The sequence below is a fragment of the Ammospiza caudacuta genome, chromosome 5 (genome assembly GCF_027887145.1).
Source record: "Ammospiza caudacuta isolate bAmmCau1 chromosome 5, bAmmCau1.pri, whole genome shotgun sequence".
Taxonomy (NCBI): Eukaryota; Metazoa; Chordata; class Aves; order Passeriformes; family Passerellidae; genus Ammospiza; species Ammospiza caudacuta.
Window position 1 is genome coordinate 47,901,640 of NC_080597.1, and position 69,815 is coordinate 47,971,454.

General features: G+C 42.6%; 1 protein-coding gene across 2 annotated transcripts; it reads left to right on the forward strand.

Moving 5' to 3' along the window:
- The first annotated feature begins 10,256 nt into the window (after positions 1 to 10,256).
- Positions 10,257 to 52,883, forward strand: SLC38A1 (solute carrier family 38 member 1). Of its 2 annotated transcripts, XR_009274757.1 has the most exons (17): positions 10,257 to 10,475; positions 19,063 to 19,275; positions 27,034 to 27,109; positions 27,679 to 27,794; positions 32,714 to 32,787; positions 34,478 to 34,570; positions 34,884 to 34,965; positions 36,124 to 36,206; positions 37,105 to 37,163; positions 37,879 to 37,998; positions 40,197 to 40,276; positions 41,441 to 41,541; positions 44,686 to 44,804; positions 45,334 to 45,475; positions 45,584 to 45,681; positions 46,721 to 46,908; positions 50,023 to 52,883. XR_009274757.1 is itself a non-coding variant. In XM_058805242.1 (16 exons), exons 2-16 carry the CDS (start codon positions 19,157 to 19,159, stop codon positions 46,820 to 46,822), a joined length of 1,464 nt encoding a protein of 487 aa, XP_058661225.1. In that variant the 5' UTR covers positions 10,257 to 10,475; positions 19,063 to 19,156; the 3' UTR covers positions 46,823 to 52,883. The 2 variants fall into 2 exon arrangements, 1 of the variants encoding a protein (XP_058661225.1); XM_058805242.1 differs by having other exon boundaries at positions 46,721 to 52,883.
- The last annotated feature ends 16,932 nt before the right edge of the window (positions 52,884 to 69,815 follow it).

A 69,815-nucleotide genomic window follows, 5' to 3' on the forward strand; every position in this document is an offset into this window, starting at 1 on the left:
CGCAGCACTGTTGTGTGCAAAAGGCCTGAAGAAGGCGGCCCTTGGTTGTGTTACCCTTGTTTTCACATTACACAGGTCATCAACTCTGTTGTCGCAACATTTTCAGGCAATTGATTACCTGGTTAGGAAGCACAACTTAATGAGTCATGAGCAGAAAGGTTTTGCTGTGAGAGGCACATGTTTGTTTAATCCACATGAGAAATTAAATGTTTGTTTAATCCACGTGAGAAATTACATTAAAAGCATCAGTAGCCATTTCAAACTAGATGAACGTCAGAGAAGAGCAAATAGTTTTATATTTCTAATACTACATGTTGGCACCAAACTCTTGTTCTGAGAGGAACCCAAAAGATAAACAATGAGCCAGTGAGTGCTTGTGCCCATAGAGGCCGCGTGTGTCGCCAGCAACAGTTAGCCATGAAATTGAAAGCAAATATTTGCTCTGCTTAAAAAATGCTCAGACTGTAATAACTGCATAGTGCTGTAAGCTTCGAGAGCTTCTTGATCATTTATGGACACTGCCTCTCTGCCTGCAGAATATTTACTGAGCTCAGGGTGAGGTTCTCAGCAATTGACAATCAGTCACTCCCCTGGCTAAACCCAAAACATTTTCAAACAGAATTATGCATGTGAGTCAAGTTCTGATACACCATATTTTTAGTTTCCTTGTTCCCTGTATTACAGCCTTCTGGTTTTGTTTGTGGCGGTGGGCATGTCCCAAAGTCCAACCCCTCTTTCATTTAAGGTCCTGATTGGGGTCTCTTAAAATTGCAATCAAACTCTTGATATTTCCTATGCCAGGCACGCTCCAAGCACTAGGTGGCTTGGGGGGAGTTGTGGGACTGGATTTGTCCTGTCTCAACCAAAAAGAGAGGAGAAGAGTTTGTGGCTGGGCTTGGCTACTTATCTCTGTCACAAATCTGCCTCTTGGCATCCAGATTTTTCCAATTCTTGACGTTGCACTAAGCCACAGACTTTAATGCAAAAACAAAAATTGCAAAACCCAAGGAAAATTGCAGCACAGTGCCTTTTACCTGGAATGCAGGAATAAGTACAGTTTTATAACCCAGAGAGCTATGTAGCTCCTGTAGGGCTGTGGTGGCTGCTGTAGGGAGCTGCAGTGAGCTCCCATGCTCCCTCCAGGTCAGCATACAGAGCCTCCTTTCTGAGTCTTACCCAGGCCAGCATCATCAGCCCATTCCCCCATGCTAGGAGGCAGCCCTCACCAGCTCTGAGAACACTATCCCCCTGCTCAGCTCCCAAGCACCCCAGGGCTGCCCCAGACATGGTGTGCTCCCCCTGAGGCTGCCTGGGGCCCAGGGAGGGTCCTGCTCTGGGGAAGGGAAACAGCAGAGCAGTGGGGACTCTCAAGCACCCAGTCTGGGAAGGGACAGAAGAGGTGGGATTAAAAATCTCTTGTTCTAACTCTTCCAGTGGGAAGTCAGGTCCCAGACAAGTTGTTGTAAACAGCTCTAATGAGTTAAAAGTGCTAGCTGAAGCTTCAGGGAAGCAAAGCTGCCTGTGCACCACCTGCCCATTTCTGCCTTTACAATGCCCCCTCTGTGAACAGATCTGAGCTCAAGGCTTGGGATGACGTTGTTGCTAACCAGGATGTGTGCCCCAGCCTGGCTGGAAGGAAATGGGATGGCTCTGCAACCACAGCCTAGTAGGGAGGCATGCTCCTGCACGGCCTGCTCCTTGCCCCTGGGCCCTTGTGTCTTCTGAGAAATTATTTACACCATTACCTCCTGGACTCCCCATCATGGACCAAATTTCAGAAAGTGCTTCAGCACAGCATTTGTTTTATGCATCTCCCTGCCTTCATTATCTTCAGGAGGCTTCTGGCCTGCCCTAACACTAACTGAGATTGCCTAAGAGGCCACTTCTCACAGCCCCCCTGCCCACACATAGAGGGGTGATGGACTCTGCAAAACCAGCACCACAACTTTTTCTGAGAACACCAGTTTTGGACTACAATCTTCTAGAAAAGCATCCACAAACTGAACCAGGTAGCATCTGTAATGAACATGAATATTTCAGAACACATTTGCAAAATGCAATTATGCCTTCCTTTTACATCTGCATTAAGCCATGATGGTAATACTAAAAACACCTTGGGCTTTGTACACTAGCCTGTAACAATATTTCCAATGTGACTTCAGTACCTGAATGCACAAAATTTGCAGGATCAGGCTATGGCTTTCTGCCAAAGCAAGGCTTTAGGAAGACAGAGTTTTCAAATGGCCATTTTGAACTAGGTATACTTAGCAAACTACAGTCAAGCTCCTGCATGAAATACAAGTTCTAAACCCATACTCAGGATTTTTTAAAAAATGTATTTATTATAAGAGCTATAGTAGCATCAGATAATATAGATTATACATTGAATCACCTAATATAGATTATATATTGGATATCTTTAAATTTTAGCTATAAAATAATAATGTAAATTTATATATCCTACATATTGTAATATATATTTTGCCTTCTGGTTACCCAGAGCTTTATACACCAGATCTACTGGCAAAGCATTTGTTGCACTCTGATCTTCTAAGAACTTTTTCTACTATCAGTTTCCTCAGGAGACATCTTTTTAAACCAACATTTAGACTCTTACATGAGTCTTTGAAATGTTATTGCACTCTACCTCTGACACAGTCTTGTTAAAATGTTGCTGTTACCTGTTCTCTTCATCTTCTGACTAAGCAACATGAAACACATGGTGAAACAGGAGGGACCTGTAGGTGAGTGAAAGCAGTGGGAGTCAAAACTACTGAATCCCTTTTCCAGTGTGAAGAGCTTCTGCCAAAGCTTGAGTTGTGTATGTTCCACTGATAATGATCATCTTGTTTCTGTAAGAGGGTACACATTTAGTTGTAAGCATTGCTAAGTGAACAGCATCTTCTTCTAGTACATACAGATTTGTCTGAAGGGGCTGCAGGACAAGGCAGGCAGTCTTCACTCAGGTGTTCAACTTCTGGTCACACCAACTGTCCCACACAGGACACTATGGGATGTAAGCCCTGACAGGAGAGGGATTTAAGGGTTGAAATACATTTTATGTGGGCAAATAGACAGCTGCTGGAAGACAATAAAACAGATGCTGGTAAGGAGCAGGTTTAGTTGTCCATCCCAAAGGAGTCAGGAGCTGCTATGAAGGCAGCCCTTCTGAGAGGTAAATATCAGTAACTAAGGCAGACATGAAGTCTTCTCTCTTGTAACACTGTGTTTCTATCATTAATATGATTATATAGAATTGTATGAAGAGTGAGGCATGTTCTGGGAAATAAAAGTTGTAGGTTCTGTATCTATCTGGAGTCTGTGAGCAGTCTCATTTTGTACCCAAAACCTATAGCACCAGGACCCGCACGGAAGATCCTTTTACCCAAAAGCAATGCAACAAAAGGTCTCTTGTATCCTCTCAAGGACATTGAAGAAAAGAGTATCTAGTCTTTAACTAGCTAGTCTTGCTGTAACATTTGATGGGAGTCCTAAATGAATAATGTATTCTTCTTTTTTTTCCCCAAGCTTTCAATTTGCAATGAGACTAATAATACTTGCCCCTTGTAGCAAAATACTAAGAGATGCTGAGATGAAAAACACTGTGTAAGTTCAAAGTACTTAATGTAATCAATAATTCCACAATATGATAGACTCCTCACTTCAATCAAGTGCACTTAAAAAAAAAATTATGTGCTCTAAAGATAATTTCCCAAACACTATCCTTGAAATCAGAGGATTCAGATATAGAGTACTTAACTAGATTGCAGGAACGCCATTTCTAGTCCTGTAATTAGGCAACAGAGCAGATCTAATCACTTCATTACTCTAATGACAGCTGCTACATGAAGCCCAAAACCAGAGAGAGAAATAGTTACCACACAGGTACCTCAGAATATGTTTAAGCATGACTGCTAATAGAGCTGCATACTTTGACATTTTTGTCTGCTATTTGTCTTTTCTCCTCATCGGCAGCTCAAGCTCAGAGCCTGTCTGTGAGGCTGGTGTTGACCCAGGGGAAGCTGCCACACGAGCAAGGCTTGAAACTTCCCTCTCTTGGGCAGATCAGGAAACCTTGCTATATTTATAACATGAAATTCCAGTGTGTTTAATTTTATTCGTTTAATGCTTTTTCTATGGAACTTTACTCCTCCATAAACATGTCATGAAAGACATGCACACATAATAACCACTGAACACATATGCACATAGCATGGCCTTGGCCTATATAGCACTGTCACAATCTGGGACTTGCATGGAATATGCAATACCCAAAGCCTTGTAAATGATGGGATAAATTCTGCTTGCACTGATTTAATTTACGTTTAATGAATATTGAATTTGTTTGTATTTTACAGAATTGCAAAAGCTAATGTAATTACCAGAAGAAGTATGAGATGGGTCCTGAGTACCACATGAGACATCTGTCTGGTCTTACAGATGTGTTAATGACATCAGATTTTAAATAAATTGACTACTTCTGTCAGATTCCAGCCACCCTGCCTGAAATGCCCTCAGACATGTCAATAGCTTTGTTTTGGTTTATTCTTTTAAAAGTATTGGCCATCAAGTTGTTCTTAACAGACGTAATTTTAAAACCTAGTCCTCTACTCCCTGAGTCTGAATTTCTTGTGTGTAAATCTAAGCTTTATTAGTCGTTTGTTTACTGTGGTGATTTAAAGAAGTCACCATTTTTCCACCATCGTGAAAATATTATGTCATCTTATTACATAGGAATTGTCAAAAAAAAAATTCTTTCCTTTTTTCCAAATTCTCCCATTTCATGATGTTTCATGATACCATGATGTCAGCAGGTCATGTTATTGCAGGGTTGCACTAAGATCAGTACATACAACCTGGATATTTACAAGTCAGCACCTAACTTCACACATAGTCAAGTAAAGGAGCGCTCTGCTTTCTAAAGAAACTGATTTTCCTCCATGCCCATGTATTTAAGCAGCAGTGAGATATGCTCATCAACTTCAAACGCTTTTAATTAATGTTATGGATTTAGATATTTAATATTTGGCACCAAAATTCTCAACTAAGTTTTCATTTCTTTTTCTTTCATATATATATCTATATCTATCTATCTATCTATCTATCTATCTATCTATCTATCTTTTAATCTATCTTCTTTAAAAGAGGACAATTCAATTACTGGGCTCTGCACTAGCAGGCCAGTCCTAGATTAAACAAATTGTATTTAGTATAATTTAATACAATACATAACTAAGTATTTTTAGTATAATTTAATTCACAACAGTTTTCAATTTTCTCATGTTTCTAGACACATCCCACTCTCAATAGCTATGCTGTATATGCTGGAACTAGGAGTTGCAATTTGCCAGGACAATTTCTGACAAAATGAGATCACAGGTATTATCTCTCAAAATACTAAGCAAGCCCTTGAAGTTCTCTCTACAAATGGAATGGCAAAACCCATTCTTTTCTGGGGAAAAGAAGAGAGGATCTCATCTTTATGTTGTAACACAACTCAGCATCCTGGTCACCACAAAATCTGAATTTACTCATTTCAAAAAGATCAAAGTTTTATGGTCTACTCAGATCATATAAATTGGTCTATAGTGCTAGAAACTGACGTCAAGAACAACACCTTAAAGGCAAGTAAATAAAAGAGCATCTTGTTACACCTACTTTTAAAATCTATTTAAATGAAACTTCTACTATCACTGCAGGCATCTATTGTATTGTAAATCTCTTTTATTTTAGCCACTGTTATTTCCTTAGCCTCATGCAAGAAGTTTGAAAACTTTGTATCACAGTAAAACACTTGTTCTGACCGAAAAAAAGAGTTAGAGCAGATGATCAGGAGTTAAGGAGAAAAAGCACAACTACCTGGTTCGTTGTGTGAATTCCTGAATCTAAAGAGGAAGAGCAGAGGACAACTCCTATTAAACCAGGATTACTCATCATCAGTCCTATACCGTACTTTGGCCAGGAAACTAACGAGTGATAACATCTCATGGTCACAGCATTACAGACATGCATGCAAGATTTCACAGCCCTGGAAAACTGATTGTCTCAACATGCAGGGTTGGAGGCGGCTGAGCACATGTTTAAACACAGTTGATGCTATCAGTGTTCACAAAATCTGTGACAAGTGTGGGCAGCTCTGTTCAGAGTATCACGCAAGACCAGTCATGTACAGATCGTACATTATGCATCACAGTCAATGGTGTTCTGCCTTGCCCAGCTGCTAGGCAAAATATCCTCCTCTGCTAATGTCACAGACTCAGTGTCAGGACCCTGCTAGTACCAGAAGGCTTTTAACATGGTGGTGATTGATAGCCCCAAAACATATATTTTGTGTTTGCTAGCAAATCCTTGCACAGCAGCACTAGAGAATCCATAGATATTTGTTGAAACATTTAGTTTATTTCCAGGAATAAATTTGTACTGTGAAGTAAATAGCTTACTGTTCCACCTTGGAAGCCTTCACTCACTTCAGCAAGCCCCATCGTGTGTTTTTTTGGGCTTGAACCACACCCAGCCCAAGTAGGTGTCAGTATTTTGTTTGTCCTTGCAGCACATCTCCAAGACTTTTCGAGCACACAGTCTCTGTGAAGCTTTGGTGAGAAAGGGATCTCCCTGTCTAATTTCTTCCTTTAGGAGGACCAGTACTGCCCCCTCCTGTGAGCAGTCCCATGGCTAAGACACTGTGTTATCAAACCTAAGCTTCTTTGCTCTCTGCAGGAAATGGACATGAATTCCTCTTTCCAAAAAAAATAAAAACAGTGGGGGGGGGGGGGGGGGGGGGGGAAGGGGGGGAAGGCACGAAATTCTATGTGCATTTTAGTTCAACTTGATTTAGATGGAGTACTGAGGTGCAAAAATAGCCATTGCTTACACCCTTTGCTTCATAGCTATTCTTGAACGGCAGTCAGAATAGCAATGAGGTTCAAGGTCACCTCCTGGCAGCAAGCACCTTCTCTGAAAAACACAGGATTTTGTCCTTCAGCTGGCTTTACACTTCTGATCTGTTCTCTTTTATTCTCCTCTCTTTCACACAAGCACTAACACATGAGTTCAAGCATGCCAGTGACGGATGTACTAAAATAGAGGTGAAGAGAGCTCTGTAAGCACCTCCAGCTCCACCTGTCAGCCCCATCACATCAGCCGTGAATTCCTCTGCCCCAGGCACAGCCACCTCCGACTCCAGCAACTCCATCCCCCTGGGCTGCAGCCATAAATTTGCCTGAGGGGAAAATAGTTGAACGGATAATCATACAAAATTAATGATGCTCTGTCATCAGCTTTGTTTCAGGTGCAAGAATTGTGTCTGGAATGTCTGGTAGGCTTTGCTGCAATTTGGAAGCAAAAGACAACAAAGAAGCCAAACAAGCCCCACGTTCAATGAAATGCATGCCAAATCAAACAGCATTCTGAAACTGCATGAAGAAAATTGCCAAATATTCACACATGCAATAATTTAGTCAACCAAAGAAGTATTTGGTGTCTTTTGATTTAAGTTCACTTTTATTATGTAGATATATTTTTTGTTGCATACCAGCAGTTTCCATTAGTAAGTATAAGTTAGTCAATAAGCATAAATTTTTGAAGGAGAGTACAGAAGGGAATATTCCAGACTCTGGAAGAACATTGCACTTCAGAGGGTAGTTCTGAAAATGAACATGGCTGTTGATTCATTTTAGGCAGGCAAAATATAATCTAAAGGATATTTGGAAGCTGCAAGTCTGAACAAAAGCAGGATGAGAATGGTGATACCACAAACAGAGAAAGGCTCAGGGTTATTTCAGAGGAAAGAAAAGAGGACCCATTTTGACTAGATAAAAGTGCATTGAAAGACATCCAAGAAGAGATTTGAGATGGATGACCATCTCATACCAGTTTAATATGGGCAACAGAAAGAAAAATATTACAGTAAATTCCTGAATTTTGTGGTATATCTCTAAACCAGGAATAGGAGCAAGATAATGAATGAAAAGAATAAAGAGAAAGACACAGGAGGAGTGAATAGGGTGTTGGAAAAAAGCCTACAAGAAACCATAAAACTAGAACTAGAAGATGCTTGCCACAAGCATCAAAGTTTCACAGCCTATCAAGGCAAACAGAACCAACAGTGATAAAAAAATCAGAGAGATATTGAGAGGGAGTTTGGAGAAGTTTAAACTACTAAAGATGCAAAGTAAAATCCTTTCCATTCTTGAGAAGAAATATAATTTTTTGGAACTGGTTAAAATATATTTAAAAGACTTTTTTTGAAATTCTATTAAAAATAATTACCACCATTCTAAGAATGCACATGACAAGGTAAGAATCAAATAGCCTGCCTTTGTAACTATAAAAGGAAAGGAGGTAGCAGAACACATCAAATCAATGATCACTCACCTGATAGCCTGATACATATTTAGTTTTAAAGAAACAAAGTAGTTTCCTCTTATTCCCTACAGCAACACCACCTGACCTCATCCACTATATAATACACATTTTTATTCAATAATGTGGGGGAGAGATTGATTTTCAGTTTACCATATATAAGTCTAAGTGAGTCACAGTGAATTGCAAATACTTGCTTCTCTGCTTTCAGGCACAGTACCTTGCACTGAGGGCTGGGTGGGGAGTGAAACCTCTGGCTTGAAATCCAGTCCCACATCTTTTGTCAATCTTACATTTCTCTGGAGCTGCACATGATTCTGATGTGAGAAGTTTAACCACACGAGTGAGGTTGAAAGATCAGCCTAATGCCCTAATGCCCTTGCTCAGCTAGCTCTTCCTCAGGCTTCACTCTCAATACTGGGATGATGCGGCTCTTGTCCTAGCAGGGTGCAATAGGTGTTAATTAGGTTACTGCTTGCACAGCACTTCACATTCAGAGAACTCTGGGTTCCTCAGCACAGGCGACACATGGGGCTCTGGAGCAGTGGGGTCCTGGTGATGACGATAGGTATGGAGCCCCTCTCCTATGAGAAAAGGCTGAAAGAGTTGGTGTTTTTCAGCCTGGGGAAAAGAAGGCTCCAAGGAGACCTTATTGTGGCCTTTCACTACCTACAGGGGGCCTATAAGAAAGAGAGTGACAAACTTTTTAGCAGGGCCTGTTGCAATAGGACAAGGGTCTAAACTGAGGAGAGTCAATTTAGATTAGATATAAGGAAAATGAGGGCGGTGAAACACTGAAAGACATTTCCCAGAGGGGTGGTGGATCCCTGAAAACATTCAAAGACAGGCTGGATGGGGCTCTGAGCAAATTGATATAGCTGAGAATGTCCTTGTTCATTGCTGGGAGTTGCACTAGATGACTTTTAAAGGTCCTTCCAACCCAAACTGTTCTATGATTCTGTGAACTGCTCTACTGGGGAAAAAATTTAAAATTGTGAAAATACCAAAACAGAAATCCAATTTCTGTATGCAAATCAGTAATTTGAAAACCACAGTTCTTCATGTGTGTCATCTGCCTTTTTGGCCTGACATTTATGAGACATAGCAATGGAAATTCCAGAGCAAGCACCTCAAGAAGCTTATGAAAGAGTTGCCATGAAAGCTTCCCAGAAGCCATTACCGTCCATGGGTAGCGAGGCAAACTGCACCCAAACCCACAGGCTCCATCACCCTTTCATTCTTTGCCTTGTGATACCCCATGCAAGTCATGTGTTCTGTAGGGGAGGGCAGCCAAGGACAGCTGCAATACCATCTTGCTTCAGATTAGTTCTTGAAAAGTTTTTTCCAAGCCAAAAAGCTCATGCAATGCTTTCTAGATATTAGGATGGAAATAACAAGCTACAGTAAATCATCCGTGCATTGGATTCCCCCGTTCATTTTAAGGAAGGCGTCTTGCCCCAGCAGGAAATACTCCGACCTCCTGCACAAATGGCAGCATTTTCAGCATATACCTTTTGCATGACACAACAGGAAATCGGCTAACACAATAGTGACAGATCTTCCGTAGCCATTTCAAGTCACAAAAATCCTGCCTGGCTGCCAGGAGGGGTTCTCCAACCGTGCGTGAAAAAAAATTACTGTCTTTTGTAAAAAGAGTTTAAATTTTTTTTTTTTTTAAGGAAAGGTGTTGAAGGTCCATGCGGCGGGGGAGCGGTGCGTGCCGGGGTCCCGGGGGTGCCCTGCCCGGACCGTGTGAGCGGCCGCCCCGCGGAGCCCCCGCGCCCCGCAGCACCTGAAGGCGCGGCCCCGGCGCCGGCCCCGCGCGGCGCGCGCCCGGCGCGCTCCCGCCAGCCCGCCCACCTCCACATGCACACACCCGCGGCGGGAGGAGGAAGGGCATCTCTCTCGTCGTTTTCGTTTCGCCAGTTTCATTTACCCCCCTTCTCCCCCCTTTCTCTCCTTCTTCTTCTTCTTCTTCTTCTTCTTTCTTTTTTTTTTTTCAATTAAATTTTATTTTATTTTTATCACTGTAATTATTTGTCGGGGTTCCCCAGTCGGATCCCGGCGGAAAAGGTGGATCGCTTCTCGGAGGGTCCCCGCGGCTCCTGGGGAAGGTAGGCAGCAGCGGCTAATGCAAGGGGAGGGAGGGATGGGGCCGCGGCTCCCCGCGCCCCCTTTGTCTCCGCGCCGCGGCCGCGCAGCGCGGGCCGGAGCCCGGAGCCCGCCGCCGCCCGCGCTTTGTCCCCGCCGTGTGCGCAGCCCTCCCCCATCCCCTGCCAAACGAGTCTGCTCGCCCCTGGTGCTGCCCAGTGCGAACCCTAAAAACGCGAGCAGCCAGCCGGGCGGGGCTCGGGGAGCCCGACGGGGCGGAGGGGACGAGGGGACGGGCGGCCATGCGGCATCTTCCGCGGCTGGGGCGCGCTGCCGCGCCGGAGGCGGGAGCGATGCTGCCCTCGCCGACTGCTGAGGCGGGCAGCAGTTTGTGGAAAAAAACCACCAACAAACAAAACCCGCAGAAATAAAACAAAAACCTGGCAGTCTGCGGCTACGGGCTTCCGCTGGCGGCGAAAAAAAAATGTAGTATTAATAAATGAGTTTGCCCCTTATGACGGCCGGGTGGCGGGTGCCGCAGCCCGGGCAGGGTGCGCGGCCGCGGTGTGGCCGTGCCCGGGGAACGTTCCTGCCTTTCCCTTAAGGCCAGCGCTGCCATGGGGTCAGTGCAAGTTTTACGGTATTCGGAAAATGCAGTCCGGGCCCATGGCGCGCACGCGTGTGCGTGGTGCCCGTAAATACATAGTAACAGCTGAGGTCGTCGCTTTCCGTGAGCCAAGGCGAGAACAAAAAGAGGCCCCGGTGAATGCCCGGGGTGCCTTGGCTCACGTGTGTGGGCGTCCAGCACGCTCTTGTGGCTGGGGGCTTGTTCCATTGTTCTGCAGAGTTCGTAATGCAACCTGTAGCATTAGGATATGTCTGTTTCCTTGTGAGGGAGGAGACCATGAGGTGTGTAAAGCTGTGCTTTGTTTATGTGACATTGCAAGGACTGAAATAAACCCTGGATCTGGCAGCTGGTTTTATGGAAGGAGAAGCTGTAGTTTTCTTGCGCTACCAGCTGAACTCGCCTCATGTCCGCAGGCTATTCAGAATCCCAGACTGCTGTGGGGCATATCTACCAACCTTTAATCCAAATTATAAATAGGAACCTGTGCTCTTCTTCCTTCATCTTTGGGTTTGTTTGGCTTTTACTTGTGCATGAAAGGCAAAATAACATAGAACATTGTTCTAGAAATAAAGTGTAAGAAAAAGATACATTTTAGTTGATAAAATATATTGCAGGAATAAAAAGCATAACAAAGCAAAAATCCCCTACATTCTGAGAATAACCTTCATAGATCAGAAGAAATAAAAACAGCTGCAGGAGGAGAAAGAAACAGCATCCTCCATCTAAATTTTACTTCATTTGCTACCAAAACACCAACTTCGTTTAAAAAGCCTCCAAAAGGACATTCCATCTGTTGCTGAAGGATATAGGTATCAATAACTGCCCTTTCCAGGCTAGAAGCCCATGCCGAAATGGCGCTGAAATCCGCTTTGCAAAACCTGCGTGAAATCTCCGAACTGCCATATTGCTGGTGAGCAGGGGCCTTCTGCTGAGGCTCGGTGGAAATTCACTGACTAAAATGGGATCTGCTTCACTGTCGTGCTGAATGACTCCTATTTGACTTTGCCTTTTCGGAAGGTCGGGTTTTTTTCTTTTTAAGAGGCACCATAGAGAGAGCACTTCACTGAAGCACACTGCAGCATCCTCTGTCTCGTCACTTGAGACTATTTATGCTGTAGTTGGACCAACTGGGCTCTCCAGCCTGGGTGAGGATGGGAGACGGCTGTTGGCAGTGAGCACCAAGCTGCACATACCCGTGTGAAGAGGATTATCCCCTGAGTTTGAGGCTTTCTGCAGACTGCTGTAAAATGTGGAGAATCAATTGTCCTTCGTGCCCAAATCCTGCTTTTTACAAGGGTACTAAAGGGTGGAAGGGGAGGCAGTGCTCTCTCGGCCTTCCTGCTTGGAGAATGCTCATCCTGGGTCTCTGTCCTACATTTTGTCTGTGTTTGCCGTTTTGGGAGCTTGTTCTTAGCAGTGTAAGAGTGGTGACTGAGCAGAAATGGGACTCTCTCCTGTGCTCTTCTCTCTCTTTTTAGCATCTTGTTCATTTCTGTTGGAATCTGCGTAGCAACTAACATGATAATAACCATCACTTACAAGTTTGTATTGTGAAGACAAGTGGATGTTATGGAACTATTTAAATATTTTAAGCCTGAATTCAGTTTTCTTTCTGATTGATACTTACTGCTGTGACCTTAATCCAATCCAAGAAGTTTGAGCAGCTGCTCCTGGGAAAAATGGCAGCTTTTACATGTTTTGCAGTTAGTGCTTAAAATATTTACCCAAGCTTATCAGGTAAATATTGCTTCAAGTCACTTACAGTCAAGAAAACTGAGGCAGAGATATTACTTGTAAACTGGGGCAGAGGAAAAGTGAGTTACACATGAACTTACACAAAGGATTCTCCCTTCTGTAGTACAAAAGTTTACTTAAATGGGAATTTCAAAGCTGCTGTTTAACCCTTAGAAATACATCTGGGTAGTGTGTTTTGTTGCAGTGACCCATAAAGCCCCACTCATACAAAATTTCCACTCTCTGTGGAAGACAAGAGCGTGTTTATTTGTGACGGTGTGTTGTGGGATCTCTTCTGAAAACCAAGACTGTCGAGAGGATTTCACAAAGAAATATAATTAGGAAAAAATGTGACTATATTCCTCTGCCAAATGCCTTTCCTAATTTGACTGGGAAGGGCTCTAAACAAAAATGTACTTAAGACCATTTTCCTTTATGGCTCATCTTTAAGTGTTTTGCCTAAAGTAATGAATCACTTGGTGAATCAGACTGGGATTTTATGGTTTCTTATTTGCCTGCCTTTGATCAGCTGAGTAGCCTGTCGAAACTTAATTTGGGACTGTCTTCCCTTTCTTCATGGCAGCATGGAAGGGCAGTGTGGACAGTGATGGGGGAGAGCAGGAACGTTTTCCTGTTGCAGCACAAGGTCGTGCACTACCAAGAGAATGGCTGACTATCCACATTTGTTCTCATCACTTCTGTTTTATGGCACCCTTTTCTGAGCTTCCTTCCCAAGACTTCTGACACTTGTTTTCCCACCCCCTATCTTATCTTTTAACTGTTTCCATCCTGCATGCTGTGGGGGTTGTGAGAGAGAGGAGCCTGGGGATGAGAGGGGGCGGCTTGCAGACACCAAGCAAATGGCTGCAGCAGCGCCAAGGCCTTCTGGCCACCGTGCTGCCCTCATCCTGGCACTGCCCCGATGGGCAGGACAGTGCCAGCACCCTGTTGGTTCTGTGTGGCACCTGGACCCAGCTGGGACACCACTGGGGCTTCCACTGTGGCTGCAGTCTGCTGCAGAGGGGCAGAGCTGAGGAGCTGGAGGCAATGACATTTCAAGCACTGCAGATGCTTGCTCAGTGGATGTGAGTCAGTCTAATTTCCAAGCTCTTTGTTATCTCAGTGGCTCTTCTGTCATTTCTCCATTTTGTCCTTTCTGTAGATGAGGAGTAAGTCTGGAGCTTTATGTCCCTCATGTCAGGTGTCACCAATGCAGAACAAAAAGCTGATAGTTGCTTCCCTGCCTCCCAGTGTGATACTGTTACGTATAAAGTCTATTCTTGCTTTCTGTCATTTAAGTGAATAGTTCGTACGCAGAGTTTCAGTCTCTGTGTTTCATTATTTATATCCATGGTGTCTTACTGGCCACACTGCTCTTTGAAAAACTTTCAAAAGTATCACCAAAGAATCACATCTCAGGCTTTGCAGGGCTAAAAACAACTTGTGTGAAACTCGAGTGCAGGGTTCTGATGACTTGTAACCAACCAAGTTTTTCTTGGCAATACTCTCTTTGAGAAGAAAGTTGAGTCACATTTTGTCTTTTGAGCAAATTATCTTGATTTCCATAGTTCAAAGTGCTTAGTGTGTCTTGGATATTTACCAGCCCCAAGACCATTTGACTGCAGGAAGTGTGCAGTGAATGAAATTCCCAGTGGAAGGGCATATTGCAAAAACCATACCCAGAGATGGACTAGATGTGGTCCAGATTGACCACTTGCCCAAATGCCTCTCATGTACTGGGTCAGATTTTGAGCAGCCACGTGCCTTAAGATTACATTTATGGAACTGTGTCATTTACAGGATATGAAAAAAACGTGAAATAAGCCATTGTGATTACTACCAGGAGTGATGATGTTCTTTTTAGAAACACAGCTTCTGACTAAGTGTTTTCTGAGATTATACCTCTTCCATGCCTAGAAAGGATTCATGCATGAATCAGAAGAAATAGATTGTCTGTATTATCATATTTTTTCCAAACATAAAGTTTTTGATCCCATTACTGCTCTTGTGGAATTTTTACAGTCCAGGAAAATGAAGTTGCAGGGATTTTTTTTTTATGTTTCACAAGTCAACAGAAAAATTAATACAGTTCTTGGAATATGTTTTAATGGCTTGTGAAGGTCTCTGTGTCCTTGAAAATAATAAGCTCATTTTTTCTTCTTGTGTCATCTCATAGTCCTCCTGAAGTTGTGACCAGTTGTAATCTTTCCCATATTCTGCAAGGAGCACACAGCAAATAAATTATCTGTAATGGCTTTTACAAGACATATAATGGGAGATTTAAAGAGAAAGCCAAGTTGCTAGGCCAGAGCAATGCTTTTCTACCAAACAGAGAAGCTGGGTCAGCTACCAAACACAGATCCTTGAGGTTTGTTTTGAAGAGTCATTAGCTCTTTGCTGATCTTCTCTCCGGCTGATGCCTTTTACAAGAAGGAGTGCTTGCCCATTTGAGTAGAAAAATTTGAAGCAAGAGCAAAATTCAGATTTGTCCTTTATGATTTACTAAGTATTTGTCTGGAAGAAGAGGTTTGGTTGTGAGTCTCTGGAGGTTTTCCTTTCAAGAAGTTAAAAGCTGAGTAGTAGGACAGAGTAGTAGGCACAGTGGCTGAGGTGATTGGAATTTCTGCAGTTACTATTAATGTGATTATTTACTGTCTTTCAATTTGAATTAGGAATAAAGCTCAGCCTAAGAACTCTTGCCAACATAGCATTTTTATTTGCATGTCTTTTAAGACATTTCTTGAATGAAAAGGCCGTAGAAGTACAAATATTACCCTGCTGCTTCCGTTATAGCTCAGTATCAACATATGGTGAATTTTTATTAGTTGAAACAATTTTGGGATTTTTTTCTCACAGCACTAGTGGCATGTACACTTGAGGTGGCAACTTGCTCAGCTATCCCAGCATTGAATCTCCTTTTGGGAACAAAGCTATTGCAATTGCAGGGAACAGCTCAGTGTCACTGCAGACCCCTCCCATGGGTCAGGGGATTGTCCTCCAGCAGCAGGCTCTGCTGTAGGGGACAAGGGACAGGTCTGGAGTGGACACTGGATTTGTTGGGAATTAAGCTATTGACATGATCCCTAACCTTCTGGGATTTTAGATTTTATTTAGGCTCTGTGATTTGTCCCATGAGTGAACTTGAAGTTAGACTAGGTGATTTGGGGATGAAACTCATATGACCACCTATACTCCATTGACTGTGGAGAGTGCCCAGAGTAATTAGCAGTGACAAAGTGTTTTCTCTGTATATCTCTAAGATGAAGTTATTGCAAAAATTTTGTGATTTACATAGTGTTTTATTCCTGGTATCACACTTGTATCACCCTTTGTCTCTAAATCTTCAAGCACTTCACAAACTGAGTATTAGTGTTGCTATTATCATCTTAATTTTATAGGTGGAGATGCAGAGGACATGTTGGTTTTACTTTGCCAGAGATCTGTGATGAGTTCATGCCATGACAATGAAAACCTCAGTTCCCAGCCCCACCACTCTCTCCTTACCCACCTCATGTTTTGACGCTGAGATTAGGTTTTCTCATACTTGGCAGTGCTATGCATTATTTGATTCAAGATTTTTTTCTTTGTTTTTGTTATGGTGGTTTTTTAGTAAATCACTTGCCCTAGCAAGAATCTGACACATATTCAGAGATATGCCCACTGTCATGATGCTTCAGGAGCAACTTGTCTGTCTGAAACATGAAATCTGCTGAAATGGTTGCTGGTGCTTTAGCTTGCTCTAAGATTTTGCTCTGTCCTATAGAATCATGGAAGGGTTTGTGTTGGAAAAGAGCTTCAAGATCACCTCATTCCAACCCCTCTCCCATGGGCGAGGACACGTTCCACTACACCAGGTTGTACAAAGCCCTATCCAGCCTGACCTTGGAACAGCTCCAGAGATGGGGCATCCACAACTTCTCTGGGCAACCTGTTCCAGTGCCTCACCACCCTCACAGTGAAGAATTTCTTTCTAATATCTAACTTAAACCTGTCCTCTTTCAGTTTAAAGCAATTCCCCCTTGTCCTATCACTATATGCCCTCGAAGAGTCTTCATTCAATTAGTTTTCTGTAGAAGCAGGGTTTTGATTGAAACAGACAAAGCTTGTCACTTTTGTGCTGCAAAGATTCCTTGGGAATGAAGCGGGGAGCTGTGTTGCTGCCAGTCTGGTGCTGCAGTGTTTCAGGGACAGAGGGGCAGAGGGCGAAGCTGGAGCCACACGTCAGTGAGCTGTGCAGCCGCTCTCCAGTGCGCTGCTTACCTCACACAGCTGCTAATTTCAGCACCTGCTTTTGAGACACTTAATGGGGAATTTATTAAGCACAGGCAATGTCAAGGCAGTTCTGAAAATCCTCCTGGGCATCATGATGCATAACGGTGCCCAAAGGAAAAGCTTCTCTGCTTGAATCTCAGCTGAACCTTTATACAGGCTTTAAAATGCCAGGGGACCCAGATGCTGGTACAGAGGTTGCCTGGTCTCTTAAGAAATTGTTTATTTTAGGAACTCACGGTCACAAGAAACTTCAGAATTCAGTGGGGGGGTTGGTCCTTGCCACCTCAGCAGTTGCTGTCTCCTGTGGCTTTATCCTTTTATAAAAAGACTGTGCTTCTCTTCCAAAATAGGTAGACTATTACATCCCTGCAGCCTCTGGGAAGACTGTTCCAGAATGCTAAAACCACCCTCTGCTTGCCAGTCTGCCTTTATTTATCAGCAGCCTAAATCAAATTTTTTTTTTTTTTTAGATATTTTATTGTGCCAACATTTGAATACCTGAGCAGTTTTCTCCTGCTATCTGTAGTGGAAATCTCTTTTGCAGAGGAGTTGAAAAGTACCCAGCTCACACACCCCAAAATCTACCCTTGCACCAGGCAGTGTTTGCCGCTATAATCACATGCCTAGCTGCTCCTTCAGTTGAAGAGAAGGGATCCTGCTGTTAGCCTCGAGGATAGCCTTTAAACTTGGCACCTGAACTTTGGACAGGATGGGCTCTTGAGGAATTGAAAATGGCGTTTCTGAGAAAGAATTTACAGGGAAAAAGCTGCTCATTTGCAAAGCTATCTTCCGTGTGGTGGGGATGTGGTATAAAACAGAAGTACTGGCTTCTGTAAACCTAATTTGAAACAGGCAGATGTCATAACTGAACAAGTGAACTACATCCTCCTGTCTCGCCCTGCAGGAGCCTGGGGATGTTCATGCCTCTGGTTGCATGCTGTTCAATGGCTTTGAGGTAGCCCTGAGAATTTAAAATATCGCCAAATTAATCTGGTGTCTGAGGGTTCACCACGTACCCCAGGCTGAATAGTTGTTTGGCAATACTGCAGGAAATTCATTCACAAAATGAGAATTGAGAGAGCTGTGGTGCAGGAGCTTGTTTGTGAGTAACTTGCTGTTGCCTCACTACCACGCTGGAGTTGTAGCTCAGCCGCGGGTGGTTGGGCTCCGGAAAATATTGGTCTTTCAGTTGCTTTGCATTGCTGATGAGGAAGTATGTCACTGTAGCAGGCTTCTCTGATCTGCCTTTGGTGCTCCTCTCTGTGCTTTTATGGAACACATCTATCTGAAGAGACATCACCTGGTCTCTAGATAGTAACTGCTTGACACAAGGTATACATTGCTCTTTCTTTCTGTGATACATCAGCTTAGAGATTTTGGTTTTTTCTGTTTCTCTCCTTGTTCGTAACAAGTTTAACCATCCAAAAATTTGAACAAAGCGTCCACTGCACCTGTGCTTTCCCAAAAATCCTTAACAAGTTGGAATACATGTGCTAGTAGCACAGAGTACCGGGATTACTCTATCCCTCTTTGTATCCCACTTAGCATCAGCATGGACATGTATTTTATATTTTTAAGTAAGAATGGAGAGCATAGAGAGGACAAACACCAGATATTGAATTGGGACAGACTTGGACAAGCAAATAGTTTTTATTCCTTAATTTGAGGTTAATCTTTTTTCCTGAAACAAACAGGCTGGGCTTGCTCACAAGTTTAAAAAAAATTACTGTCTTCAGCAATAGATTGCAGGAAAGGGTAAATTTATAAGGTTAGTGAGCTTGATCTCATTAAGACATACAAGGTTACTATTGTTCAGCCATGTATTTAGATAATAACCTGAGGTCCATCTAACAGTACAAAATTGGTTGGTATGGATGTCCCTCCCATGCAGGTTTCACTGGTTTCTCCTGGTGATGTTTGATATTGCCTGCTGATTTTGGTATACATCTTGGGTTTTTTCCTTTTGTTTGATTTAGGTTGCGGACACTGTGGCTCCAGTTTACTCACAAGATACCAACCAAACACTAGTATTTGAAGATCCACTTGGATAGGTGCAGCTCCTCACCCAGCATGCCTTTCAAAGCTGGATTAGAACTGACCGAATTGCAGAATATGACTGTCCCTGAAGATGATAACATCAGCAATGATTCAAATGATTTCACAGAGGTGGAAAATGGCCAGATAAATAGGTGAGTATTTTTCCACTGACGTTGCCTCTGCTAAGAAACACAGTGTTTAAAAACAGCATTCTAATTTTCAGTATATATCTTGAATTATTCATTACCAAGTCATGCTCCATTTGAAGATGTAATTTGAATTTCATACGTAACATCTGTTGGGCATAGGCTGCAATAGCAGATAAAGCAAACAGAGTAGCAATTTATTCATCATTTTGAATCTTTCAAATTAGTCTAATAAAATTCATAAACATATAATGCAGCAAAACGCCAAAATTTTTAGATGTCTGCTTCCACACAGCAAAGAAGTAATAACAATATGATGGCATAATTTTGGAGAAGTCTCTTAGTTGATTTTTCATCTCTGGTATGACAATTTTAGCTTGTCTGGCCACCTCCATGTATGCAAGCTTCTGGGGAGTTACAGCTGGTGTGGTTGGCAGCAATTGTAGTTCCAGTCTGTGTTTGCAATTTGACAAGATAAACTGGGCAGCGGTTTGCTCCCTTGAGGCAGAGGTGGCAAGAAGATGGTAAAACTGTGTCTTACACCTAACTCGGATCAAGGTTAAAAAAATGCATCAATATTGGTGAAAATTATTAGTTGCAATTATTATCAACACAATTATTAGGCTGTTGGCTTTTTCTATAAGCTTACAGTCATTTCTGAAGAGCTGCCTTTTCTCCAGAGAGCAGTTCTCCAGCCCTTCCTGCCAGCCTCCAACAGGTGCTGAGCCATCCAGTTTACAGCAAAAACCTGCTGACAGACCCTGTTTGTATTTTGTGAGCTGTAAAATAGGAAGCTCTGTTTTGATCAAACTTCCTGTTCAAATATTGCAAACCAAGGTGGAGCACAGGGCCAGTCAGTGCCTGCGTAGGGATCCAGCCCTGCTGGGAAGGCTGTGCCAGCACATTGTTGTGGTCCCTTCTGCGGGGCTGCCACCACCTGCTTTATGATCTTTAAAATCTCCTTCTCTTGCCTTTTCTTCCTGTTGGCAACATCCTCTCCAGCTACGTGAGAAACTCACTTTCTAGTGTTAAAATGAAATTCAGAGCTGTTTTTTCCCATGCGAGGTTAGAGTCAGTTGTGAGGCTCACAACTGCATGGGTGGACAAGGATCCTGGTGGCAGGTGTGGGAATAAGCACCCAGCATTGTCCACACCATTCAAGCAGCACAAGCAGCAGGGGTGGTGGCGGGGTGGGGGCAGGAGGGTGCCAGCCCCGGCGAGGGGAAGTCCTGGGGCCGGCACCGGCAGGGCGGGTGGTGCTGCGACCGCAGCGCAGCTGCGCTGATGAAGATTAGAGCTGGTCAGGAATTTTCTGATGCAACTGCTTTGATGGAAAGTGCCAAAATGAAACACAAACCGCTTCTGTTAAAAAAAAAAAAAAAAGAAAAAAGGCAAGAGAAAGAGAAAAAGCCCTCCAAGTTTGCCAAAACAAAACAGTTCCAGTATGAACCTGCTTGCTTTCCTGCTGGTTCATGTTGTAAGGAGAGGAGCTATGGGGCTGACAGTGGTAAATTCACTCCCCGGAGGCTGTTGAGGATTTACATCCTTGAGACAAGGAGTGGCTGTACTGGGCTGGCTGTGCCTCCCCAGCACTTTGGCTGATGCCATCAGTAACTGTTATGGGGACAATCCCTGCTGGCACTTCATTGTCAGTGAATGTTTATGGAGGGTGGGGAAGGAGTGTGCTGTATGTGCCTGGTCCTCTGTGGTCACCATGTGCTCTGGAGTTAGGGCATAGTAAGTGTGGCAAGAGCTGGGCTGGATCCAGACTGCCTGCAAAAGGAAGAAGAAAAGTGGAGTGATGAAAGAGGGTCAGAAACTCAGAGGCAGAATTTCTGATTACTGTTCTGGCTCTTAGGGCAGGTTAACATATTTCACAATTTTCTATTCCTTTCTGGAGAACTTGCTTCCTCTGCAGAAGAGGATCTATCATTTGTCTATAGGATATAGCATATTATGGTTCTCTTAGTCCTCTGCCCAGGCACTCATGGGACAGCTACTTGCATCCCATGCATGACTATTTTGCCCTGTATATCCCAGTTTGTTCATGTCCCCCTCCATGTCCAAACCAAGAGTTTCAAGGCAGCTGGCACTGACCAGAGTTTCCAGTGCAGCAGCACAGTGGCACCAGGGCAGCCTGCCAGCATGCCCTGGGGCTGAGGCTGTCCCTGAGCCCCCCACAGCTGCAAGCACCTCCATGCCATCCTGTGTGACGAGCAAGCAGGCATATCCTGCTCTGCACCCGTGCATCCTGAAAGGATGTGGTTAGTCCCTTCCTATAGCTATTTTGGCAGACACCTTTTTTTCCATGGAGTAAGAGGTTAACAGGCACAGGGAGCAACACGTTTTGTGCTGCCTGGCACGTGATGTGAGGCCTTGTAAAATGCCCAAGTCCATCAAAATCAGTGGGACTTTTTCTGTTGATTTCACTTGAGCTTTAGATTAGATCTCTAATTTTCAACCAACTCACTTTTTTTATTGTTTCAACCTGTTTGATTTTACACTCTGTATTTAATTTAATTTTTTTTTTCTCTCAGGACATAGTTTTTCAAGCTCAATGTAGAGCAACTTTTTAAGGGTCTTTTGGAGATGGTACACCAGGCACAAGCTGATTCCAAAGCTGGCTGTAAACTCCAAATATTTCCTAATCTTGGAAAAGAGTCCTATATGTTCCTTTGACTTTCCTGCCTCTTCTGGGCCTAAATATATGTAGGGAGGGGATGTTGATTTGAAGAGGCTGTACTACTAAGAGGGCTTTTTCTTTGTATGCAGATGTTGAATGGGAATGTCTTCTGAAAATGTCAGTTCAGAGATTTGCATGAAACCCAGACACGGATTTTGTGACTTTTAACAATGTCTCCTGGCTAAAAACCTTGCCCTCTCTGCACATAATTGTGAATCAGTATTTAGATAAACTACTCCATGACTATAACTATGACACTGCTCTCAAGAAGCTGATGTCTGAGTGCCTGGCTTGGTTTACAGCTGCTAGTAAGTTATCAGCACCCCTTGTTCAGTTAACAAGGTTGTTAGTAGGTATGCTAAGATCTGGTCCAAGTTTCATAGTGTAAGACAGATCAAGCTTTCCTCTGCATTTCTTGTTCATGCCTGCCCTGGAAATCCTTGCCACTGCTCAAGTTAGCATGCAGTTTAAGAAGCTGCCTAAGGATAGAGTTCTGTCATCTTGGCAAAACTAGCTTTCCCTAACAAATGTTTAAGGCATTATAAAATACCATTTTAATTTAATTATGTTTAAACGTATCTGAGATGGCTAAATGGTTTTTGGCTAACTCTGCTTAGCCAAAGTGGTTAGCTTGGGGGTATCACCTTAATCAAACATTTCTCGTTGAAGTCCTTAAATAAATTAAATTTGGAAACCATAGTTAAACATCATCCTTTTTAAACCACTTTTATCAATAAGGCTAAGTTTCTACTTTGCACTAAATCAAACCAGGAAAATAATTAGATTAAGATATTCTTTCCAGGCCAGCTGTGAGGCTTCATGCATCACAAGGATGAGCTCATTGTATCTTGGCCAGGATACTTCATTAATGTATCAGAAAAGTTCTGCATAGTGTGTTCATGCTCAGCTATGATACAGGAAACACAACAGGAAAGCAGAAATATGTAAGAGCAGGTTATGTCTTTCAGTGATGGGTAAAGCATCATTTGAAATGAAGACAACAAACAGTGCAAATGGATTTCATGCTTGTCAGGGAGTCTCAAGGCTTTGATGGCACAGACAGTCCTACAGTGCATTGCCACAGCACCTCTCACAGTTGGCCTCTGCTCCTTGGGAGGGCTGGGAGAGGCGGTGTAAACAGGCGTTTCACTTAATTTGTGTCATATTCGTAAAGGTCAGAAATGCAGCATTCTGTGACAATGAATGGCTTGTTTTCTAAGCACGTCCATTAAGCAGAGCAGATGCATGGCACAGTTTAACTAGAAATTCCGGTACTCCAGCATATGTTTCCTTTCATATGCTCTAAGGGAGAAAAACCACCCTGAAATAAAAAAAAAAAAAGTTTATAAAAAGCAATAACTTGATAAAATTTTTTTCTGCTGAATTCATTGGATTACCTTCCACTGTAAGTTTTTTTTTTTTTTTTCCTTTTCATTTTATTTCATTTAAGATCAGTAATATTTTTCATTTGTGGAAAACTTGTCTGGCATAAAGTCTGGCCACACCAAGCGTTGTCCCAAGGCAGACCTCTGCCCTGGACCTGCAGGTTAAGTTGCCTGCAACAGCAAATGCAGCACAGGCAGAGCCCACATCCCCTGGGCTGTCTGGGCAAGCTGTCCTGGGTCTGGGAAGTCCCCCATAAGAAAGCTGGTCTCAGTGCTATGTCCCTCATTGTTTGGAGTCCCAGTACCCTCATCCCCATGTCTGACTCTGCCCTTCTGTACACATCACACAGAAAAATGGAAAAATGTGCAGTTTGATGTGGGGTGGATGAGGAGCCTAGCTGGGCAACAAGCCTACTCCATTTTTACCCTAGAGCTAGCTCAGAAGAAAGTACTTTGGATCAATTTATCAAATCAGACTAGTTCTCTCAAAGTTGCATCCAGAAGGAAATGACATGTTTGTTGGCTGTGAAAGATACCAACTTTGCAGAAGCTGTTTATTCTGTCAGAAGTATTCTAATGGAAAGTCCTGTGGTCACTTTTATATTCAAGCAATGTTACTCAAGTGTTGTCTTTATCCTGTATTCGTTTTTTAACAATAATTTTCATGGAAGTTTAATACCAGAAGACAATAATAACAGTGTGCACAAATTTGTTATTTTTGTAATTATTAAGGGGGAGCTGGCTGCAGGGGGATGAGCAGAACTGGGGGGAGCAGACTAGTGACTTCTATCATAACTCGACAAAATCTAAAATGACATATGATCTCCATAAAGGACAGAAGAAGGCAAAGTCTGCAGATGTTCCCAGCAGCAGTTACAAATCCAAAAGAGACAAAACTTTTCTCTGTGCTCCTGCCTGTAAAAATTGCCTGCAGGGTGTTTCGAGAGAGAGCTGGAATGTCTTTTTCAAGCTGTTCACACTCTGCTGCCTGTGTTCAAGAGATGGACTTTAACAGACATGAAAGAGAAAAAGCACATGCTCTGAATCAGGTTGAGATTTTATTCCACAAGGATGAAATACCTATAAGGTGAGCTTTGGAAAGCTAATTTCAGATCAGTCTGTCTTAGAAGTGGTTGCTTCTCACTTCATAAAATGGTGGGGGAGGTTCAGCCATCAATTCCAACTGTGTTAGAGCTGGTAAATCTGACATCATATCTATATTTTTCAGCAAATTAGTTGCTGAAGTTAGTATTTAAAAAATACAGGAGAAGCCTATAGTTCTTTTTTATTGATATAAAGGAAGTCAAAGCAGACCAATGGGCAGGAGGCAAAATTGTGAAACCCCAGCTAAAATACTAATTACATTTTGCCATCTATGCCTGGATTTAAGGCATAAACACCAAATGTTGAAGACACAAGGCCCAGTGTGTCAGCTGTGGAAGGCAAGTCAGCAGCATTTTAGCTGCATGATTTTGGCATAGCCTTAGAAGCTGTGCTAGCATACATATCAGCAGTAATTAGGCCACAACTGGGGCAGTAGGGAACTTTGCTCAAGCTCTGTCTTTACAAGTTCACAGATTTATTACCAGCCTGAATACTGCTGGATGTATTGAGATGATGCAAAGTTTTGAGTCACAGTTTGCACTATACATCCCTGGCCAGTAGATGTTTCCCACTGTGGGAAAGGACCAGCAGTGCTGCTGTTTGTGTTCAGTGTTGTTTGTCTGCTTCAATTTAAGAAGAGCCAGCTTAATGTAGCTACAGCTAAAATGGGCTCTGACACTTGGTGACAGCCCCTGGTTAGGTATGTGACGTGTACCATGGCTGAGGCATTAGCCAGCGCAGACTAAGAACCATCTGTGGATTAGCAAAGATGCCAGGGACTTAATTGTGCATAAACCTTCAAAAGATGAAAAGCTGAAAGAATGCTTTATACAAACTAACATGTTTGCTGAAGAGAAGGTCTGTGAGAAAGTAACAGCACATCCAGATCAGAAGTGTCGTAAATCTCAAGGATGCCAACACTGCCACAGGGGGACAGTAAGTTCCTAAATGTGGATACATCAAGGACACAGAGCAAACAAAGGGTGAAGAGAAAGAAGAGCTGTTTATTCTATGTTTCCCTGCACAGAAGTGTTTAATTTTGCAGTATGATGAATTCAGCATTGAGTTTTGAAAGACACTTAGATGAAAATCCAGTAGCCCAGAGCAGTGTACCAGCAGAGCAGGTTGCCTGCTTCAGGACAGTTCAGTCAGCAGTGGCATGTGTGTCACATCTTCCTCCTCTTAACTCCAGCCATACCAACCCTGTGTGGCAGTGTCCTGGGGTGTCTTTATGATGCTTGTATCCCCATTTGTCTGTTTAGCCCAGAAATAACTTTTGCATCTTTAAGACTGGTTCTGAGAGAGAAGAGAGGGAGAGAAGAAGTGTGCAGTTTGTTGTCAGAAACTACACTTGCTCCCCTGCATCTTTCCCCTGGACTGTGTTGTCTGCAGATGAACAGATGGCAAGACAGAGCTCTCCTTTGCTTTTAGCCAGTTTTTAGCTCTCTGAGGCAGAGAAGTTCCCTGGACTGTGGTTTTTCTTTTTCTTGGACCTGTTTAAACCTGCTCTGGACTGAGCACCCAGAGGAGCACCAGCAGCTCACACCTGTGGCCCCTCGGGGCCTGGCCTGGCCTGCGACATATCCTGCCAAAGAGGGATTGCTAACAGACTGGGGGAGCTGAGCTACAGCCCACAAAAAGGACTTTCTGAGTTTGTCATCTCTTCAGATTGGCAAGAAGTTTTATTGTTTAATATTGTTCATTTTCTGTGCTGGTAAATGCTTTGTCTGTTAAATAAACGATTTTTCCACTTTCCTCCAAGGAAATCTTTTCCTGAACCGGTTGGGGGAGGGCCCACTTGAATTTGCTTTCTAGAGGCACCCCTTTGGAGGTTTTCTCCCAAATTTGCCCTAAACCAGGACAGGCAGCTTAAGGTTTCAGTAGCAATGTAGGGTTTTGCAGTGTCACCTGACAGTGAGGAGACAGTGACATCTTTTAGGGATCCTTGGCAGAATGATGATGGCAGTAATTCATAGTTATGATTAAAGATGTATTTTTTAGCAGGATGTTATGATTAGTGTAGCACAGAATTTATTATTAGAATGGCACAGGATTTCAACAAGCAGAATCAATGCAGTGCAATCTGTAAGTAGCATAATACAGAATTTAGAGTACAATTTGGCTTACAGTTTCTAGTCAACTGGATGCTCAGCACATAGGGTCAGATCTTAATCCATGGTTTCTTGTATCAGTACACAAACATAATCTTGACTCAAAAATCATGTAAAAGAATATGAGCCTCTCCCATAATCCTTGGAGGATGCAGAGGACAGGGGTTTGTCTCTGGCCAGTAGCACCTGCAGTCCCTAGTTCCCCACTTAGGACTTGTAACTGCTTGATTTTATCCTCAGTGCCCAGGATGCTGTTATTCTTTCCTCTTCTGTGGAGGGTCATCACCACTGCCTGCTGGGCCACGTGCCTGGGACCTTCCAGCCTGGCAAGGCAGGAAGTAATTGAGCTGGTGCCCAGGAGTCTTGAGGTTGATAGGGAGGGGAAGAAGTCTGTTTGGTTTCTTCTTGTACTTGCTTCACAGGACCTTGTGTTCATATTTTCTAAGCACTTGCTGGAAATAAATCCTCTGACTTCTTTCAGCAAGTTTATTTCGGATCGAGAAAGCAGAAGAAGTCTCACAAACAGCCACCTCGAGAAGAAGAAATGTGATGAATATGTAAGTCTCTCTCACTGCTCTGTTCCCTGTCAAAAGGAGCTGCATGTTGTGTATATGAAAGGCCTTTAGACATTGTTTTCAAAAGTGCTGGGCAGACACAACTATAACTGAATTCAATTTCCAGTAGGAACTGCCTGGGATCGGCACTTAAACAAAACCCCAAAACAAAACCCCCGAGCATACTGGTTGGGTTGAGGCAAGGGAATCCCTCTGGCTTCTGTTGGGCAGGAAGCTGTGGTGGTTCCTTATGGCTTTGCCATATATGAATTACACATCCAGGATGTTTCTCAGGTGTAGTGGAAGATGGGGTTTAAAACTGAAAGTGCAGTATGAGCTGTGTGTTGCCTGTGCCATTTAGGGCAGTTTACAAAACTTATTGGGCAGCGAGCAGCGTAGCTGTGACAGAGTTCAGTGATGCTTTCTCCTCTTTCAAACAATTTTTATTAAATCCTTTTCATAGCAGTAGTTACTTACATCTGGTACATCACAAAACATGGGGTTTGAAGCAGGGGTGCATTTCCCTGCTCTGTTCCAAGCTGTTGCTGACACATCTGTCTTTATTTCTCCAGATCCCAGGAACTACTTCACTGGGAATGTCTGTTTTCAACCTTAGCAATGCAATTATGGGCAGTGGGATTTTGGGTCTTGCTTTTGCCTTGGCCAACACAGGAATTCTCCTTTTTCTGTAAGTATTCATGTGGTGAGTAGCTGATCTCCATGGAATTTCACTGTGTTTAAAGAATGCATGCACTGCCAGCAAGTGGAGGGATTTATAGTCCATGTGTAATCAACTACAGCATTCAAGCCTGAAAATATTAGTTACAAGTTTCAGACATCTTTTTTTCAGTCACATGCTTTTGTGGAAAAAAACACTCCTTGTAGTGCTAGAGAAAATTAGGTCCATGTTATTTACTACAGACCTAGACAGGGATTTTTCCTGTGCTCTGCAAGCTACATAGACATCAAAAATATTCTATAGTAATAGTTGCAGTGAGTTAGCACCTAGTTCTTACTTTTGTCACAAGATTTCCAGAGCTTTCTTCAAAGCATGGTGCAATAAACACTTTTTAAAAACCAAGAATAGTTATTTCCTTTATATGTTACATACAATATTTTTGTCTCACTCCCACAGTTTCTTTAATGAGAGTCCTTGAAAGCCAACATAAATATAGCCAAGATTTTAGTATAGAAAAGAACTGAGGTAGACTATTTAAGTCCAGGAAAAAAAAGAGGCTTTTTATAAAGGAGAATTTCATAGTTAAAAATGAAACAGTGCCATTGAATGACTAAGACAGTGTTATTCTGGATCTCAGTATGAGATGCTTCATTTTGAAAAGTGATTGTTAAGAAATCAGTTGGGAATTGTGTGCAGATTTCAATGATAAATGTTCATTGAGGAAGGAAATACAATAATTTACATTATTTGAGAACAATTCAACATAGTTATTGACTTTACAGATTGCTCTAAAGAGATGTCATTTCTTGAATGTCAAATCTAAAAATATAGAACTTTTGCCATTTCTTAGGATTTTGGGAAATAAATAATTTGAGCCCTGCACAAAGCAGAGTAGATGGCCAAAGGGGCACATATAGCCATCTGCTCTGGAGTTTTGTGCCAGGATAGCTAGATCCATGCTGCTAGCTTCGAGTTTGCTGTGGCTGGGTAAAATCTAGGAGTAATCAAAGGAGTTAATCTATTTACTTTAAGAGTGTAGAAGGTCTCATTATTGTGCTGTCACTAAGCTAGGCTGGACTGTAATTTTACATCTTTCGTTAGCAAAGTGACAGAGTTTATTTTATTTTTGCTGCTTTTTTACCTAGTGCTCTAACCTGCGTGTAATATTCCACCCATGCTCCATCCCTGAGAGTACAAACTGGTGGTTGCAATAACTGCTGTTGATGCCCTAGGCCTCTGTTTTTAGGTAGTCCTGAAAAGGCATCGCTGTAAGGAGAGAAAAAGAAGTTGCATATTTTCAGGCTTGTCACCTGGTACAGGCTGATTAACAGGCTCTCGGCAGAGGAGCAGCCTCAATTTGTCCTTACTGCTTTAGTTTTTTATAATCCCATCCTTTTCTCATTCTTTCAGCAGTTTTTATGAGAGTTAGGTGACATGTGTTTGTTCTAAAGGATGTAAAAATGCAGTTTCTTTTAAGTGACATAGATCAGACAGGTGATCTGAACACCAGAGAAACTTTTAGCAAGGTGTATTGACGACTCAAGTAGTGAGTGTGTAGATCTGTACCAACACGTTGTACAAAAAACTGCCAAACATGAATGTGGAGGTCTCATTCAGTAAATGACAGCATTGATCTCCATAGAATTAACTGTGTGTATTTAAAAGTGGATAATAGTTTTTGTTAGCTTTATGATGCCTTTAGATCTGTTGGCCTTGAGATAGAGCAGCCAGCTGAGATCAAAGGCAGTAAGTTAGCAGGACCTTCCTGAGCAGGCTAGTAGAGCTTCCCTCTTTGAAGCCTGGAGATGCAGGATCCTAACCTGGTGTCCATAGTTAGGCTTGAAAGTTGAACTGCTTTAAATGTTCTGCCCTCATGCCATAATCTCAGCATTAAACCTTTAGTTAATTAGTGATAGATTTTTTCTTACATGCTAAATCAGTTCATTTTTCCCATAAGTGTATAGTTCTGCTGTCATTGTCACAGGTAGATCATTTCTGCTTTGCAGGTGATTAGAGTTCTAACAATATTGTCACTACTTTTTGCACATAAGAAAGATCTTAAATTCACTGCTTTTGAGTAGCACAGTTCTGGAAAGGTTCTAGGTTGCTTTATCTAGTATTGGCATGCACCATCGCTGAAAATTCTGCAGATGCAGAAAAATGAAGGGAGCATTTTCAACTCTAACAAAGCAGACCCAGCCTGATTTCCACTCTCACAAGTTTTGGGCTCCTGCAGTGTGAAGTGTGTACTGCCATGAACATCTGGATCAATTCAGATCTGATATCCTAAGCAAAAGACGTGCAAAATAAACATGGCAATGACACATCTTATTTGCTTAACAGTGCCATAACAAAGCATTATACTTTCTAGCAGAAATTACTGCGGGTGGGAGCTCAGAGGAACTTCATCCCAGTGTTATTGATAACTGTTGCCTAGACCAAAAGACAGCATCATTTCCAGTATGCAAAAGGAGAGAAAACTTTGCTGTAGAAAGATAACAGAAAAAGTTTGGAAAACTAGAGATGAGCTGGACTACCTGGGGATGGCAGGAGCAGTTATTGTTGCTTGTGGTTTCCTGGAGAGCCAGGACCAAAGTCATGGATCACGTTGCAGAGAAATATGGACTGGCCAAGCACCAGGTGGTTTCAACCTGCATTTAACACAGCACTGTATGTGATCTGAAACACCTTGCTGAGGCAGAGGGGCTTGTTAGATTGGGAATAGTATGAGACTACAGCTGAAGTCTCACGTTGCAGCCACTTCTGCTGGGTGTGTCTGGAAGGGGCCAGGAAGCTGCAGTGTAACTCCTGCAGTGTTTCAGGGAAAGCTGGCACACTTGCAGGGAGGCTGTAGGAGAGCAAACCCTCTGCTCTTCCATCCTCTGCATCTTTTGAGGGTTCAGAACTGCTCAGTGAAATAATTCTTATGACTGCATAATCCTCACAGGTGTTCTAGCCCCAAAGCCTGGGACTCCACAGAGGGGAGGGACAGCACAGGTTTCAGTTTACCTGGTAAATGTGGCATCTGGGAGAAGACAGCAGAAGGCATCAGAGAAGCACTTTGTTCTTCCCAACACTGTATCAGTCCCCTAGCCTAAACTGTTTATTCTTTTGGGGGAAGGTAACTTTTGTATCTGCTGTTGGCTTCCGTAGCTACCAGCACTTCTTTGAAAGCAGACAAAATAAAAAGTAGAGGAGTGCTTTTGAGACTGCAGTGCAAGCTCTCCTGCTTCTGTTTTGAATTTGTGCAGAGCGAGTGGCATGGACATTTTCATTCCTTTCCAAGGGGTGGTTCTGGCACGAATATTCCTGTCCATACCACAGTCCTAGGACAAACAAGTTTTTCATACAGTGCTAATGAAAATGCCAAGTGTCTGTAGAAACCCTATGGGGAGCTAAGGACAACAGATCAGATAAATACCTGGCTGCTTGGGAGTGTTATTTTTACCACTGCAAAGGCTCCATGAGCTCAGTGCCTGAAAAACAGAAGCTTTTAATATTAAGGCAGACTGGATGCTGGCATGCATAGCTGTGGCCGTTTGGGGCTGGGAGTGAGTCAGCCCTGCAGCAGAGCCCTGGGGCCGAGCGCCGTGCCTGTAGGCAGACAGGGGCGGAACGGCTCGGCAGGGAACGCGGGCAGCAGCAGGGCTTAGCAAATCCATAAAAAATGGACCAGAGTGACCTCAGCTAGTACAATCTTCCTTTCCTTCTCCACCTTCTCAAGGAGAAACACCCTTAGGGCTGTACAAAGAGTGTGTTGTTATTGTCAGCCATCATTCTTTGCTGGCGAAAGGACAGTTCCTCCTATCACCTCTTTATGTTTCTCCCTGTTCCCCTGGCCCCAAGAAACTAGTTGGTCATTATTTGGCACGAAAGTATTTCCAGTGTAAACTAATAAAAAAGTGGGGGAGGAGGTTTCTCATTCAGTTCTTTCTATGTATTCCTGTGAAAAAGATGTGTTGCTGCCTATCTATGGCAGCAGTTTGTTTTCTCTTGAATTTTAATTGTGTTTTCCTCAGTGTCCGGAGGGTAGTTGTCATAATAAAGGGAGGGATTGCCAACGGATTGTCTGAATGCTCTTCACACACATCATGAAAACATCATCAGGTCTTTGTGTGTCAGAGTGTTGGAGGGGAAGGCACACATGGTGCTTGGATTAAAGACATTGAGCAATGAGAAAATGTGCTTTTATGCACTTGGCCCCTGGCACTGACTAATTATCATTTGTGCCAGCAAGTTCCCTACACAAACAGTTTGGTCATTACTTCCTGCAATTCTTCTGTGTGAAGTTAAATTATGGATCATGTCAAACCAGGACTGACATCAGTGAGGCAACATGAATCTCTACTTGGACAAAGCAGCAGCCTTTGGCTGCAGCCTTTATTCCCAAGGGAAGCCCATCTAGCCTTAACTCCCCCCATCTTCCTCCTCCTCGGGCACTGTGAGGTACATAAAAAGCCATTTGGGCACCCCTTTGGTAGCATATGAAACATGTCCTGGGAAAAGATGCTTCTATTTGGTATGGAAGTCCTTAAATTAAAGACTTTGCTTTAAATTTTCACTCTGCTTCCAGAAAATAAAAAAGTGCATTGGAATGGATTTTGAGTGAAATACCTGGTTTGTCTGTGCTCTGATAAATCTTCATTCCTCTCTGATAAAACATCTTTATTCTTGCTTTTTTCAATATGAGGAGATGTAACTCTGCAGCTCTGCTAAGTCTTATTTGGTTGTATACCTCTACATGCAGAGCACTCTACCTCCGTGGTGGAATTGCAAGCAGGATGTGAATCACATGTATTTTAGGGCTTATTGCATTGTCAGGAGAATAAAAAATTATCTCAGAGTCCATAGGAACGTGACCTGACATGAAATATTGCAATGTCAGACCTTATTTCATATGGTAAACTTTATTTTCTGTTCTTTTTTAGGCTGCTTTTGGTTTCGGTCACGCTGCTGTCTATTTATTCAATACATCTCCTGTTGGTGTGTTCAAAGGAAACAGGTAATTTAAGATGCTACACCATTCAGTAGAATGTAAAAATCAAGAGGTGACAAGTGTTCAAATGAGGGCAGGTGCTTTGTGTAAGATGGGGATTTTCTATGACCTTGCTGACACAATAGGAAGGCCTGATACACTTTGAGTCAGAAGCCTAGAATTAACAAGAATTTGAAGAATTTATGGAATGGCAATGGAGAACATCACTCTAAAGAGAAATACTTGTGACAAAGAATGAATTCTGCTGCCCAGAAATGTTATCTTCACGTGAAAGAAATGTTTCACTGAAGAAATGTTATCTTCAGTGAGCTAGAAGGAACAGCTCATATAGTTTCTTTGCATTGCAAATTAAATATAATGTATCTTTGCCTATGGTGAAACTTACCTGAAAACACAGTTTTTCCTTAGTGGTTAGTGTGAAACTCCTGATTATCTTTGTGGTGGAGTTTTCTTAGAATAAAATAAAAGGGAACAGTTCCTTCACAGAGAGAAGTGTAACTGTAACACAGATACACTATCTCAACACAGAAATTAGAAGTTGCCTACAGTATTATGTCAAATGACACTGTGTTCTGAAGTCCAAGAGCCTCTTTCCTTGTTAACAATGTCTAAATGTTAACAATGTTTCCTTGTTAACAATGTCATATTTAAAAAATAATCTGTGCATAAGAATACTTTAATATTTAAATATGCAATTTGGACATACACGATTACTGTTATAATATGTATAATGTCAGCAACTGCCTATTTCAGATAGGTACATCTTCCTCAATGTGGATACATTTGTGTCCCATTACACCCAAAATCTAAGTCCTCTTTTCTATGTTGCTGGTACATTTAAGCTCAGACTTACTTTTTACGCAAACTTTAAAGCAGAAATGTCAGTAAGGTAATATAGACAAAACCAGATAATTGGATAATTTTAAAAATGTATCCCAAAAATAATCTGCCCAGTATTTCTCTTTCTGTTCCTATGTCTCTCACCATCTTCACAATGCCCACTACTCTTTTTTATCAGCCTACATCACAGACAAGTAAAAAAAAAAAAAAATTAACATAAACACAAACCAATTAATGGAGGAGTTTCACAAGCTTGACAGATATTTGGAAAGAAATTTTAGTTATCTTTTACATCTTTGCCTGCTTTACCAAAAACATACAACACTGAGAATTCACAAGTTGAGGCTTTGTCATTAGAAGCCATAAATGATCCTCTAAACCAGTGGCTGTCCTCATCTGATCATTGAGTCAAGGCAAGCAGAACTGCAGAATGGCAGTAGTGTGTGTCCAGGCTGCCTGGGCTGATTTGTGGATCCTGCTGGGCTGAGTTTCTTCTGGAGAGGAGCCTTTCTACATTATTCTCATTGCAAGTGAAAAACTTAATATGCTGGGATGAGGATACCAGGACTTAACATGTCACTCGGGGTATAGACAGACTCATTAAAAGTGTGTAAACCTCTCTTTAGGAGCTTCCATTTCAGAAGTGACTGGTAGCCAACAACAGCATTTTTAGAAGTCAGGAAAATATACCTACATAATTTTCAGCCCTAGAAATTACAAGGGAGCTCCCTATTTACCTGCAAATGGCAGGTTTGGCTGTATAGATAGGTACTTGGCTGAAAAGGAATCGTAAACGCTTTGACTCAACAGCTTTCAGTAGTGTGTTTGTTACCTTTCTCCTCTTCTTCTCATGCAGGCTGCATGGTGTATGAAAAGCTTGGTGAGCAGATCTTTGGTACCCCAGGGAAAATGATTGTCTTTGGATCTACATCTCTTCAGAATATTGGAGGTAAAGGAAATAAGGAATATTGAAAAACAAAGGCCAGGAATATCTCAATAATTTTACAGCTGCAAACAAGTCAGGTTCCTTCTCTCCATGGCATCCAAGGACATTCATGGTCTTCAATATAGTTGTGGCTATAATTTTGCATGCAGCCCTTTAAAAATACTGCATTACTGAATGATCAGTGATTTACAGTCAGTCATAGTTTGGGGTCTTCTATCATCAGATACCGATGTGGGAAAAGGTTAAGGATGCTTCACGGTACTTGTTCCACAAACTATTTTATCCATTTTCTAAAATTATCTTCTTCTTCCTCCAGCAATGTTGAGCTATCTCTTCATAGTCAAAAATGAGCTGCCTTCTGCCATAAAGTTCCTAATGGGAAAAGAAGAAACTTTTTCGTAAGTTGAATTAGTTCTGTTACTTAGACTGTAGAATTTGACATTGTACAGTAAATTTTAAGCAGATGTTTATAAAAGCTCTGAAGTATTGGATACCCTTTAGGTTTGTCAAAGTAGATTTTCACAGGAATATCTCAGGGAATTAATAAAAGACAAGATAAATTTGGGAAGGAGACAATGGATAGAGAATGAAACTTTAGTTGCCCTTTTTGCACAACAGGTTTTCATGAAGAATTTTGTTATATACAAAACTCTGGTAAGAGAATCCAATATTTTACAGTGTTAGGCAACACTTGAAATATTGGGAACAATGCAAGTTAAAGATATTATGTGTTTCCATAAATTCTCAGTCTCTTACATTTTGCCCCTGAAACAATGTCCACAGAGTGAAATTCTTTGCTACTAGCATATGACCATTGCAGAATATTTATATAAACAAGATTTCTGCCCCTTATCTCTCTTTGGCATTTGCCAGCTACTTTAGTAGAGGGGTAGCATTTTTTTATACCAGTTAATACCCCTTGCACTGGATTATATGGCGTGCTGCAGTGTAGGAGAGGGTTGTAGAGATTCCATTCTTAGGCTTTCCTACTGTACTGGACCAAGCAATGGAAATAGGCCATACAGAACATCACTAACACTGCCCCTTCTCCTCTTTCTTTCTTTACAGTAGGATGCAAAGCACTTTGGTAGAGGAGATGCAGACTTGGGCTAGCTAGTGCCTGCCAGCCTGCTGGAGCCTGTTTTGCTGCTCCAGTCATGTGCCTGGGTGGTTTGGCAAATGACTCGTGGTGGCCCCCCAGCCCCACTGTGCTCTCTGGCCCTCTGTGTGATCTTTCATTGTCGTGGCAGAGTGGCTTGTGTCAGGTTACAGAGCTGGTGGTTCTGCCTCTCAGACCCACGCACGGATCTCCATGGTAGGGTGATACTTTGGTGACTCTGGAAATCTGCCCTACCTGAGTCAGAGCAGTGCCATGGATACCTAATGAGTCTGCAAAGCCAAGATGTGATCCTTTCTGTCCTTTATTAGAAACGTGTAGGGTAAGGAGACCAAAGATAGTTCTGTAAGTACAGCAATCAAACAGGATGACTGAGTGAGGAAAACCAGAAAATGTTTAGGATGTGCTCATGGTATGGTTTTTTTAATGTTTTATACAGGGAATGGTACGTGGATGGGCGGATTCTTGTTGTTGCAGTGACGCTGTGTATAATCCTCCCTTTATGTCTCCTGAAGAACTTAGGTAAGATGAAAATGCCATCATGAGAATCAAAAAGGGGAACCCAAATATTTTGCCACTGATGGCCAAACTGACAATTCAACTATAATAAGAAAAATATGCTCTCATTGCTATCTAAGTAGCCTCCCTGATCCAGAAATAATCTGTGTTCTGAGCATTTTGAAACAAGTAGGCCTAAATTATCACAGTGATTGAGCTCAGTATTAACCAGCTTTATCCACACAATTGTAGAAATTGATTTTACAAATTATAGTTAAGAGGGTCTTAATTTCATAAGGTAATTCAATTTTATGTGCGGCCTATAAAAGCATGTTCACAACTGGTGAGATTACAAAAAATGTTACTTTTCTATCTGCATGAAAATTTTTACTGGTGAGGTTAATTGGAAGTATTGGACTTTGAAGTAAGATATGTACAGAGAATTGCATTTTCAGATGTGTTTGAATCCAACTGCAATGCCAATAGGTACACAGTGTATTTTTTAAAAACCATCCTGGTAACATTTGGCACCAAAGTCCATTTGGGATCTTCTTTTTTGAGACTCAGCTGACATGACTTAGGGAACCTGAGTCATATTCAGATTGCAATTGCACACTTTCAGGTTTTTTTCAATTCTCACAGCCTCTTTTAAAGTAAAGTTAGTTAAACTGTGGTAAAGGTGACCCTGAGGAAGTCACAACAGGTCACAGCAAGGCTTAGGCTTGCCCAAAAGCTGGGAGACTTGAAAGACTTTGGGAGACTCCCACACCAACAGGACATGCTTTTGTCCTGCCCAGAAGTTCACAGCACATATTAAATGTTTAATACATTTGAATTTTTCATGCAGAAGCAAAAAGCAGTAAAAACCAAGATAAGACTAATAAAATTATTTTGTATGAGACTTCCTCTTAATTTCTTTCAGGATACCTTGGCTATACCAGTGGATTTTCATTAAGCTGCATGGTATTTTTCCTGGTAGTGGTAAGTTCAGCTTGCTTTCTTTGTTGGATGAATCACTTGGAATCAGGATTGTTAAGGTGTCGGCGATGAAGAGACTGGAAAAGTTCAATGTCAACCAAGCACCTTGTTCACCATTAAACTATGTCCTCAAGTGAAATATCTACTTGTGTGTTTTTGAACACTTTTAGGGATAGTGACTCCACCAGTTCCCTGGGCAGTCTTTCCAATGCTTCACAACCATTTCCATTAAAAAAAAATAATTCTTAATGTCCAGTTTGAATGCCCCTTAGTGCAACTTAAGGTCATTTCCTCTCATCCTGTCACTTGTTACCTGGAAGAAAAGGCTGAGCTCCACCTGGCTACAGCCTCCTATCAAGCAATTGTAGAGAGTAATAAGGTCCCTGCTCAGCCTCTTTTTCTCCAGGCTGAACATCCCCAGCTTCCTCAGCAGTTCCTCTTATGGCTCACTCTTGGCCCTTCACCAGCTGTGTTGCCCTTCTCTGGATATGCTGTGGCACCTCAATGTCCTTCTTGTAGTGAGAGGCCCAGAACTGGAAACAGCACTCAAGGAAAAGCCTCACCAGTGCTGAGTACAGGGTAATGATCACTTCCCTAGTCCTGCTGGCCACACTATTGCTGATGCAGCTCAGGATGCCCACAATTCCACTGATATTTAAATTCCAATTTGCTTTTCATTATTATTTTAGCAATTAGCTGTCTTCTCCTCTTATTCTAGGTTATTTACAAGAAGTTTCAAATTCCCTGTGATGGACAAGGGCTAAATGCAACATCATCTATCCTATCAAATAGCTCAGAACATACGTGTAAGCCAAAGTATGTTATCTTTAATTCCAAGGTATGTTTCTTTTTATAATACTTACTTTTAATTCACATAATATATGCACCTACACCCCATATTCTTATTCTGATCAGCACCACAAAGGGCCTGATTCTCCATGGTTCCACTTCTGACCCAGTGGTTAATGCACAGCAGGCGTCCTTGCCCAGCCTTGCAGAGATGCCATTGTGAATGTGGCTCCTTGCAGTCTTGTCCTGCCCTGGCATAGAGGTGTTAAGGCTACGAGCCCAAGCTACCACTGGACAATAACTGCTCTCTTCAGGAGATTTTTCCTTTCCACTGCTGCTCACTATCCGTGCTGCAACTGTGCCTTTAGGCTGTTGCTCAGTAGAGGCTGAGTAGGTCGCCTCTCCATCCAAAGCCCAAAACCTCTGTCCTGCACCCAAACCACTTCTTCGTAACAGGGTACACATTTCTGTAGCCATGCGGTGAACTGGATTGTGAAAAGGATATGGTTGAAAGTTAATCCAGCAAAAATTTGGTTGCTTTTCAGCTGGATGCTTCCCTCCATCACCACACAGCTGCAGAAAAAGTTGGTCTTAGAGAATATGAGAGGGCAGCTGTCTCTACCTGCAGGAGGATGGCTCCTGTCAGCTGTGCTGGGATGCAGTGTTCCCAGTGAAACAGCACTTTATCCACCAGGACGTGGTCCTCAGGGCCTTAGTCGCTTTCATAGGGAATGCACATTTATAGCAGAGGTGTGCAAAATGTATTTTTTTTAAATTTAACCCACCAGCTTCAGTTGAAGAAGCCAGGTGAAGCACTTTTCTTTGGCTGGGGGTAACCATCACCCCAGATCCATCATGATGAACCAAGAATTAGTTACCTTGTTGTGCCATGGCAACTTAGGTGTAAGTATATTTCTGTAAACTTTGAAGGGTAGTCTTCTTCTTCAGTGAGTGTCAGCATTTGCCTCAGAGCCAATGGAGGCACCTCGGAAGGATTGGTCCATCTGAATTAGGAGCTGAACTCCAGAGGCTTGTCCTCTGGGCCAACAATTTGCCAGTCTTTTTAGCAGCTTCAGTGTGTGAGAGGAGAGACAGGACAGTTTCACAGAACAGAAGGACAACTGAGGTTGGCAGAGACCTGGAAATCACCTGGTCAAACCTCTGTGCTGAGGTAAGGCCACCTAGCACGATGTCCAGGCAACTTCTGAATGTCCCTACAGATGGAGACACCACAACTGTACTGTGCTGTGAGTGAGGGAGAGGTGGCAAAGGCCTGGGCAAGGAAAGACCTCCGGAGAGCAACCAGCACATTTACTGAATTTGTCAGGCCTGGGGTGCACCATAGGATGTCTTGTGTGGGAAGGGGATGCCTGTGACCAGCACAAGCAGATCTCAGAGGGCAGGACAGAGCTGCATGTAGAATAGACTCATGTTGTCCTTAGAGGAGGACCTATAATTACCTATAATTTCAGGTATGTGACCTCTGCTCATACCTGTTCCCTCAGGAGAATGGAAGTGCCTGAGCACTGATACCATTTTTGAAGTTTGGCTGAGGACTGAAACCCACCCAAGCTGTTAGTGGAGAAGGGGCTGAGGTCCCACTTGGAGGCCTTCTGCCCTTTCTGGTGACATAATGGTCTTTCTCTTTCCCCAAGAAAAAGCATGCTCCCTCCACAGCTCTCCTGGTCCTTTTGTTGGCCTGTGAAATTAAGGGATTCAGTCTGGTACCTTGAAATATCCATTTCTTTGTAAGTTCTGCATTCCTGTTCTCTTTTCTTACAGTCTGGATACGGGCTTCCTCTTCAGGACTTCAACCTTAGCCCCATGGGCGCGCACCCCTCTCCATGCCAAGGCAGGGTAGCGTAGCCGTGACTCACCATACGTCCCTTTCACGCGTGACACTGACACTGTGCTAGTGACGGTGGCAGTAGCTGGGCAGGCAGACCCATCCCAGGGGGCAAAGGCAGCAGCAGCGTGGCAAAGCCAGCTCTGTGCTCTGTGAGCACAGTCAGCGCTGCGCTGATGCCACCAAGGCAAGACTTTGTCCTCCTGTTGAAAGCGCCCTGGTTTCCCCATTTTGTTAAACACATGCTAAGGGACAGGTCTTCTGCCTTCTCAGAAAGGCTCTCTGTTTGTTTGAAGAGTCCAGAGAGCTTGGAGCTGAGGTAGTTGAACATGGAACATTTCTTCAGACCACTGGGGAAAATACTTCTTCTTAACTTATTTTCTGAAATTCTCTCTGAACAGACCGTGTACGCTTTGCCCACCATTGCTTTTGCATTTGTGTGCCACCCATCAGTCCTCCCGATTTACAGCGAACTTAAAGAGTAAGCCTTTTTCTATTTTTTTTAAACAGTTTATTGTTTTGACCCGTTTTACATGGAAAGTGTTAGCACAGAGGTGCTCTGAGTCATTTGTACCACTCAGAGGTGTGCTTTAGTAACACTCATCAAGCATGGCTGTCAGCTAGGAAATCTGGCCTCCAGGCATGCTGTGCCCCTGGAGCAGGGGTGAGGGAGGTGGAGAATAAAGCAATACTTGGGAGTTTTCCCTGGAAATACACAGCAGCCTGGGGAGAGCCAAGTTCTGCCAGTTGATATTTGGCACAGGAGAGGCGTGTGTTCCGCTAACAGTGTTTGTTCCACAGCATTAGTGCAACCGAAAGTCTGTTGCAGTACCAGGAAACTAAAAGTGCTTTCAGCCTTACTGATACTAAAAGACCTTTGTTGGTACTGCTGTCTCACTGACACCTCCAGCTGGGATGGATGGGCTGTGGGGAGCTGGAGACCAGCTCTGCTGAGACACTGCTGACAGCCCTGGGCAGCTGCAGTGGGGTCCTGGGCCATGGGGGAGCCCCAGGGAGAGGTCAGGGTCTGTCAGACCCATGACTGCCCTCAGACGCTTGCTGGATGCTTTAAATTTCAAGTCACTTGAGCAGGTTCCCAGGTACCTGTTAGGGCAACCTTGTGTGGATTTAAAAGTCTGAGCTCAGGTACTGGAGTGTTCATACTTCAGAATAAATATCTGAAGATTAAATGTTTACACTTAACCTATTTTACAGGTCAGCATAAATCCAGTATTTTCTGCACATGGGGACACAGATATTTCTCTGCAGTCATTCAGAACATTTTGGGGGTTTTTTCTCTCTGAATAATTTTATACTTCCTTCATTTTGACCTTTTAATTAAATTACCAAAGTGTTTCAGGGTCATCCTGTCTCCACATGGCTTCACTGTTTAAGCAGGTACAGACATGGAGCAGACCCACAGGTCACACCCACTGTTTTTTCACTTAAGCCCCAAGAAGGGTCCTTTTCCCCAGTCCTTTTCTTCCTTGTGCAGCTGTCAGCGAGTTACTGTTTTAAATGAAAATGCATTTATGAGTCTCCCCAGAATTACTATGCTTATACAAACACCTAATCCATTTTGAAACAGCTATGGAAAAATCCAGCCAAACCATTCTTATGTGTTCTTTTCTTGTTCTTTCTCCAGCCGTTCACAGAAAAAAATGCAGTTGGTTTCAAATATCTCATTTTTTGCCATGTTTCTGATGTACTTTATGACTGCCATATTTGGCTATTTGACTTTCTATGGTAAGTATGGGGTTCTTTACTGATCGGAGTAGAAAGGGGATACATGTCAAATCAATAGTGTATCCCAGCTGGAAAGGAAAGTCCCATCCACTTATATTAAAGTACTTTTCCAAATAATTTTCCTTGTAGTTCTCATATTGTAGGTATAAATCCTTTTCTCCTCTTTCCCTGTGGATGAAATGCACAAGTGAAAGTATTATTTGCAAAAGGCATTTTCAAAATATGAGGGAGAGATTTGTTTTACAGAATTGAGGATTAGCTGGGCCCCACTAAGATTTTATTTTATTCCAAGGTCCTCACCTGAATGATGTGTGCATTGGTAATGGCTGAAGCATGCATATTTGCAAAAGTTGAGACAGATTTGAGAGCAGGTCCTAGGAAATGAGTAACAAATTGGCCATCACCATCACAGCTTTTTCACTTTCTTAGTAACGCTTTCGTCATAGAGGCAACAGACCAAATGTTTTCCCTGTGTCCCTAGAGCTGACCTCTTAAGGTCTTGGTTAAACAAACTGCAGTGAAGGTGGGGAAGCTTTGAGTGTTGTCCCAGCTCAGCCACCAAAGGATGATTATCTCAGTGTTTGAGACTCCCACCCTGTCTCTTTCCATGCATATCAATTCAGTTAACAAACAAATTATATTGTATCACTAAAGGATACAATATGCATGCCCTAAAGGCACAATTCTTAAGTAAAGTAGGATAAAATATGAATGTTGCCCAGTAACTCCCATATTCCAGTATCATGAGAATGTTGAAAAGTAGTGTCTTTTTCCATGGACTGCTAAGGGGTTACAAGACAGGTGACAAAGCTGATGTTTGCCTTTTACCTCAGAGTCACCCATCAGTCTTCACCACCCTATTCTAAGTGACATTTTTGTTACAACCTCCTCATTCATGATAATGTCCCTTGTGAGCCACCAATTGCAAGAGAAAAAAAATAAGTAAATATGAAATGTGGCTTTTTTTTCCCCAAAGCTGTACCAAATCTCATATTTGCTTTCTCAAACTCTCATTCTGGTTATGAGGCCTTGAGTATCCATGTGTTGAAGTAACTTGAGGTCATCTGTTCTAATTTTCCCAATGAACCCACAAATAGGCTGCAAGTGACAACAGCATCAGCCGCTCTCATCCAGCTGCTCCCATCTAACACATTTTCGTAGAGATGCATCAAATTAGCAGCCCCAGGGAGCAAGTGGGTGTAAATCAGCATGGACCCCTTCGCTTTGGCAGGGAGGAGATTCTGATGTGATTGCCCCAGGGATCTGAGGAGGCAGATCTGTGGCGCTCCTCTCTGGGAAGCTCCCACACCCCTCAAGGACGAGGGTCTGGAGTCCATGGAGGAGGTAGGGGCTGCGTCCTTCTGGCCCTCCTGAGGGGGAATGGCGGAGGAATCCCTGGGGTGTCTTGTGTGCCTCTCCCCACATTAGGCATCCCTGCTCTCCAGCACTGACAGCCCACAGGTGGAAGCTGTGGAGAGCTCTGCTGGGGCTTCTGCAGTGTCAGTGCAGTGGCAGGCTGCAAAAAAGACACTGAGGGAATGTAGAATTCCTCCATAAAATTTCTTCATTCTTCCCCTTGAGACCAAAAAGACCTTACCTTTCATATGTTCACTTACAGTGTTCTAACCCTCTTCTCTACCCTTACCTGGGTAAGAACAGTATTTTTATTGTGACCATTTCTTCTTTACACCAATAGTACTTGTCTGTTTGCTGTGTTCTCAAAAGTGTTGCAGTGATGACTATATTTACATTGCAGAATTACAGAAAAGAGGTGTTTTTCTTCCCCTAAAAGGTCACAGTGTGGTTGGGCTCTGTGGTGTATCTAGCTGAAAGGAAAACAGACCTTCAACTGTAAGCCTTGCCCTTCACTTCCTACCTGGCTGCAGCCCGTGAGCGGTACAGAAGTTGCAGTCTGTGCTTGCAGGAGCAGAGTAAGCTCTGTGTTGCAGAAGCTGTGCATGTGCCCGGCTTGAAAACCCCACTCCTGATCTGCAGGGAGGTGGGAGAGCGTTTTCTTTCTCCTGGTGGGGATTCAGGCAGGATGCCTAGGTGGTGTTGACCTGTGGTCTCTACCCAGAAGGGCGCCCTGGGGGGAGTGTAGGCATTTTGCCACAGAACAGATCCCTCTGCCTCCAGGAATACATGAGGTTTTCCCAAGTGCCAAAGATGGTAAATTAGACGTGGCCACTGAGTTCCCTTTAAGAGCTGTTATGTTTTACCACCAGCTTTCTAAGATTAGCAAGCAGAAACAAGGGCCTAAAAAGGGGCAGCAAGTGCGTTTGGTGGCATGCTTAACAGCCACCCCTTTAGGTTATTGCTCCTGGATATTTAAAAATTACAAAGCAAACATGTAGGTCCCTCAGCAACTTGGTTTTCCTGCTGGTTAGTACACGCAGACCTGCTCTGCACTATTTTTCACAGCTTCAAGGAAACATTTTGGCAGGAGTTTGTATTAAAATATTGCCAGCACCTCCCTGTTAAGCACCCCCTGTGATTTGTCTTGGCTGCTGGGGCTGCTGGCCAGCGTGGAGCTGAGCTGCAGGCTCTGCTGGCAGCCCTCAGAGGAGCTGCTGAAGGATTTGAGTGCAAATGTCAGAGTGTCCTGCTGAGAGCTGACCTGAGATAGGCTTTGTTCTCAGCTGAGAACAGGGGCACTGCTTTTTGCTGGAAGTTTATTTGCTGTTTAAATGAATTTAGCTCAAGACCTTGCAGTTTATATTAAGTTCAGCCATTGCAGTGCATGTCTTTATTTTTATATAATTTGGAACTTTAAAAAAAGTCCACAGAACCAATTAAAAATAGCTAATTTCACTTTATCTATTTTTGTATAAATGTATATATGTAAGCAAGCTTTCGTGTATGTCTCACTGTTGTCTTTTCTACAGTGAAAATTACCTTAGACTCAGGCATGTGCTGTCATGAATTAAAATGCATTTCCAAATCAGGCCTCCAAAGAATTAATCTGGAATAATGGGATCATTGGGATTTTGTTTAAAGTGCTGTATTAACTCAAGGATGTTTCATTCCATACTCTTTTGTTTACAGATAAATCACTTGTTGTTCAAGAAGGCTGTTGTTAAGCAATGATTTTTGTGGACTAATTGCCTTTTTGCCAGAACACTTACCTTACTGTCTTTCCCATAGAGAATGTGCAGTCAGATCTGCTTCACAAATACCAGAGCAAAGATGACATCCTCATCCTGACTGTGCGCTTGGCTGTGATCGTGGCAGTGATTCTCACCGTGCCAGTGCTGTTTTTCACTGTAAGTAAAAAGGTCTGCATGGTTTGGAAGTTGGTAACAGCTGTGCACAGCACAATTTTTCAAACCACAATCCAGTGGTGGCTGAGACTACAGTGTTGCAGCTACAAAAAGAGCTTGAGCTTGGATTAGTCTTTTTTCATGCCAGATGCCCACTAACTTCTGGAGAAGTTCTCTTCACAGTAAACAAATAAATCACTTTTGGTAAATCTGTTTTAAATTGAATCCACAAGGATCCTCTCTTATGTCACATCACTTTACTGGAGCAGGCTCAGAGGTGAAGTTCCTTTTAAAGTAGGATTCAAAAAGACATGTTAGAAAGAGAGGAATATCCTACTGCACATGCACATGTCCCTACAGTTATGAAATAAAAATTAATTTTAAGGGGTATTTCAAAGGACATTACCTCAGGCAACCCAAAATTTCTGACAGATCTATGCAGCACTTGTCACACGAAAAACCAGTTAAAATAAACATGGGAAGCTCATGGACTGATCTTGACAGAAAACTTCCTCTCTCTCTCCCCCTACAGGTGCGTTCGTCATTATTCGAGATGGCCAGAAAAACAAAATTTGACTTATGTCGTCATATTGTGGTTACTTTGGTTCTTTTGGTTATCATCAACCTGTTAGTCATTTTTATCCCATCCATGAAGGATATTTTTGGAGTTGTAGGTAGAGTATCCTGGTTTTGTCCTGCTAATAAAAAACAGTTGCTAATCAGCAACACAATAATTAGCTGTTGCCGACAGTTAACAAAACTCTTTCATTTGAATTTTGCAGGGGTCACTTCTGCCAACATGCTGATCTTCATTCTTCCTTCATCATTGTATATAAAAATTACACAGCAGGATGGATCAAAGTTGACTCAGAGGATTTGGGTATGAATTCCATTCCCATCGATGCAACACCTCCATCTTGTCATTTTCTTGAATGTGCTAGCATTAAAGCAGAGCAGACCTAGTCTGAACATATGTGTGAGCTCCTTTACATTACATTCCCTCTGTACCTCAGTCAGCTGGCAGCTGTGCTTGCCCTTCTCCTTTGCTCACCCTGGGAGTCCCCTGGTGGAAGGGCCGTGCCATGCACAGCATCTTGTGTTTTGGGGAGACCCTTCTCTGTGGGATGAGGTACTTCCCTGGCTGGCACGCAGCAGCAGCTGTCAGCAGGGTGCAGGAAGCCCTCCAGCCCACTTCAACAAGCCTTTCAGTGCAGCAAGCTCTCTCTGCTTCTGTGTGTTGATCCAGAAAGCATGCAAAGTGCTCCATTTGCAGTATTCCTCATGGTTTTAATGGACCTGAGTCACACCTAGGGTGGTTCCACTCGAAGCAGCCAGCTGAAGTGTTATGTTAGCCATTTGGCATGCATGAGCAAATAGGACTGGACCTTGGAAAGATTTCCTGTGAGCTCCAGAGAGTGCTGCAGCTGAAAAGATGCAGCATTCCTGTTATTCCCAGTCTAATGGGGCATGCACTGGAAGCATTTACAGTTAGACCTTTCTTCTCTGAGCAGACAGGTAGGAAACTTGTTTCACTTTGGCTGCACCCACAGATCCCATGACGGAAGGGCTGAACTTAGATGAACACATATCCAGTGGGAAGAATATACTGATTTCTGTGGGGCTTTGGAAAGAGCAGAGCTGATCTGTCCTAAAAACAGACTCAATCATCTTTAGAGGTGATCAGTGTTTAAGAAGGGAATTGAAAGGAGAAAAAAATTAGTTTCATGTTCAGCAAGTAATTATTAATGGCACTAATCTGTTTAATTACCTGTTGGTCTTGTCTTTACCAGAAGTGCTAGCTCATTTTAGCTGATAACTTTATTACATCACCTTGTACATCTTCTTAAGAGAAGTCAACATACTTGAATTGTCTTTTCTTTTAATTGGTTAATCTTCTCTCTTTTTTTTCCTTGTTTCAGGCTTATCTTTTTTTGGCACTGGGGGTATTGTTTTCCCTGGTGAGCATTCCCTTGGTCATCTATGACTGGGTACAATCAGGAGGCAGTGCCGAAGGCCACTGAAGTTCACCTTCTTCCCAAAAGAAGATACCCCTGTTTGCTACACACCAAAATCGCAACCATCCGTTCTGTTGTCTATTCCACCTTTTGTGAGTTTACTCAAATCAAATCCAAATAATGATTATCCAGTACTGAAAATACTGTCATGGGAGTATTTTCTTGCAGAAAACAGACCCATTCTTCCAGCAGGCGTGTCACTCTCTGATCAGCAAAAAGTCTGTGTTAATTGTCCATGAGATTATATAGAGAATCACTTACAGAAATTCGTCACAATTAGTTTCCCCTCTCCCACCCATGAATTACATTGTTCCATTATTTTCCTTAGCCCTCCAGCCACAAGCTCTGCTCCTTTAGGGCAGCAGCGCCTGTTGCTATCAATTCCAACTGGAGTGTTGTCCGTTCACATCCTTCCCCTCTCTTTTAGCCAAAACTCTTCTCTCTAATTGTATGTATCTGGTTTGTTGGTTTGTTTGTTTGTTCTGTTGCTGTTCCAGGCACCATTTGCCTCACTGGGTTAAGTGTAGCATTCTGGATACAGGCATGAAAAGCACCATGAGAGCGTAGCGAGTGCTGTGTAAGCGTAGGTCCTAAATCCGGTGCTTCTCTGATGTTTTGGGGGCAAACCAGGCCCAGGGCTTGGTCCGTTCATGGCTCTGGGGAACAGACTGGGTGTGTCTGTGTGTGTGTGTCTTTGTGGTACGGAGCAGGGAGCAGAAGGACAGCCACCACCACCAGCCGCTATTCCTCTGGCACACTTGAGCTGGAGGTTGACCAGAACTTGACCCCAAACCATGAGTACTTGAGTCTGAAGAGAAGCAGACATTTGGAGATTTCCATAAGAAGTCTGCATTTTCTTCAGCATTAAATTATTTAGTAATGCCCCATTGGTCTCAGAAAAAAAATACCAAGCTCCAGTTTTATCAAAACCTACGCATTTCATCATACCTCATGCCTTTTCCATACCTTGTAGGGACTGGCTCCTCTTGTGTGTCTTACCCTCCTCCCACTGAAGTCAGTGGGGTCTTTGACAGCAGTGGGAGCAGGATTTGATTCACACTACTAGATTTCTAATGGAAATTGAAATCTGCAACATTTCTTGAACAGAAATACTTTATATATTTAAAAGATTTCATTTACATTTTTCATTAGTTCTGCATATCAATTAGAAGATATTCTATTAGCAGAAACACTTGGAACAGTTGTCCACAGAATAAGCATTTGCCTAATGCCTTATAGCTGGTGTAGAGAACCACATGTAGAGACTCAAAAGCTAAGCAGATGATCACTCACTGTCCTGAGCAGGCATCTTCTATTAGTGCACTGCCAGCAGCAAAAACGTGTTCACCTTATGTCATTCACCATGTGAGCTAAGGAGTGTCTCAGAATATGAACATGGCTCCCACGTTCATATTCTGGAGGGAGCCCCACTTCATGCCCAAGGGCTGTGATGCCCTTGGTATGCTCAGACCATACCTGTCAGTATGCAGTGACCCTCTTGTTCTCAGTAGCTGCTTCATTGACAGCTCCCTTTGTAACTGTGGAAACAGACCATCATCAGCTGTGAAGAACCTGTCATTGCAACTTACTCTTTTTAAGGCTAGGGATAGAGTATTTGGGATCTTGGGATTTCTGTGAGCTATTGAATTGCCCCATTTGCCATTACCTTGTAATGTAACACCTTACCATCACTTCAAGTCACTGAGAGTTGAGATCACAGAACACATCTCAGGACCCTGAAACTTGGTTTCTAAAGATAACATCCAGAGAGGTTAGTTTGGGCCCTTCCTAGAAATTTGGGCATTGAGTTGCAGATTATTCATGCTGCAGAAACTAAACCTACTAAACTCAGACTGCCAGATCTGTACTTTAGCATAGGCAGTGAGGTACTTGCCTTTGATGCTACTTCACTGTGATCCAGAAATAAGGCAGAGTGGATTCCACAAGCTTCCAAACTACTTGGAGTAGCCCAGCAGCAAGAACAAAACTGGAAACCTCCCAGCAAGGTCTCTGGTGCATCATCCTTTCTCCCAAGCACCCCCTAGCTCAGCCTTTGACATACAAACTGCTGAGCTACCTGGAGCCCATTCACTAAGATCCCTTGTACTTTCCTGTGGGTGGTCTCAGACCCTTATCTGTGATGGTGAAGGTCACTCGTTCTTTCTGTGCTCCTTATGGGACTGATCCCTCCCTTTATTCACAGAGAAGTCCATACTATAGCCTACAAGACCAGGTGTTAGGCAAGCTCTAGGGAGAAGAGCCTGTGCTTTGTTCCTATCTCTTTGTGCCTCATTCCAGGCATCTTCTCAGCTTGGGATGTAAATTTATGGTTTTCCTTTTGCAGGCACCGAACCCTCAGTGGTCACTGCAGCAGAAGCCCAGCATCTCACTCCATTCTCTGACTCAGCTTGCTGAGATTGCATTTCAGGTTTTGAGGTGCCTTATAATCTCTCTGGATCTTATCCTAAAAACCTAACTCAGACCTGAGAATGCTGTGCAGTGTTATCCTTAAGATGCTATCAGGCTCTCCTGCTTTCCTCTCCCCTTGTCTTTCTTCTACTACTGATTAATGAGCAGCACAGTGCTGTGCACTGGGGGGGTTGTGAGAGACGAGATCTTGGGAAAGATTTTCAAGTATCCAGGTATGAGCTAGAGGTCTGATCTGCTGCACAGGATTCCAGCAAGATCCCATATGTGACATCTCCCTCCTCCTTCCCCCCACCCCCCCCCCAATAGTCCGTAGTCTGCTGTTTGAAATACGAACCATTGAGTTTTGGCACCCAACTTCCTTCAACTTGAAGGGCTGTTGGGTCACTGATTGTTCATCTTCCTAAATCTCCTCCATCACCATTCCTCTCTCTCCTCTTTGCTATTCTGCCTTCTCCTTTTCCCCAGTTTATTTGTATACTGGAGTTTTACTGAATAAATAGGGATGATGAGCTGAGTGTGCATAGAAGTGAAATTACCCAAGGTACTGAACCACCAAAGCATGTCTTATATACTGAAAAATAGATACCCAAAATATTAAGTCTTTAAACAGACTTTGTTTCTGGGTCTCGTTAAAAAAAAAAAAAAAAAAAAAAAAGGAATTTTGCTTAGACTGATTTACTGGCATCATATTTATAGATATTTATGGAAAGGAATCATGTGTTTTTGATGTCTGTGGTAATGAACGTGAAATAACGTGCTTTTTGTTTTCTCATCAGGTTTATACATTCTTAACAGAATGCAATAGACCCTGCTGTAACTGTCAACATCAGTGATGGATGACAATATTTGTATGAGGTTATCTGTAAAATGTACTGCTGTTATTCAGTTCATTTGGAATAGTGAACCTGTAGCCGCGATTGTACGAGTCCCACATTTTAGCTAGGATTTTAAGAGCACAGTGAAATGCTGTAGGAGTTTCTCTGTTGTAAAATTAATAGGAACCAGAGTACCATATCTACTTAGTAGGTGATAGCATGCTTTCTTTTCATAGAGAGTTTATCACTATTGTGAGCACTGCAAATGTCATAGACTGTATGCAAAATTGCTCCTAATAACTGCAACAAAAATCTTTAAAATTCTTATTTGTGTAGTAGCAACAATCAAGTGGTGAGGGACAAGGAAGGACTAATTAGAAGCAGGGATTACTAATAAGATTGTAAGAGTTAATCCTACACTTAAAAGACAGCCTTGCTGCCTCTCCTAGTCCACAGCACATTGCAAAGAAAATAGTTATGGGCTTACAGCAGCCGTAATACAGCTGCCCTTCTCTGTCCAATGGCAAACAGGCCTAGGTAGTAAAACACAGTAAATTGTTACTTGGGAACAGTGTCTCAGGGCAGTGACCTCTCTGGCTGATGCGTGCTCCTGGTCAGAGGGCCAGTGCCAAATCTGTGCACCAGCACAGACCTTCTGTAGAGCTGGCACAGACCAAGGGGTGCCTGGCACATGTGCAAGCCTAGGGCACAAGAGCTGGTGTCATCCTGTGAGGTCAGGGATGAGAATGCTCATCCACCCTGAGGGCTGCTCTTCTGAGCCACATATGAACCCCAAGCCTGTGCTCCACCTGAATAGGTCACACATGCAAGTGTGGGTTGGAAGGTGTGTGGGTTTTGTCTGTACATCTGCCTTACAATGCATAAGCGCAACACAGCTCTCTGATATGGAGTATTAAACAGTAACAATTAATGGTATGTCTAGTTTATCTATAAATTTATACATTTCTTTGCTTGAACCTTACATTAAGGCTAAAGAGCACCTTGGTCAAAACAAAACTTTCATGTGGTGGTGTCCCACCTCCAGTCCTACTGCCCCACCCCAGTGCCTGTAGGAGAAAGGCACCACAGAATGTACTCAGCTCCATCAGCAGCTCCATGAGATGGCTTTATCAGCTGGAGCCACGGTGCTTTCATAAACAAATCCCCAGAGCCCTTGGCATCAGAAAATCCTTATTTCCTGTAACGTACAGCAAAGAATGTTTTATTTGTATCTAATGTAAGGATTTCTGTAATGAACTGTGAAAAACAAAAAAAAGAAAATTAATTAATAAAAGGTACTGGGCTGGAAAGTCTAGAATTCACAAATTGTACACATACCTATGTTTCTGAAGACAAATCTATGCAGTTGTGTTGTAGGAAATTTCATTTTTATGTACATATATATTGTAAATAAATAGGATGCTGTATATTTTTGCAGTTGGTTATCCCCTATGAATGGAAGTGTTAAGATAGGCTCTGCATATTAAGAATAATTTTAATAGAAATACAAATACTTTAGCTTCTTAGCAAAATGTATATCCTTTTCTTTCTCTCAAGTGTTCACAAGTTAAATTCTAAACTTGAAATTATAATTTCATCCCTAAAGTAAAAAGAGAAATAAAAGGTCCAGTTAAATTGCTAGGATTAATTCCAGCACATGACTCCCTGTTTTCTCAACAGCAAGTCTACCAGTCTTCCTGTTGGGTAAAATATCTCCCTTGTTAAAGGGCCCCTTTGGTACCCAGATCCCTCTTACCTTCTCAGCTGGGGTCATTTGGGAGTAAGGTGCTGAGAAGGGTTTATGGAAGAAACCATGGCAAACTGCAGCCAGCAGTTTGACCTAGCATTATGCTGTGTTGCATCCAGGCGTGTATTTACCCAACTAGTACAAACACAAGTCATGGCAGAGCTTCTGCATTTCCATTTTCAGCCACCAGAAATGCCAGTAGTTCAGAAAAAAAAGTATGGCAAGCCAGGGTTCAGCAGCAACCAGAGCAATTGGTGCCATTTCCAGCCCCCTCCCTTCCTGCAGAGTCCTGTGGCTGGTCTGCCTCACGCTCTGCTGCTCTCATGCGACCAAAATGCTGGCACCTGAGGCTGCCAAGAGCTTCCCTGGCCAGGGACTGCTTGCACATCCCACTCTGTGAACAGGCAGAGGTCGTTGGATAGCTGTGTCCAGGAGTGAGGGCTGGGTATCTCCTGAGAGTGCATCCATCAGAGGCCTTGCATAGACTTTCTTACTGGTAAAGCATGGAAATGTTTTTTCAGGACTGCTGAAAAATGGAGGTTAAGAAATGCATCTAAAAATAATTGTGGGTTTTTTCCAAGTTTACTTTATGGGCTTGGATGAAAATGAAACTTGAAATAACATTTGCTTTTATCATGAGCACAAATTTGAGGGGAAAACCCTATATACAGTCAGTTCTACAGAGCTTTTCAAATTAATACCAGTGTATGTTTTGTTTTCAGTGTTATAGCCTACAAAATATAAACTGAAAAGGTATTTTTCCACTAGACTTGAACTTTTCATTGTTTATAGAAACCTGGTTTTAGTGTGCCGACATATGCTAAGGTTCACACAGATCCAGTATAAACAATGTTGTTTGAATGATGTATGCTTCATACAAGCTCATGTCTAATAGATTGTTGAAGTGAGTCATCGGTAATATTTTGCTCTTTTTAACACCTGTTAACTTTGTGCTGCTCATATCCAAATAAACAACACAGTTTTTCACTTTCTATGTGTAAATAAAATGTATCAAGTTCTATGATCTCTCTGTTACCTCTTGGTTTTTAAACATTAAAATTGGGATCTTAATTCATGTTGGGACCATACTCATTCTTCCAAAGGGATGACGATGTATCATTTTAATGGCTTGAACAGCAAATGCTCTCTGACTCTTTATCCAAGTATTTTCACTGAATTTAGGGCATGCAGCTCTTGCAAAGCCAACTACATTAGATTTGGTGCAGTATGTACAGCAAAGCACCAACAAAAAGCTATGAAACGTTAAGGTGAGGTTTCTGAAATAGTTTTAGAGGGACCTGAAACTTGGACAGATGGTTACTATAGCCTGCGGTTGCTGAAGATGACAGCATTCCTCAAGGCCAGTACTTGTTTCTGCCAGCTTCTAGAAGACTGTCTGAATGCTTGCCAGTCTGTTTCAAGGTCAAATCAGGCAATTTAACTTAAAGGGCTGCTGTTAAGTTGGGTTTAAGATGTCAAACTGGTGCCTGACGTGACCGAACCCCTGCCAGACTTTTGTCAGCTACGGAAGCAGAAGCCATTGGCAGATGTATGAGGAGGATACCCAAAGACAGTAATGTCTTAGGCAGCTGTTTCTGCCAAAGTACCTTTGTCAAAGCTTTAAAGGGCCTGGAAAGTGCTACCTTTTTTGCCTTCGACCACTAATTTTACTAGTGTTCAGATTATAGTGACCACGTACAAAAAGGCTTCTTGGCTAGAGTCCAAACAACTGAAGAGCGTACCTGACTGCACGGGATGATTACAGCTCCCCAGGCTCCTGCAGAAGTGATGAGACCATTTAGAGGATCCTTGGAAGCCATTGTTTGGTCCCCAAGCCCAGGGATGTATCCTAAAGCCATAAACCTGGGAACATAGAGGAGCAAGCTTCTGCATTGGACTGGTCTAATAGTCTCTTCTGTTTGGCATACATTTGCACACACTTCTCTACCCAGACAAATTTAATCCTATCATAGCTGTATCTTAAGACATATGAACATAATTTATGGAGCAAAGCTAAAAAGAGAAGCTACAGTTCTTTTTTCTCCTTGCTTGCAGAGACTGCCACAAATATCTGTTGCCTTCTGCAGTGCAGTCTGACAGCTTCACCTGAAGTTCACCTAAAACCACACAGCCAAAGTTAAAAACACCAATCTCCTTTCCAGCCACATGCTTCTACTTTTGGCTTGTATCCCCAAAGTCAGCATCATCTCTTGAGTACATCTGACCAGTCCCTGTTTGTGAGTGGGAAAAAAAAAAAAAAAATAAGAAGAATTACTATTTCCTAGGGCAAGCAATACTTTTATCTGAAGGAAGACATTCCTCCATATTGTTCAAGTGGGGTGTTGGTTTGACTTAAATTCATGTAAAATTGCATTTAGTCTTCAAGCTGAAGCCCAAATTCAAGCCATTGTTAAGATGTCTCATTCTCCACTGCACTAAGCACTGGGAGTAAGAACTCATGCCAACTTCAGAAAGTGTGGAGAAAGAGGAGATGGTAGAAGCAGGCACAAATGATCAGTCCATTTCTAAGACTTTCTGACCACAAACTTCATATGGGTTTAGTTTCCTGTGAGGAAGCTTCATTCCCTGTTCTCAGCCCCATGCAGGAGAGCAGCACCCTTTTTTTTTTGCAGTCAGTTGTGTTAAGAATCTCTGGCTGAAATACTGGCTTCCTAACACAAATCCCAGTGTGGTTACCCAGAAGTTTTCAGGAAACTCAGAATCTGCATTTTGAAAATATTAAGTGCCATGAATTTCTCTTTCAGCTTACAGTTATGGAAAATGGAGACTCTTAAAGCTGTCGGTGTTACTAAATTTCATGGCACCAGCAAGGGATGGTGCTGCTGGCTTAGTGTGCCTCAACCTTGTCACGGCTTGCTGCCTGAAAAATGTGAGGTTATTGGTACTCTTAGAAAATGCTGTTGATCAGCTGAAGCTTAGACAAAATGCCTGGGAACGTAAACCATGAAGGCTGAAGTGGCACAGGCCAGCTCTGAGAGTCAATCTGCAGGTAAATCCACACTGAGAATTCCCTGAGCTATGGGCCCACGGAAGCTGCTGTCCTGGAAACATGGAGGAAAGTGTATCATCAACATGAGTCAGAATGCACCCCAGAGACAAGAACCACGTCCCTCCTTAAAAATGCTACCTGGCTTAAAATGTCAGGTCTTTTTCCCAGAGGTAACCAGATCCCCTTCATCCTCCCTGACATATTTTCTTGGTTTAAGACAATTTAAAGAAGTGGACACTCTAAAAATGAGTTACCTCCCCTTAGTTCCAATCAATCTATTTCTACCAGTAAAGAACTAATACCAGTAGATACAAGTGGAAAAATTGAGTTACTAACAAGTGAAACAGCAACAGGCAAAAAAATAGCAGTGAATAATAACTAAATACAAAATTGCTAAATCACAAGCTCCACAGGAACAGAGACACTCAGTTGGCAGGGTACCACCCCCTTCCAAGATAGCAGCCCCCAGTGCCAACTGCAAATGGGGAGACAAAGGGAAACCAGTGTCAGACCCGACCCTTTGAAAGGGATTTGTGCCCCTGACCATCCCACAGTTGTGGTTCTGGCTGTGCTGCTGGGCTGTAAACAGACAGTAGTGATTTTTTGGATACAGACAGATATGGGATACAATGGCATTTTGGGTGCCCGAGGACACATGTACCCTTGGGAGAATGTTTGCCCATTGGGCAGCAAACCTGAAGAACTCTCCTCTTGCCATTTATGAAAAGCTGGTGAAATTTACCTAGCTTTGGGTGGAGATCATTCCCAAACCCTACTGTTTTCCCAGCAGTGCTCACTTTAAGCTTTGCAACAGCTGGACCATCCTTGTTGCTGCCCACTATAGACCTGCCCCACAGCCCAGGCAAACCTGCCAACTCCCCTCACCTTGCTTAGGAGGGTTTTGCTTAACCATTCCCCTTGCACATCACTGGATGGCAACAACCCTTGCACAGAGTTGTTTGACAGTGATTACAGGGGTAAAACCAGGTATCAGACATGGGAGCATCTGCAGCTGCCATTTCTCCTCTTCAGGCTCCTGTCATGAGCTCATCCTGGTAAGCAGCTGATGGGGATGAGAGAGGAGGGTCTGTTGCCCAGATGTCTCCCTGGCCACCAGTTCCAGCCCACCAGAGCTGGATGTGCCGTCTGTTACAGAGATGGGAGCACCAATGCAGGAGCCAAGTGCATTGAGGATAAAAAAACCTGTTGTTCTACCCCAGGTAATTATAAGGGAACATAGCAGAGTCAGGCGTCAAGGTATTGGAAAGTGTTAGGATAACAAAGAAACTCACGAAGAGGGTGGAGAAATTTTTATGATGTGGGATCAGATTAATGACCTGTACAATGGCTGCAGTAAAAACAGCAGCATACAGATGCTACAACATTTGTAGAACACATTTCTTCAAACCATAACCAAAGGCTATAATTTACTAGGATGTTTAAAACAAAACAAAAAAAAAAAAAAGAAAAGAAAAAAAAAGAAAATTATATGTTCACTGACACAGCCACTTCTTGTTGTCTCTGAAGTCTTCTCAGGCTTAGTGCAGGCAGCAGTTCCCTGTAGTACTTCCTACATAATGGCTGGATTTCCTATTAATTTTCAGATACCGTTTGTAGATAATCAGAGAAGTACCAGATGCTGGAGAAACAACTTCCCTGACATGACAAGGAATTATATATCTCTTGCAATTAGATCATCACAAAATGAAAGGAAAGCAGGCATCAGTCTGCTACTCCTGCATCCAGTGGCACTTAAACAATGAGCACAGTTTCTGTTACTATTGCTGGCAGCCCTCCAGCAGCACTTTGAAAAGGCAGCGTGGCCTCCCTGTAAACTGATAAACAATCTTGTAAAGCAACACGCACAGGAACATTCAAGTCTTTGTTGAATTTTTACTTGAGAAGAGAACTAATTTCCATCTTTCTGTGCTGAACAAGCAGGGTCAACTTCTCCCTGTCCAGAGGCAGATTATTTTAACCAGAATCCACAATCCCTGTAGTTAATGGAATAAACACTAGGAATGCAGGTACTAGGAGATGCAGAAATTATTTTCTCAAAGAGCTCTGGTTGTGAAACAATTAAACTCAGTTGACAAAAAAAGACAAAATAAATGAGTCCTAGCTGTGTTGATGGCTTCAAAACATATTCATTATTACTACAAAAGCAGACATGTCATCCTCACACGGGATGCTGGTGTTCTAAAGTAACATGTGATTGATTCCAGCTGTACCATTCAGACCAGTCTCACCCAGAGAGGGGATGATATTCTCACCCCTTCTCTGGGCCAAAGAATAAAAACCAGCCTGAAATATTTTGTACAAATCTGCCAGTGCCCACCAAGATGCAGAGTGCTCTCTAAGGAGTGGGAAATGTGCTCAGATAAATGCATGCCACCTAATTACTGTCCTTCATGTAGTGTTTTGGCATGTCCCTGCCTGCTCCAAATTACACCAAGGCAAATTCAGCTCTTGGTAGGACTCGTGCTTTGGACAACTGGGAGGAGAAAGCTTGTCCCTGTGGATGACCAGGGTATGAGTTTAGACAGACCATGATGAGTAGGTGTACCAGAGCAGATGTACCCTGTGCAGTCTGCAAACCCCACACAGGCAGCTAAAGAACAGAGCAAGTCAGGATCCACCTCAGCACTTCAGGCAAGCACATCACCAACACCTTAACCTCTCTGGGGACAATTTCACTATCCTAAAAGAGAGCACAGTAATAAATCAGTTCATTCAAGCAAGAACATTTCTATATTTACATTATAACCCTCTGTCAAGCACAAGAGACCACTAGTTCTGTTTACTGCAGAAATAAGCAATACCTCCTCTCAGACAACTGAATATCTCTCTGAGGTCTCAAAACAGCTGTCTAAAATTGGAAAGCATCTTTTTTGGGGTATTTTTTATTTTACTTACATCTGGCAAACAGTCCAGATACCAATAAACAAAATAGGTCAAAACTAGTAGCTAGAAAAGAAGTCTTGCAACACACTCTTTACCTACCCACTTACCCTTGAGGAAACAACGTGGTTAGCACAGTTGAGACAGGAAAACAACACCCACAAAGAGCAGGATTCATCAAAGCCAGCTCTGGGAGGTACTTTTCATAATGAGACACGGAAGAGGGCATTTATGGAAGAGGGCATTTACCTGCAAGAACAGGCAGTGTTTCCAACCTGCCTATCCACTGTCCAAGAACAGGCAGTGTTTCCAACCTGCCTTTATAGGTGCTGCATCAGTGGGCCTCCAGCAAAGGCAGCATTGTCCCAACACACAGCTGGTAACACCTCTGCTGCCTTGCTGGGGAAGTACCAACTTCGGGATGTTCCATGGCTCAAAGCCACAAATGAGATTTCATGTATCCTTGCTATGGATCATCTCAGCAAATTTTCAATCCCAGAGGCCCTCCAAGAAGATCTGGATGAGTCCAAGACAGAAAGCCCACAACTAGTTACAGGAGGCCAGATGATCTATATAGCACCCATATACAAATGCTGTGCATTTTTTAAAGAATTAATTAATGCCTCACAAGAATTTCAAGTGCCAAGTTTTATGAGCAAAGAAATCTAGCCACAAACATCTTGAGTTGGTACAGAGCTTATTTCACAAAAGGTACTAGCAAGCACTACTAAGTGGTAGGCATGCCAGACTATTTTGCTAATTGGATAGGCAGAGATATTTCCAGGCACTATTTCCACAGACTTTCCAAGGTTCACACCCTGCTGTGAAATGGTTGAGGTCCTCTGTGATCAATGAAATCAGCTTTAAATTTATATAACCTGATAAAATATCTTAGACTTCTGAAGAACTGCCTTAATGGATTCCTACTAAGTTATATATTAATTGCTTGGAAGAGTTGGAGTGGATAGGAGAAATGCTATATAAGCTTCAAGCCTTTGTATCTTTTAGTGCTGATAAAGGATTTATATTTTATTTGTTTCAGCCTTGGTAAGAAATGAAAAAGTATCTAAACTGACTCAGTAAACAATGCAGAGGGTCAACAAAACCCCAGGAAAACAGACAGTACTACTGAAGAAAATATCTTTAGATGAAAATTCACTGGAGTTGCATGAACTCCAGGTCTCTTAGGAAAATATTACTTCAAATCTCTAGTGAGAATAAAAAAAATAAAATTAAAGGTAAGTGCAAGGGTGGTAATAGAGGTCAATGAAACACTATTTAATGCACAAGGCCCAAGCTGTGAGGAGGTAGTCAACATGGCTAGTGATGGCTACTGAGAACTGCACAACTAGCACCAAAATCCTCTCTGTTCTTGTGGCAAACAGTATTTTGCATACACACATTTTTATAAGTCTATCCTTAGTTATTGAAGCTATTTTTCCTCATCTCCACAGTCAGCAGAGCAAAACCATCACTGCCTGTAGGATTTGTCATTGCAGGCTACACATGAAGACTAATCCCTAACACAAATTTGTCATTCATATCCAAGTCAGGAGGCAAATCAGCACAGACACGATCAGTTTAGCATTTCACCACTTTGCAGCAATACTGCATGCTACAGAAAATACATCTATCTGTTCTCAGCTCCAGGGAAACTGGGTCATCAAAAGTATTTCCTCCTGCACCATTGTTTTATATCTGAACACACAGAAACTGAAGTGCATGTGTAAACTCTGATGTTCAAGCTTCTGATGAGCCATGAAACAAATCTGTCTCACCCAACCAAGTTAATGGAAGGGCAAACACACTGGGAATAATTTTTCAAACCATTAGGGCTGGGATAAGACTGTCACATGTTTTGCTTCAACAGCTGGAAAAAATTGCCATACCAGTGCACTAGTATGGGCATGTCATTTAGCAGCCCAGTTGACATTGCTTGTGACAGCCTTAACTTCTCTGCCAGACACTGTATACCTACTGCTTCTTCTGTTTCAAGTCAGAAGATAGTGCTTTTAGAAGGACTATGTTTTTCAGAAGAACTGACTTACAGCCAAAGAAGTTTGGTAAACCCTGTAAAGAGATGCTCCAGCAAGCTGCCCCTCACCTGGGAAACCTAGAAGGTGAGTAGGAAGACAAGGTTGCACATACATAATTTTACTATTGGTTGAAGTAAGGAAAGATGGACAGAGGGGCAGAAAGCTTTGTGTGGAATTGTAGGTCTCTAGATGAGCTATGCTTTTATTTTTACTAATGTGCTGCTCTCTCATCTCAGCATTTTATGTTGCTGGTTCTCATGAGACAGTCTCCAACTGTCCCCCAGTACACAGTCAAGATGGTGAAGTCTCTGTTCAATGTGCTCTGAAGAGAGGCACAAAAGAGACTCCAAAGGAAGGAAGTGCCCCCAGGAGACTCAACATCTCCTCAGAGCTGCCCAGGTAAGGAGATGTTGGCCCGATGGCTTTTTTGACTGTGCTCCTGTGTTTGACAGCCCTGAGGAGGATTGGGGAAGAGAATAAGGCAAATCAGTTTATTTATAATTCCCTTCTTAATGCTTCTGTCCTTTTCTGTCTGACTCAGTCTCTGCCCCATAGATGGAATTTACATGTCAAAAAACCACAAGTCATTTGAATGAATTTTAGTAATATTGGTCCTTATAGTATTCATAATATTGTTACATTATTAGGATAACTATAATAATTCAGAATATGTGCATTGTTTGTATTCCTTAAATGTTCATTCCATTTGCCTTTTTAAAGAAAATGACATTTTTGTTGTGTTTTTATAAAGATCCAAAGTATTTTCACAGGTGTCTCCCCTCTCCCCCTTGCCCAGGTAGTGTAGCCACAGTTGGATTTTCATGGGGGCAGTTCAGACCTGAGACTTCCTTTCCTCTGCACAGAGGTGATCCCCAATCTCTGCCTGCCTGCTCTCAGAGGCTGGGCAGGAAGGGCAGAGACAGCTTCTTGGCCCCTAGATGAGTTCACAAACCTTGGGGAGCAAAAGTAACTCACTGCCAGACAGGCTCACTGAAGTGCTCCCAAACTCATGGGGTGGGTGCTAGGACTGCTGTCCTGCCTGTCATTCTTTTCTTGCCATAACAAACCCTTAGCTTTCAGTCACTGCCCTTGGGCTTTCAAGGGACTGCCAGCAGCCTAGCTCCTGTAACACTGAATGGAGCAAAGCATGGGACAACCCACACACACCCACAGCCAACTCCACTGCTCTTGTGCTGGTACTGAGCCTCTCTCTCCCTGAGGAGCCAGCAACCCATTTAAGGGTTCACATTGTGGCAGTGTAACCAAAGTGACATCAATGATGCTTCCATTTGGCACCTGTATTTATGGTAGTTATGGTCTCAACATTATGATAGAAATTACATAAACCAGATCTCTGCAGCTTTCACAGCTCCTTTGTAATAACTGAGACCTAACACAAATATCACTCTGACATCATCCAAGCAATTCATAGTAAGTTTTGGAAAAACTTTATGGAAAAAATTTAATAAATTAGGTCTACATCAATTTTCTTACTGCTTTACAGAAATAACCTTGTTCAAAATGTTAATTTTAGTACAGTCGATTAGTGATACCCACTGTGTTTCACAGACTTAGCAAAAATCAGAGCAATTTAAATCAAATTGAAGTGTGTTCACTGGGTAGGCATATGCAAGAGAAACCACAGAGGGTTGTTAGTCCCAGGCACGTAGAAGGCAGCTAATATAGCTTTCCTGGTATATTGCTGGAGCAAAAGACAACACAAAATTGATGCTAGGTAGAAGACCAGCAGGTCTGCAAACATCAAGGAGGAGTTGGCTCTCTGCAGTTGTCTGAACTGTGCCTCCTGCAGTTTGTTATAACATCACTCGCACATGGAAGCAGATGGTTTCCTACATATCAATTTACTATGCCTCTCTTTCACTGATTTTTTTTCAGCTCCGTCTGTGCATTTTTATTCAAAAGGGAACCATATGGTCCCTCTGAGGTAGTTTATAAATAATTGTATATTTACAGTAGCAATTGAAACCAGAGTCACATGCTTGCCTTCAGGAATGCAGCTGAAAGTAGATGGGTACTATAGGATTTGGAATTATTTTCTCAGTACAGCATAGAAATTTGCAATGAATAATTCAATAAAAATTGATTTCACATGGCCTTCCTGATTGCATTTGTTCTGCTACTGCTGCAAAACACAAGGTTCCTAATCAGAACTGGTCGAAGAGAGATGGGTCATGTGCACTCTGACAGCATTGCTTCCGTCTGTCATTTGCAGGCTGGAGCAATGATCCCATGTCCCTGCTTTGTCAAGGGCTGGATCCAGCTTTCAGTGAAAGAGGGCCTAGGAAAGATGGTGCTGTGTCCCTAGGAGACCCTACTTCATCTTTGAGGCCTGCAGGGGCTGCTTTGCACACCCAGCTCAGCCCTTCCCCAGCAGGGTAGTTTCCCAGCTGCAGATTGTTGGAGGGCAGCCAATATTTAGCTAGCATCACTTCCTCAGACACTGAGGATTAAAGGCTGCTGTGAATGACTGCCACCCTAGTGCTCCTTCTGCTCACCCTTCCCCTTCCTCCCTGTGGGCCTGTTTGGCCATATCTTTCTTCAATCTCAGCAAATTACTCTAAGAAAAAGCCCAACTGCCTGAAGAAACAAGACCAAAGTTACTCATATAACTTGGTGACTGAAGTGACTGAATTAGAGGCAGCCTTGCCTCCTCCTCTCCTGCCCCACATATTTTCAGAACTGTCCTTGTTTTTGCACAAAAGAATGAAAGACAAACCTGTACCTCCTCAGTACCAAGGGAGGGTGTACAAGGTCAGATGTCTCAGATATTTTTTCTTCCAACTGGGAATAAATTGTCAGAAGAGTTCATCTCCTGCTTAGATCAATAAATAAGAGCATATTTTTAAGTGCCTGACATTGATATTATTGGCCAAGATATCTGAGTGAGAGTGCTATTCTGGAAAGTTCAATATCTCTTTGTAAATCCTGCCTACTTACTTGAGGGCTTAACTGGGAACACTGGAATACACATGGCCCCTGACCCACTAATCCCACACCTTCAGCCTGAAATCTGGGCTCCTCTAAAATGGAAAATCCTGTACTCCAATTCCTACCTCATTTACCACCCCCCTGGCACAGTGTATTTGTGTATCTGAGAAGTAATATCTGATAAAAATGAAGATAAAACTGGTTCCACGGAGGTAGTAACACTATAATTCTCTTTACTTTCCTTTTTCTATGTCTTACACTGCTGATGGCTAATGAGATTTGCTTTTCATCATGATCCTCTGGGTTGATGCCTAAGAAGAGCACTGCAAGCTGTGATTTACCAAGCTAGGAGGCAGGATTAGGTGGGTTATGTAAGCAAGACAGCAAAATCAATCATGAATGAAATCTTGACTCGTTCCAGTGTTGTGCTGAACTCTGCCTTCTTGCCTTCAGCTTGAGGAGAAAAATTGCAGAGATCTGTACAATGATTTGAGAAGGGGCTTTGAAGCACTGTCCCTTCTACTCCTTTGCATCCTGGCTGTTCATACTGCCAGAGGCTGACAACATCTTCTGCCTTGGTTATCCAGCACATTCACCAGTACCACGTGCAGTAATATGTGCTGATGTGTTTCTCTCATGCAAGTATGAAAGAAAAGTAATACAACATATTCTTGCAGCCCCAGGTGATTAAATCTGCTCCTCATTCAGTCACCAGTAAATAAGGTCAGGAGTAAGGGGATGGTTTGCCCACCAAGAACATGGTGACCATGGGGACAAGGACTGCCAGCCCTAAGCTTCCTCAGGCAAAATTATGGGGATGGCATGTGGTGGGCAGTGGAGCAGACTGGGTTTGCAGGGTTACAGAACATCTCCTTCAGAGATGTCAGGTCTCTGTGGTGCTTTGGTTCTTTGCCTTAAGAAAGCTAGAAGATGTGTTGCCTGGAATTGCTACTTTTTTCCCCTTTGTGGTTCTTTCACTGAGAGGGTGAGGAGGGCCTCCCATCCATATCCCCACTGCAGCTGCTGACTGTCCTGCCCACCCCTGCACCTTGGGTAGGTTACCCTGCAAAAGCATCTGCAGGAGCACGAGCTTCTAAATGGAAAGCCACTCACCTGCTGTTATCTTCTGTATTGCTGGATGGAACATTTTAGCCCTCTTTCCTTATTTCAAGAGCAAAAAAGAAGTTTTCGTTTTCACTGTTTTTCTTTCTAAGCTTGACAACCCGACTGTTCACAGTAACAGAGTAAGGTATGCATTAATGTGTTTCCATTAGCAGGATCTCTGACTCCACAAAGTTATTTAGGCTCCTAATAATAAACACAAGCACCAGGCTTGCCCTTAAATTCAGATCTTCAGAGGTATTTCAGTCTGAAATGTGAAATACCTCTGAAGATCTGAATTTAAGCGGCCATATCAGCAAACACATGAAACTAATTTTACACAGACTGCTATTAAATCCATAGACTAATCAGCCCAAATATAGAGGTTGCTTTTTGCTAATGGCTTTCATTCTGCTATTGATAATAACAGTTTAAACTCTTTTTCTCCTCATAGGATCCCCTTAAAACTCCCAATGCAATGCTTGATACACATACAGTGTATCAGTTCTGTGCATCTGTAAAAGTTCTAGATGGTAAAACTGACATAAATATGAGAAATATAATTCTTTCTCAAAACTAGTCCACTGTGATGAAAGGATTAAGCAAAATACCTGAGAAACCTGGATTTTTAAGGTGTTATTGTTTCATACACTGTTATTGGTTTAGCAATCCTACCTTTAAAGGTATAGACCCATTGTAAATATACTACACCAGATAATACCCTGATGCAAATAATTATTTCATTGATTTAATCAAAGAAATTTAACTTTTGTTAAGTAACAACCAGATTCAATAGTATCTGTACTCTATTTATAGCTTTACTCCAGAATTCCACATTGTCCCTGACATAGTAAAATGACACCTTCCACAAAGGCAAGAAATCCACTGACTTCATACTCTAAACAAACCATGTTAAAATAAATGGACGTCTCTTAATTCTTAACAATAGTGAGTCAGATGGATCTGACCTCTGTGGGTGGGACTTTAATTATGCCCACTATGTTTAAGAAAGTACAGTATTGTAATAATACTATAATAATATTATTCATTGCATTCCAAGAGTTCCATCAAAGGCTTGACAATCCCAGGAAATGATGCACATCCTCACTTACAGTCCTGCTGAATTGCTAAATATATCCGGTCATATAAAAGCTGATCCTGTGAATTTTTGGCATTGCCACTTAATAGGAACTAATAATATCTAGTTGTCCCTTTCCCTATGTGAGTCATTGTGCTCAATCGCAGATTTTAGCCCTCTCTTAAAAAGGATAAGCAGAATAAAACTCCAGCAAAACCCAGTGGTATCAGTGCTGTGCAATGAAGTGTTTGTGATGGGTGGAAGGAAGAGTGTGAGTAAGTGGATATCTGGTGGGGAAAGCCAGAGATGGTAATGCATAGAGGCCAGGAGGGCTACTGTAGGGAGGGAGATTGCAATGTGACATAAAAGTGGTGTCTCCACTGAGTCTGTGGTTTCTTTTCACCAGCTCAGTTATGAGTCAGAACTGCCCAGCACAGACTGCCCTCCTGCAGAGTGCCATGGTGCCACCTACAGCTTCTTCTGCTTGGCTGCTGGGAAACTCCATCAGAAGAGAGAAACTCCATATCTCCTTCAAATGGTGTGGTTAACTGATACTTAACATGACAATTAATTTTGAACTGATTTCATTGCAGCGAACAGAAAACTTGTCTGAAAGGAGTTGCTGCAGTAATCCTCTTCTTTTTTCTTTTTTCTTTTTTTTTTTCCCCTGGAATTGCAGGATGCTACTGCTCAGTTAAACCTCTCAGTCACAGCAGCAGTGTCCACAGAAACAGCTGCAGCCATATTCTGAGGCTGTGTTTTAGATCCTGATGAAATACAGGTTCTTGGTGGAAATTAGTCACGATATTCAACATTCAGAAAATTAAATTCTTCCCCTAATCTTATTTTTCCATTGCAGCAGTTAGGTGTGTAGCTGGGGTCCTGTGCTCACTGGCACTCAGTCTCTCTATTTAGCTTTGCTGAAAGGCTTGCTAAACCTCTTCCCTGTTGACAACTGCTTTTTCTCTGTGCGTTTGTTCTCTCTTTGAAAGCCCACTGATCATTTATGTCTGGAAGACAACAAACAGGAAACCTGCCAGCACTCTGGGAGGCAGCACCTCTCCTCCCAAGGCAGAGGGAGCATCTCCTGGGATGCTTTGACCTCCGTCTCCTCAAACCTAGCTCCACCATGCGGCTGCTTGTGTTAACGGGCATTTTCTGCATCTGCAGGCGCACAAGAGCTGCTTGGTACGATAGCTTTTCAGGAGCTGCCCCAGGAAGGTTCTCCGATGGGGTTTTCCAACTGCTCATCCTGATGCTCAGTTGGGGAAGAGGTCCTATTCAAAAAGGACTTTGCATCGTTTCCCACAATTATCTAGGTAACTATAGCTTGAGAAAATATGGACAATTGTAGCTAGCAAATGCAGTTTTTATTTCCATTAAAAAAATTCAAGATTTATTAGTTCAGAATCAAATGAAAATTCACATTTTCCCTCTAAAAAATTAGAAATCTGCTTTACAAAAACTAGCACAGAAATCTGCACAAACTACTGCCACAGGAAGTGTTCCCAGGAGCTGGGGGGAAGAAAGGGAGAGGGAGAGGGAGTATGCACAAGCTGGCTGACAGGAGTTTTCTTGTTGCCACATGCAAGGCCAGCAGTGCTCTCCAGGCCACCACAACACCAACCTCCCACAGTGATAGGGAAAATGGCATCAAGGGAACACTGAGTTTGCAGGGCTAGAGAATGTTCAACACATGTAACATTCTGGAGAGGTTGGCTGCTGTAGAGGGGCAGTCTCAGTGCTGCATCTCAATTTTGTTAAAAAGGTACAAAATTTCATTTGAAGTCTCTTTACCATTTGTATTATAGACTTTAAAGCAGCTAGAAAGAAGTTGGCAGGCAAAAATACATACTCTTATACTGTGTACTTAGAATGTTAGTGGCAGTGTACCTCAATACTTGAAAACGCGAAGTTTGCCACAGATCAGGTACAGACTCAGCCACAACTTTAATGCTGAATTGAGCAGGTCATTACTGACTCCTCTTAACAGTTCAGTGTTATAAATAGCTACAAAATACACCATGTGCTCCCTCAGCAGAAATGTGGCTATTTTATTCACGCTTTATAACGCTTCCTTTTCACTAACCTGGGAAGATGGCCTTAATAGGACCTACTTAGCTCTTTTGGAAATTTGGAATTTTATAGAACTATTCTATTTGATAGCTTTTTTTTTTTTTTTTTTTTTTTTTTCTGAGAAGCAGCTTAGTAGAAAAGGCCATGAGGGTCCTGATGGACACCCAGCTGAACATGAGCCATGAGCCAGCAAAGTGGCCCAGCTGCAAAGAAGGCAAGTGTTAGGCAAAGTATTGCCAGCAGGTTGAGAGATGTCATCCTCTCACTGGGGAGAGGCTTCACTGGGAGTGCTGTGTCCAGTTCTAGGCTCCCCACTTCAAGAGTGATATTGAGCTATTTGAGAGAGTCTAGCTAAGGACCACACAGATGATGAACGGACTGGAGCACCTCACATAGGAGGCAAGGCCAAGGGACCTAGGACTGTCCAGCCTGGAGAAGAGGAAGCTCAAGGGGATCTCATCAGTGTGTACAAACACCTGCAGGGAAGGTGTAAAGACGATGGAGTCAGGCTCTTTTCAATGGTGCCCAGAGAATCCATTACAACAGACACAGCCTGAAATACAGCTGATTCCCTCTGAATATCAGGGCACAGTTTGCCCCTGGAGGCTCTGATCTCCATCTCTGGAGTATTCAAAAGCCATCTAGACATGGTCCTGGGCAACCAGCTTTAAGTGGCCCTTCCTGAGCAGGGTGAAGTTGGACCAGATGATCTCTAGAGGTCCCTTGCAACCACAAGAACTCTGCCATTCTCTGAATTCTGTCTGATAAACAAATGGATACATAACCATTCTGTGTAGGCATATCACAAGGATATATCCAATGTAAAAAGAAGACACAGACAACAAAGGACAACATCTCACTAAGGAGTTGTGGGCAACGAGAGCATTTACCTGCAGTCACTCCACCTAAAGAGGTCTATGGTAAGAGCAAGGTGGGGGGGAAGAACATAATTAAGACATTCTTTCCTTCAAAAGCTAATTGGGTTTGATGGCTCAAATCCCCTCTGATTTCTGATATTATATAATAGTTACAACCCAGTCCCTCTTTTCATCCTCTGGGTCTATTGAAGATATTATGGCTTTTCCTTTCATACATGACTCCAAATTTTCTCTTCCACTTCTGTGTCCCATGAGCCTTCCTGGGGTGACGGGTTCATACCATGGCAACCTTGCTGTTCTACCATGCAGAGCTGAGAGCAGCAGGGACAGGGACCCACAGCATGCCGTGCCAAAGAGTGCAGCAGAGGGAGTATCAGAAAGTGGTCAAGAATTATTATCAGGAAGGTTACTTTCCTATTTTTAGTTAGTATTTAAAGGTGTGAAAATGCTTTGAGTTTTGGCTAAATTCTTCTTTCAGCATTTTAAATGCAAAGGACAAGCAAACTTCCGCTGGAAAAAGCTTCACTGCAAAAAAATGTGGCTTAAGTGACAAGAATATTTTTTTATGTAACTACAGTACAAAATAAAACAGCCTAGAAAAACCCCAGAGCATGGGATGATAAGCCCAAGAAATAATTATATTTCTCCTAAATTTTATAATCTCTAGGTAATCTCAGGAATTCAACAGAACTCTTCTCACTGCATAAAACATACATCTCCTCTAGTCCAGCCTTGATGGTGGCTGCATGAATATGAGCACCATAACATTAACAACTCCTCCACCTAGCTGCCTTCTTCCATAATGTCATCCTGAGCAGCTGCAGACAAGCTGAGGCTTGTTAAAGTGTTATTTTGGGGTAAATGTCAGAAATAATTAATTTCAACATGATTTTGAACATACTGTTCTCAGAGTGTATTAAGTGGGGTATACTTTTAGTAGAGTGGATCCTTAGTTCTTCTTTTGGGTAAAAAGATTGTTTAGTATGCACTAAAAATACTCCAGTGGTATTATACATGATTAAGGGATGTTCTTTTTAGTGGTGCCCTATTAGCAAGTGTGCTATGAACAAATGTGTTTATTAGATAGTGAACAGCACTTCAGTTTGCATTGGACCATTAGCTAGCAACCTCTCAGCTGACTTCACTGGCTGATCAGCTGGGGATTACTGTCTAGGGACTGGAATAACATAGCCCAGTGCAGTAAATCACTAATTATGCTGTCAAGATAAAGTATTTGATAATAATGCAAAACTAAATGATTGTTTGGAAAAGCTGATGGTGGTGGTGTTGGCAACTGATGTAATTCATATGAGCTATACAGCAAAAAATCCAAAGCCTGAAATGATTTTTTAAAAAGTTATGGCAAAGTTTTGTTCTTATTTTAGTCACTTGGATTATTGCCTGTTATGCTTAGGATGTGACATTTTCTGAATGCATTTAAAGAAACACACACAACTCTAAAAGCAGTTAGCAGGAAAAACCGCCTGAAAGTCCTCCAAGAATCTTCCCAGCCCCTGAGAGCTGCTGCTTCGGAGCAATTTTTTTCCACCTGAGAGACACCGAATTACACTTGTGTTTTCTGCCTTCTGTGAAAAAGAGCCACTCAATCATGACAGAGAATCAACTTGGCTGACTCAGACTTGCTGAAAAGATGAAATTAACTATCTCAAAATCAAAACAATTAAGTAAAATAATTTTTTCTCATCACTGCCTCACCAAAACATTACCTAAACTGAACATGGATTGTGTTCTGCACTCTCTGGGTACTTTGTGACAAGCTTGATTGACTCATTTGAGCAATCAAAGAGGATATTTCCATCTCTGGTAATCTGCTTTTCCATTTTGCTCATGGTTACCACCTTGCAACAGAGGCAGAAACAATGTTTCAAACTGCATGGCAGATTATTGTAAAGAACTGTCAGTTTGTGATTTATTTGTATTGTGTGTGGTTGTTTTTTTTCTAAATGGAAACCTTTGG

Excerpts from the sequence above, each read along its gene's own strand:
- SLC38A1 (XM_058805242.1), top strand. The coding sequence starts at position 19,157 with ATGCCTTTCAAAGCTGGATTAGAACTGACCGAATTGCAGAATATGACT. Across the intron at positions 27,795-32,713 it reads ACAGGAATTCTCCTTTTTCT|GCTGCTTTTGGTTTCGGTCA; the intron begins GTAAGTATTCAT and ends GTTCTTTTTTAG. Across the intron at positions 45,476-45,583 it reads GGATATTTTTGGAGTTGTAG|GGGTCACTTCTGCCAACATG; the intron begins GTAGAGTATCCT and ends TGAATTTTGCAG.